This window comes from Microcaecilia unicolor, chromosome 1 (genome assembly GCF_901765095.1).
Source record: "Microcaecilia unicolor chromosome 1, aMicUni1.1, whole genome shotgun sequence".
Taxonomy (NCBI): Eukaryota; Metazoa; Chordata; class Amphibia; order Gymnophiona; family Siphonopidae; genus Microcaecilia; species Microcaecilia unicolor.
Window position 1 is genome coordinate 157,297,753 of NC_044031.1, and position 72,089 is coordinate 157,369,841.

A 72,089-nucleotide genomic window follows, 5' to 3' on the forward strand; every position below is an offset into this window, starting at 1 on the left:
GCCATGCTTACCTCCCCTGCCGCTCCGAAGCATGTCCAAAGATGTCCTTCGCTCCCACCCTCCCCTCCCGCTCCCCTCCATCATTTTTTAATTACCTCCATCGAAGCGCGCGCCATTTAAAGCCCTGCTGCGTGCTGGCCGTCTCTCCAGGCTTCCCCTGCTTGATTCGGATGATGTTCGTGCCTTAGTCCCGCCTTCGCGAAAAAAGGAAATGACGTCAGAATGAAGGCGGGACTAAGGCACGAACATCATCCGAATCAAGCAGGGGAAGCCTGGAGAGACGGCCAGCACGCAGCAAGTCTTTAAATGGCGCGCGCTTCGACGGAGGTAATTAAAAAAAGATGGAGGGGAGTGGGAGGGGATGGTGGGAGCGAAGGACATCTTTGGACATGCTTTGGAGCGGCAGGGGAGGGAGGAGAATCGCTGGATGGGTAGAGGGGGCAGGGGAGAGACTTGCTGGGCATGGGTGGGTAGAGGGGGGCAGGGGAGAGACTTGCTGGGCATGGGTGCATAGAGGGGGGCAGGGGAGAGACCTGCTGGGCATGGGTGGTTAGAGGGGGGCAGGGGAGAGGCTTGCTGGGCATGGGTGGGTAGAGGGGGCAGGGGAGAGACTTGCTGGGCATGGGTGCATAGGGGGGGCAGGGAAGAGACCTGCTGGGCATGGGTGGGTAGAGGGGGGCAGGGGAGAGACTTGCTGGGCATGGGTGCGTAGAGGGGGGCAGGGGAGAGACCTGCTGGGCATGGGTGGGTAGAGGGAAGCAGGGGAGAGACTTGCTGAGCATGGATGCATAGAGGGGGGCAGGGGAGAGACTTGCTGAGCATGGGTGGGTAGAGGGGGGCAGGGGAGAGACCTGCTGGGCATGGATGGGTAGAGCGGGCAGGGGAGAGACCTACTGGGCATGGGTGGATAGAGGGGGGCAGGGGAGAGACTTGCTGAGCATGGGTGGGCAGAGGGTGGCAGGGGAGAGACTTGCTGGGCATGGGTGGGTAGAGGGGGGCAGGGGAGAGACTTGCTGGGCATGGGTGCGTAGAGGGTGGCAGGGGAGAGACTTTCTGGGCATGGGTGCGTAGAGGGGGGCAGGGGAGAGACCTGCTGGGCATGGGTGGGTAGAGGGGGGCAGGGGAGAGAAGAGAATTGCTGGGTATGGATGGATGGAGAGAGGAGAGTTTCAGGACATGGATGGAGGGAAGGGAAGGGAGAGAGAAGAAATGCTGGACATGGAGGGAAGATAGAGGAAGGAGATTAGATGAGGGAAAAGGAAGTGAGGAGAGAAACTGCACATGGATGGAGAAAATAGGCAGAAGTTGGATCCACTGTACAGTCAAGTCTGCAGAGGACCAGAAATGAAGAAGAAAGGAGGAAAGAAAAGAAATAAATGGAAAGGAAGCCCTGGAAACGGAGTCAAGGGAACAGATAGAGAGCAGCAGGATCAGATACTGGACCAGCATGATCAGAGAAACAAAGTCACCAGACAACAAAGGTAGAAAAAAAAATAATTTTATTTTCATTATAGTGTTTGGAATATGTCCACTTTGAGAATCAGGTGCTGAACGTTAAAAGTTTATATTTATTTACTTATTTATGGCATTTTATCCCATATTAAACATGAATTAGGTTGGAACCTGGGATAATTTAATTTTTTTTTCCTGGAGAGAGTAATGTGTTGGTGGCCGCCCCCCCCCCCCCCCCCCCCCGGGGTATAGCCAGCTCTGCAATTTTTTGGGGGGGGGCGCAGAGCTGGGTGGGGGGGCGCAGTGGTGGACGGGGGGGCGCCGAGGTGGATGGGGGGGGGCGCCGAGGTAGACCATGGAGAGAGCCTGTTGTTAAAAATTTACCAGCACACCACTGGCTACATTACCACATGCTAACTGGTTAGCGCAGGAATACTGCATGAGCCCTTACTGCCTTCAAAATAAGTGGTGGTAAGTACTACTACTACTACTACTTATCATTTCTATAGCGCTACTAGATGTACACAGCGCTGTACACTTGAACATGAAGAAACAGTCCCTGCTTGACAGAGATTACAATCTAACTAAGTACTCACATGGTAAAACATTTTAATGACTTTATGCTACATTAGTGCATGACCATTAATACAAAAAATACCAAAAGGCCATTTTTATCACAGTGGTAAAAATGGCCTTAGCATGCAGGAAAAGCTTGTGTAAATGTATGCTAAATTTGCCACAGCTTAGTAAAAAAAAAAGCCCCAAAGCTGGGAGCATAAGTCCTTTGAATATCAGGCTCAAACTAATTTTCAAGAAATTGCTGACTTATTTTAATAAAATATTTAGGGCCTCTTTTACTAAGCTGCTACAAAAGAGGGCTGGCGCTGGCATTGGTGCGTGTTTTGCACATGCGCCAAGGGCCCCTTTTACTGCAGCTGGTAAAAGGGAAGTCTCGCTGGCAGAAAATGGCTGGCAGCAATTAAAGCACTTGCTGTGTGGCCATTTGGGGGGGGGGCAGCCCTTAATGCCACCCATTGAGGTGGCGGTAAGGGCTCCCACATTAACCCGGTGGTAACCAGGCAGTGCAAGGCTCTGCCTGATTACCACCAGGTACACTCTGGACTAGAAAAATAAATTAACTTTTGTGGCGCCAGAAATGATGGCGTGCTAGGAGTGGGAAGTACCGCCGGGCTGCTGAGGTAGCCTAGTGGTACTTCCTGTAGAGTGCTTAATAAAACGAGCCCTTAATGAGATTGGTATGGGATCCTCACCCATTAAGGGGAAGGGATGCATCTCCTGGCCTCACTGCTGGGGGAAGCACACTCATTTTAACTGCAGTAGTAACCCAGTGGAGGAGTGGCCTAGTGGCTAGAGCACCTGTCTTGACATCCAGAGGTGGCAGATTCAAGTCCCACTGCTTCTCCTTGCGATCTTGGGCAAGTCATTTAACCCTCCCTTCCCTCAGGTACAAACTTAGGGTCCTGTTTCATAAGCCACACTATGGGTGTTTCTAGCATTAGCACATGCTAAAAATGCTAGTGCACCTTAGTAAACAGGGCCCTTAGATTGTGTGGCAGACCGTGAAATATCCAGTATACCCAAATGTAACTCACCTTGAGGTACTACTGAAAAGGAATGTGAGCAGAATCCAAATAAATAACATAGCATACTGGATTGACATCTTTAAAGTATTTTCAATTTCCCTAGTGGTATTTACAACAGTCTATGCTGTTCTGTGTCCCAGAAACAGGATGCTGGGCTTGATGGACCTTTGGTCTGTCCCAGTTTGGCAATACTTGTGTACTTATGTAATGCCTCTTTAAAATGTATATACTCCCTGAACAGGAGAGTCCTTTTCCAAGGCAATCTCTGGTTTCTTACTTACAGTAAATGGTGATATCTGAAATCCTCAGACAAACCAGTGTAGACACAAGCTACTTGCTTTTCTTTTACTGTCTAGGGCAGATAATCTGGCATCAATTCACAGCAGGAGTTCTGAGGTTTGACACACTGCTGTCCACAGGAAATGCCTCACCAGATCCTCTCTAATCTGGAGATGAAGCAGAGAAGAACATTCATGCTTCTCTCTCAGTGTTCTTTTGTGGGGGAAGGATCAAAACCTGGAACTTTCCCTAACTAGGTCTCTGAAATATCTTCTTCGGCCAGAATCCATAGACTGAACACCCAGTGGGGTGCACAGGACTATACTGCTCCCTGAGTTAGAAAAGATATTTACTATTTAGTAAATGAAAAGGCCTTTGCATTAAGCATGTTTTTATCTTCTAGTCTTATTTTTAGAACATTCCAAATGTATCATGTGCAAAAAGATATTGTTTCTTTCCATTTGTATTATGTTCTTGATATTTCGGTCTTCTTGAATTGGGACACAGTACAGCGCCCTGTTTTCCATAGGATCTCTGCCATTTTCAGCATCTTATGCAAGAAGGATTCTCACATAGTTTGCCACATGTTCACCTACTATATTTTGAAACATGGTTAGTTTTACTGTTGCAGGAAAGTTACTGTTTTCATGTGAGTTACCAACTGTTTACAAGAAGGAAAGAGAGCTCCCTCTACTTGTCAGATGGAAAACAGTCATGGGACAGGTCCTGTAAACACACCAAGGAACATAAAATTCCTGAACAGACAAACAAATGACTCTCTCTCTCTCTCTCTCTGTATTTTTTTCTGGGCTGTTTGATATCAAGGTATGGTAGTGATGTGGTCTAAGTCCCAACAGAAGGCACCCCGGTATTTTATTTTAAATGAAATATTAATTCTACATTGTTAATCCAATGGTGAACCCTGATTATGGTTTAAGGGGAGGGGATCAAAATGTTAGTTTGTTTTTAAATCCAAATTTTATTTATTAACTAAGAGTCCCATTTACTAAGAAATGGGCTTAGCGTATGCTAAAGCAGGACTTTCCTACGCACTAAATCCATTTCTAGCATATCACTAAATAGGGCATTTCTTCTACATTTTTGCAGATCTTGGACTAATTATTCCATTAGCGCATGGGACTTACAAAAAAAATTAATGTGGATTTTCCCCGAGTCCATTTTAACTATGGTCTATGGACTTTTCCTTTAGGAAGCCAGCCATCTCCGCTAAGCTAACTGCTTATATTACATTCTCTGGCAATGAACTCCAGAGTTTAATTACACGCTGAGTGAAGAAATATTTTCTCCGATTTGTTTTAAATTTACTATTTTGTAGCTTTATTGCGTGTCCTCTAGTCCTAGTATTTTTGGAAAGAGTAAACAAGCGATTCATGTCTACCCGTTCCACTCCACTCATGATTTTATAGACCTCTCCTCAGCCATCTTTTCTCCAAGCTGAAGAGCCCTAGCCACTTTAGCCTTTCCTCATAGGGAAGTCATCTTATCCTCTTTATCATTTTTGTCGCCCTTCTCTGTATCTTTTGTAATTCCACTATATATTTTTTGAGATGCAGTAACCAGAATTGAACATAATATTCAAGGTGCTGCAGCGATACAAAGGCATTATAACATCCTCATTTTTGTTTTCCATTACTTTACTAACAATACCTAACTGCACCCGACCTCCCACCTGTGGTTGGTCAGTGCTGTTTGTGACGAACCCGGAAGCATGCTGACGTCAATTCAGGAGATGGATGCAGCCTTACAGAGAGCACGAATGCTTCAAGGCTTCACTTTCTCAGCTTCAGAACGTTGGAGGTGCTTTTTATTATATAGGATGATTTGGCTTCCTCTTTCACACATGCATCACTTTGAACTTGCTCACATTAAATGTCATCTGCCATTTAGATATCCAGTCCCCCAGATATAGGTGCAGAATATAGAATACACTTAGTTGATAACTCAGCACCTAAAACTACATGCATCTTGTCAGCTATCGTTGTCAATCCTGACACATCTATTTACACCAACATAAACATGGTGTAAATCCTGGCACATAGATTTAGGCGCACTGGGCCATATTGTATAACTACTTGTGCAAATTCCAGAATGCCCATGAAATGCCCATTTCCCTACACATAACCATGCCCCTTTTTGCCTGTGTGCATTAGAAGTTGGGCGCACTGCATTACAGAATGCGCTTAGCGAGTTGAGAGTAAATTCTAATTATTGCCAATTAGAGCTCATTATTGCTTGTTAAGAGCTGTTAGTGTTGATTAGCTTGTTAAGCCAATTAAGTTACGCACATTGTTATAGAATATGCTTGGATTTTGGTGCGAATCTCTAGGCGCGCTATGTAGAATCCGGGGGTAGGGCTTAATGTCCTTAGTAAAAGGGCCCTAAGGTGACAATTCTTTGCTCAGCTACAATAGGTTAAAGACTTCATCATTTTCTTCCTTGCAAGGAGAGAATCATATTTTAGCAGAAAGTTGTTTTCTTTGTCCTTTGCCCTGATGCTAGTTGGATTGTCTCTTCTCCAAAGACAGACTGACTTTGGCCTTTTAGAGAGCTGCTGTGACAGTAGAGACTTCTGTCAGAAGGTGAACAGAGTGGTAAGCCATGTAGGTGATAACTACTAATCACAAAATTATGTATGTATGTATAAATAAATAAATGTCAGAATACCCATGAAATGCCCATTTCCCACCCATAACCATGTCCCTTTTTGCCTGTGTGCATTACTACTACTACTCATTTCTATAGCGCTACTAGACGTACGCAGCGCTGTACACTTGAACATAAAGAGACAGTCCCTGCTCGACAGAGCTTACAATCTAATTAGGACAGGCAAACAGGACAATTAAGAGATAAGGGACTATTAAGGTGAGGGTACTGAACAAGTGAATAAGGGTTAGAACTTATGTATGATCATATGAACTTTTACTCGGTCTAATTTTTTTTAAATCCATGAAAATTACTAAAGACCTAAACGTAACGAGATTGAATTCATTCTAAATGAAAAAGAAAGCCACTGCAACTGAATCCATCCCTTTAATACAATGCTTGAGAAATAAACATATATAATATAATAAATATGGCACTAACAAAATGTTCCTGTACAAAGTTTGTGTTTTGGAAGACAAGAACTATACAGTGGATGAAATGTTGTCCATGTTTCCATCTGTCATTACTCTGTGTATGGAGACAAACTGATCAAAACTAGACTCAATGATGAAGCACAGAGATGTTACCTGGCATCCAGGCAGCATAAATTCTTCAGTTTGAAGTTGTCCTTCTGAATTTTCAAGCTCTTTCTCTGCACATTTTTCAAAATTGACTGGGTCCTTGGATACGCTTTTTTCAAATTTTAAATTCCGTACTAAGCAAGACTGCACTGTAAGTTTGTTGATTTTTGCAGGCCCACTGAAGCCAATAATGAATTCCTGGGGGAATATTCCAGTTGTTGTCCAAAAGGTTTCTGATTTCCCATCCAGGATGTTTTCAGGCGGGTAGCGCTCATCGCAGGATGTAGCTAAAACCACGGTAGCTCCGCACGAGCTCAGGCACACATCACCCAGTTTTGTCATCGCGCGCCAATTCGCCAGCACAAGCGTTTCGGACCCCGAGACCGCAGTGCCAGTGCAGAAGAGTCGCATTAGAAGTTAGACGCATATATAGTGACAAAGGAGAAATGCAGCAGGTTTTCTATTGATAGGAAAACATAGGGAATCCCAAAGGAAAACTCTTGCTCCTGGAAGAAGCCAGACAATGTGACCTTGCAGAAACAAGGGGGAAGGGCAGGAAGAGTCAGAACACCAGCGGCTGTGCACGCAGCCTGCTCTATGGAGTCCACAGGAACTTTGGGAAGTGTAGTCTAAAGCCCTGGTTTCTTGCAGGTGGTTGGAGGGGATAATAAGCATTTCCAGCACCTGCAGGAAAGGAGGTAGGGCTGAATGCCTGTCTGAGCAGTGCTGCTGACAGAAAGAAGAAGGAGAGAAGAAGCTTTCAGTTTGAGGAAGGTGAATGTCAGGTGTAAGTTGTTGGGCTAGGAGTTCCCAGAAGAATGTGAAAGGAGAAGCCCTAATAAAAGGCTTGCATGGAGAAAGCTGAGGCGCTCCAGCATTAGTTGGAGGCAGTGGAGTAGCCAGACCTGACGTTTTGGGTGGGCCTAGAGCTAATATGGGTGGGCACTATGGGGCTGATATTCATCCAGTGGTGGGCAGCTTGATTAAAGCCTGCTGCCAGCACTGAACTCGGAAATTCAATGGCACACCATATCCAGCAATCAGCATTGAACTTTTGGTGTCATTTTTGGCCGCCGGAACTTAACCGGCTAAGCCAATATTCAGCGCTAACCGGTTAAGTTCCTAACAGTTAAAGATAGGACTGCTATTTCTGCAGTACTATTAAATGCTAAACCCAGTGCTGAATATCAGTGTTAACTGGCTATATCTATTCTATCCGGTTCTTGTATACCGACCGTGTTCCTAGATCAGGATTCACAACAGTTCACAAAAAGAGAAGCTTTATCTGATTTATTTTCAAATGTATGCTTGAATGTTATGTTGAAATTCTACAGGTGCCCTTGGCCTGGATTGGCCGCTGTCGTGGACAGGATGCTGGGCTCGATGGACCCTTGGTCTTTTCCCAGTATGGCATTACTTATGTACTTATGTAAACTAAAAATTTAAAAAAAAGAGAATATCAAACAATACAAAGAAGTTACATAAATCCCAAAACAACCTTATATAATATTAAACTTGACCCTCGAATGCATTCCATTAGTGTGCTCCTTGAAAAGGAAATGATTTTTCCAGAATGGATTTAAATCTAGCATTTTTCATAGAAGGAAAACCTAATGTTAAAGTTTGAAGATAACAAAGATTTCTCTTTGAAGAAGAGATTTCAAATAAATCCACCAGACCTTCTGCAATAAACCCAAAAAAGAGCCTTAGAAATCATACACATCACTTTAAAACTGATGCGCTAAACAATAGGTGACCAATGTAACTCCCTCAGTACAGGTGAAACACTATCAAATCGGCTCAAACCAGAAATCAATCTAGCTGTCGTATTTTGTAATAACTGCAAGCGAACTTTCAATTTACAATTAATCTGAGAATATAAAAAGTTACAATAGTCGCGTGATATAACAGTTAGCCACTGTGCGCTAACCATGAATATTCAGCAGCGATAATCAGTTATCTCCCTCTGAATATTTGCAGTTAGACGGTTAAATGCTATTCAAGCAGTCAGTGACCATTGCTGACCGGTTAAATAGCACTGAATATTGGGAGGTATAGGTATGATTAGTGTTTCTTGGGATACTACTAAATAATGCCTTAGAATGCACTTGATGATGGATTTCTAAGGAAATAGTCTGCCCAACAGCTGTCCTGTATCAACATAACCCACATATTGTCACACTGTCAACATCAAGATTTTTTCCCCACCTACTATGATATCTGTAGCATACAGAACATATCTTTCAATAGAAAAAATGTATTCAAATTCTGGTAGCACCTCATTAATAGCAACACAAAATCCATTCAGTGCCAGATACCTTGGAGTTCTTTTACTAACAATTAGCTTGTGTTATTTGCCATAGACCTTATTTTATTTCTATGAGCCTTGCAGCAGAAAACATGCACTATTCATTAATAAAAGACTCCCTTTGTGAAAATAAGACTAAATCCTGTAAAGAAGCTTCTGAGAGCCTATGCTGCAAACTGTAACACCACCAATTCTGAACACACAAATACCAATAGCAATACCTTTAAAAAAAGGAAGCAGTGAATATACACAAGAACAATAGGTGTCCCATTGAAAAGCCACACTGATATAAATCCCACACAAACCACACACATGCCAGAAGAATCTCTCACCTGAGTCGCATGTAGAACACAGACAAACCCTCACCAATTACAGAATAAAGGACAAACAGTTTGAAATTGTCCAGTAGCCCAGCATCAGCCCTTCCCTTCCCTGCCCTCCCTTCCTTCCCTTTAGCCCGGTATAAGCCCTGCCCTTCCCTACCTCCCCATCCCTCCCTGTAGCCCAGCATCAGCCCTGCCCTTTTCTTCCCTACCCACCATCCCTCCCTGCAGCCCATCATCAGCCCTGTCTTTCCCTTCCCTATCCTCCCATCCCTCCCTGTAGCTTGGTATCAGCCCTGCCCTTCCCTACTCCTCCATCCCTCCCTGTAGCCCATCATCAGCTCTGGCCTTCCCTTCCCTACCCCCTTCTCTCTCTCTGTAGCCTGGCATCATCCCTGCCCAGTGTTGCCAACCTAGCTTATTTCCCACGAGCTTGGGCTTGTTACTTTTTGAAGTTGCAGGTTTCTTTTTTCTGAACTCATGGGTAGCTTGTTTTTGGGCTTGTTCTTTTTTCTTGCATTTGACTTAATATATCGCCAATTGCCCACAATTGTCGCCGTGATAACATTGCAAGTAAGTAGCTGTAGGCACCAAGGACACCTGTACCGACACGAGGGAGGAAAGGGGTTCAGTGACCAGAGTGCAGATGCCGGAATGCCGTGGAGGAGAGGGGGGAAGAGAGTAGTGTGGCACTGCAGCTGGGTGGGCCTGAACCAAGATTACACATAAAACCGGTTCTGTTTTGTTTTTTTGACTGGTCAGTGCAGAGTCCATCCCAACTCAGAAACCCACCAGCAATCCAAAATGACACAGAATAGTTTACCTGAGCAATGCTTCCTTGCAGAAGTCTATCGCAGTGCCCCCCCCCCCCCCCCCCCCCGATGAGGCCCTGGTCAGTGTGCTGGAGAGGAAGTCATTGGAGGAGTAGGCATAACTCGGGCGAGGGGATGCTGCTGCAATGCAGTGACTTACTGCTGACTCCTGGCGTCTGGGGCTAATGAATGCCCAGATTTCTCCAGTGGCATGGGACGGGGACAGCCAGCTAAATTTTAAAAAGCAGTGCAAGCTCCCAAGTACCAACTTCCCAGGTCAATTTTGTTGACGTGCATTCCATATCCAGTGCAGGTGGACTGTGGAGACAGGTGACACTGAAGAACAGAGGCTAGAAGAGCTGCCTGCTATACAGCAGCAGCTGCAGCCACCACAAAGAATTTCAGTTAGACTGCAGAGCAGAATCGGAAGGTAAAATTGCAGCGGAGGTACCCCAAAGTCTGACTCCAGGCCCAAACAGCAGCACACAAGCAGGCAGGAGGGTGGCTGCTCCTTGCTTGCTGGAGGCTGGAGCGCTAGGTAAATCGTAGCATAGAGGTGCTTTCTACATGAGTCTAAATGTGAGTCAAGTAGTAGTAAGAAGGCAAGGCACCTGATTGGCGCTCAGACCGAGACTGGCCCACCCAGACCAACCCATATCTACGCCCCTGGTTGGAGGTGAGAGGGAAAGCCTGAGTGAACCTGTTTTGATTGGATTTATCGATTTGATATACCACAATATACTTTTGTATCTAAGCGGTTTACAATAGAAAGGTAAACATACATCATACTGACAGGGAGAGAGCTGAGGTGCTTCTTGATCCAGAGGTTCTAGATTTTCCTCCTTAAAGAAATGTGAGCCGATCTCTTGGGAGGTGGGCCAGCTACAGCAGGAAGGGAGAGACCTAGAGGGGGTCAGAGCCTTTGTGGTGTTGAGCCAGTAGTCCTGGTATAAAGAAACTGGGGATACAAAGGAATTTCCTAAGCTGGAATTAAATGTTAGAAATACTGGAAGAGGGGCAAGTTCCTTGGTGAAAAGGAGTTGCCGTAAGCAGGAAGAAGAAGATGGCAAGCCAAGTAAATACTTTTTTTTTGCTGAAATAGATCCAGAAGGCAAGCTGGGAGGAAAACGTTTGGCAAGGGTTTAGTTTGCTGGTACAGAAGAGTAATTGCCTTAGGAAATGTGAAAAGGAAGAAATTCTGTTAGCCTGTGATGCATGGTTTATTTGTTCACTGAAATGAACGCTGAAAAGATATTGGGGAGGGGGGGGGGGGGACAAGGCAAAGTTTGGTGAATGCAGACTGCTGCCTTCTTTAGACTGCTGCAGTTAATTAAGCTACTATTCTGTCAATAGGGTTGATGAATGCAGAAGGTGGTTACCCCCAGGAATGCTGCATTTTAATTGTGAAAGGAGGAAAGGAAAAATAATTCCTCATTTTACTAAGATGCACCCAAAAGATGCATGCAATGGTGTAGGCACATGTTTTAGACGCAAGCTGGTCCATTTCCTGAGTGCACCTGGAAAAAAGGGGAATTTTTTAATGTGCAAAAAAATGGACGCGCGGCAAAATGAAAACCAGCACATGTCCATTTTTGGCTTGAGACCTTAACACTACCCACTAACTTAGCAGTAAGGTCTCATGCACTAACAGGGCGGTAAGTGTGCAGCGCATGCCAACTGCCGATTACTGCCAAGCTTTTTTTTTTTCAGAAGACTGGTGATATCGATTGGAAGGATTTTGGTACAATCAGCTTGACAACCTACCAAGACCTATTGCAGTTAGACCCCTGAGACAGGCGCGGTTGGGCGCCGAAACACGGCCCCTGTAAGGTCCTTTATTAAAGACTGTACCATTGCTCCAGTTCTTGAGGCCCTTTTGTGCTTTTTTTTTTTTTTTGCGCTGCTTTATTATGAATAAGGCATAAAAAGCTGCCCCAAGTGACCAGATCACCACTGGAGAGAATCAGGGATGACATCTCCTTACTCCCCCAGTGGTCACTAACTCCCTCCCACCCACCCACTCCCAAAATGTGTGTTCAAGAACATTACTTGCCGGCCTCTATGCCAGCCTCAGATGTCATAATCAGGTCTATTACAGCTGCATGTAGGTCCCTGGAATAGTCTAGTAGTGGGTGCAGTGCACTGCAGACAGGTGGACCCAACCTCCTACTTCTCCCTACCTGTGACAATTGTGGAGGAAACTGTGAGCCCTCCAAAACTCAGCAGAAACCCACTGTACCCAAATATAGGTGCCCCCTTCACTCGTAAAGGCTATGGTAGTGGTGTACAGTCGGGGGTAGTGGGTTTTGGGAGGCTCAGCAGACAAAGTAAGGGAGCAATGGTCAGATGTATACCTGGGAGCATTTTATGAAGTCCACTGCAGTGCCCCCTAAGGTGCCTATTGCTGTCCTGGGATGTCAGGGGGGCCAGTGTACTAAAAATGCTGGCTCCTCCTACGTCCCAATGGCTTGATTTTGGATATTTTGCACTTAGACGTTTTTTTTTCCGAAAATGGCCAAAAAGCAAAGACGTCCAAATCACAAAGAGGGGCATAATCAAAAGGGGCGTCCAAGTTTTCCTGAGGATGTCCTCGCAGGAAGTCTCGGTGAAGGGGTGGGGAAACCCATATTATCGAAACAAGATGGGGATGGGCGTCCATCTTTCGTTTTGATAATACGGTCAGGGACGCCCAAATCGCGAAATTTAGGTCAACCTTAGAGATGGTCATCCTTAGAGATGGTCGTCCCCGTTTTTCAGTGATAATGGAAACCAAAGACGCCCATCTCAGAAACGACCAAATGCAAGCCATTTGGTCGTGGGAGGAGCCAGCATTCGTAGTGCAATGGTCCCCCTCACATGCCAAGACACCAACCGAGCACCCTAGGGGGCACTGCAGTGGACTTCAGAAATTGCTCCCAGTAACATAGCTCCCTTACCATGGTGCTGAGCCCCCCAAAACCCACTACCCCCAACTGTACACCACTACCATAGCCCTTATGAGTGAAGGGGGGGCACCTAGATGTGGCTACAGTGGGTTTCTGGTGGGTTTTGAAGGGCTCACATTTACCACCACAAGTGTAACAGGTGGGGGGATGGGCCTGGGTCCACCTGCCTGAAGTGCACTGCATCCACTAAAACTGCTCCAGGGAGCTGCATACTGCTGTCATGGAGCTGGGTATGATATTTGAGGCTGGTATAGAGGCTGGAAAAAAATATTTGTAAAAATTTTTTTGAGGGTGGGAGGGGGTTAATGACCACTGGGGGAGTAAGGGGAGGTCATCCCCGATTCCCTCCGGTGGTCATCTTGTCATTTAGAGCACATTTTTGTGGCTTGGTCATAAGAAAAAAAGGACCTTCTTTTTTCCATTATCGGTCGAGGATGCCCATGTGTTAGGCATGCCCCAGTCCCGCCTTCGCTACATTTCCAACACGCCCCCGTGAACTTAGGTCATCCCCGCAATTGAAAGCAGTTGAGGACACCCAAAATCAGCTTTCGATTATGCCAATTTGGGCAACCCTGTGAGAAGGACGCCCATCTTGCAATTTGTGTCGAAAAATGGGCGCCCTTCTCTTTCAAAAATAAGCCTGAAAATGTCCTAATCACAGGACATCCATCTATTTTCTAACAAAAAAGATGGACGTCCATCTTTTTCGAAAATGACTTTTTCCTGTTCGGAATTTGGACGTCTTTTTAAAACATCCAAATTCTGATTTAGACGTTTCTTTCAAAAATGCCCCTCCATATGACCACTGTAGGGAATCAGGGATGACCTCCCCTTACTCCCCCAGTGGTCTCTAACCCACTCCACTCCCTCAAAAAAATGTGATTAAAAACATTACTTACCAGAAGGGGAGCCAAGATGGCTGCCAGAGCATGATCAGAGGCTGGCTGCTCTCACTCACCTCGTTAATATTTAAAATAGATCTCCGTGCCTTTGCGATAGGACCGTATTTCATTAACATATGTTAGCAATTTTTCTACTGATATACGTTTACAGGATTGTTGACCACTAAGGCAGGCACACACACCGAAAAAAAGACCATGTTGGGTCCTAGATGGGTTGAATTTGTGACTACATTAGAGGTTCTAGATGTTTTAAAACTGAAAATCCTCGTTTTTTGCCTCACTTCCTTGTTGCTGATATGAAAATCCCACCACTTTGAGTGGCATGTCATGGCCTCATCTGGAAACTACCACTGCTTGCTCCCACTTACCCCTCTGACAGGTAACACGATCAGGTTGGGAACATCAACCTGGTATTGCCATTTGATGCCGTGGCCTACTGGAATTTCAGGGTGGTACCTGCACACTTTAAAAATTATAGTTTCCTCTCCTCATATGCAAAAGTTGTTCATCAGCTCAAAAATAAGTAAAATTAGATATACAATAAGTTACAGTGAAAGCATGTCCAACACACTCTTTAATTTTGTGAAAACACCAAAATCTAAAAGCATAATTTTTAGGGAAAGGGGCAAGATCAAAACAAACTGTGGACTGACGTGTACCAGAAAATTCAATCTATTTTTTTTTTAATGTGTAAACTCTCAAACAAAAGTTCCAAATAGAAAATATCTAGGTTTTCTAGTGGAAATGGTTCATCTGATCATTGATCTGTAAAGTTTCACCTGTGGTTACCTTTCATAGTCTGCTAGTAAGTAAATGGTAGCATTCTTTTCATTCATTTCACTGGCTTACTGGAAACAGTACAAATGGGAAATAAAATAAATTCTAGTCTCTGAATGTAAGCCAAAGTACGACTTAACTGTGCCAAACCAATAGGACTGTCAAGATCTCTTTGTCAAGTAGTTGTGGCAAAAAGCAGAGACATTGCATGAATAAACCAGCAATCATCATTTCAACCACTTCACTGAAGAATCTTTTAAGAAACCATAAATAACATTATAATCTTCTGAGGAACGCAGGATGAGGAAAGCAGGATGAAATAGGTGATATGGAAAATAAAGTGTAATAGCTAGCGTGGTAAAATCAAACTAAAACAGTGCCGAGGCAAGAAATGTAAAAATAAAGGGCAAGATATTTAAAAGGATTGAGCCAGGTAGCAGCATCTGCTACCCAGATAAGACTTTCTGACCAGGGCCATTCCCAGATTTTCAGTGGTGGTGTCTGCATAATGCTGCTAAAAATCCCAACAGACTGCCCCTATGCTATCCAAATACCACTGGGAAGGTTTATGGACAATTCTGTCAGTTATCTGATTAGGGGTGATATTTAATCCACTCACAGAATAACCAAATAAAGGGGCCCTTTTGACAAACTGTGGTAAAATGTGGCCTTCGTGCTATAAGGCCATTTTATTGCATGAGTAAAATGGTCGCTTTTCCTATTAATGGTCACATGCTAAGTTTTTCTATTAGTACGTAGCCATTAGCATGTGAGCCCCTATTGCCACTTATTTTGTAGGTGGTAAGGGCTCATGCGCTAACCACATGCTGATTGGTTAGCATGCAACTATGTAACTGTACTAACCAATTAGCGTAGAACATGCATACACTCCTCCCCAGACCTGCTACCAGTGCTAAAATATAAAATCTAATTTTTTTAGTGTATGGGGTAGCACGTATCGATGCCAAAATTACCACGGGATGCTGAGAACACCCCATGGTAAGGCATTTTAAGTTGCAGCTGCTTAGTAAAATGACACCAAAGTTAGGACATCTGACTGAATATCACCGATATCTAGATAATGCTGGCAGTCAGCATTTAATCTGGATATTCAACTCCAGCTACTATCCTGATATTGCCACTGAATAGTCCAATTAAATACAACTGTGGCAGCCGGCATTTTAAAAAACACTGATGGTCCTGGCTGAATCTTGTCCAGATAGTATTTCACAAAGGAAAGATCTTCCCAAACATACTTGATTTGAATTATTTGATAATGGCAGCAGAGTAAGGGGTCCGTTTATCAATTTGTGGTAGGGCCACCGCATGGGTAGCATCCAGCAAAACAGCGCTACAACCGGGTGTGCCCAGGTGCCCAGCGGTAGTTTGTGTTTCCTATGAGCCATTTCCTGCACCAGAAAATAATGTTGTATTTTCTAGCACAGAAGGCAGGAGCAGGCATGCCCAGAGATAAGTAGTCAGCGCTTCTTGAGCCCTTACCGCCTTCTAAATAGGAGGTGGTAAGGGCTCATGTGGTAAATGGCTGTGCACCAATTGCTAATATAAATGGCCATTAATGACCTCCATTTTAAAAATAGTCCGCCGTGAGACAGGTATACTGGTTCTCACTGCATTGGGTGGTCTGGAATGCTGAGGCCATTGTGGGATTGGTAGGCTAGGTCTCCTTGCCCTGCCTTCTGCGGAACACTTCAGGGTGGTGCTGTGGAGGGCTTGCATCCCATCTGCATATCCTCCCAGTGTAATCCGGGGTGATTCCTAGGTCCACCCCGAGCCAGGGTCTCTGCTCCAGGTGCCTAGTGCTTCAACCAGCTGCCTTCCAGGTGCTATAGAGGGCTTGCAGCCCATCTGCATATCCTCCCAGCATTCTCAAGGGTGACTCACAGGGCCTTCTTTCCAGGTGCAAAGTGCTTCGACCAGCTGTCTTCCAGGTGCTGTGGAGGGCTTGCAGCCTTTCTGCATATTCTCCCAGTGTTCTCTGGGGTGACTCCCAGGTGCACTGTTCCAGGTGCCATGCGCAGAAACATTTTCTCTCTACAGGTTTTATTTTCTTTCTGCTATTCCCAATGACTCCAGTACAATTTCTCTTCTTGACACTGTCCCTTCCCAATCTCTTTCTCCATCTGAAACAACTGTATATCTCAGAACCACATTGCCTACCTTCTGCTTTCATCAACTCACCATCCCTTTTGTCTTCTCCCTTCTTCTCAGCTCTCAAGCTTCAACATTTTCTTACTTGCATTCAGCCATCTTTGTTCTGTCTGAGTGCATCTCATCTTCATCACTGTCATTATGCTTCTCCTAATCTTATCCATACTCTCCTGCTCCTTCTTCTGCTCTCCGGTGGTGATATCAGTCCCAATCCTGGTCCTCCAAATCAGCTCTCACCCTACTCGTGCAGATCACACTGCAGTGTCTCCAATCTAATTTCTGCTCCTCTCCTCTCAACTTCTTCTATGCCTTTCTCATGTGCCCTGTGGTATTCCCACTCTCTCTCCAACAAGCCTTCCTACATCAACAACCTCTTTATCTCTCATACTCTCCATCTGTTTGCACTAACTGAGACTTGTCTTTGCCCTGAAGACTGCTTCAGTTGCTGCACTGTGTCAGGGAGGTTACATTTTCTCCCATACACCTCGCCTGGTTGGCCATGGTTGGCTACTACTCTTGGAAGTGGGAAGTGGACCAATGACTCCAGGGAAACGGGATACTGGTGTACAGAGTACCATTTTATTCACAGACTCGACACAGTACTATGTTTCGGCCACAGGCCTGCTTCAGGAGTCTAAAACAATGGGTTAAAAAATATAATAATTAAAAAAATGCATATATATATATATATATATATATATATATATATATATATATATATAGCCGAAACACGGTACTGTGTCGAGTCTGTGAATAAAGTGGTACTCTGTACACCAGTATCCCGTTTCCCTGGAGTCATTGGTCCCCTTCCCACTTCCCTTTGTCTGTTGATTTCTTGAGGGAATTAGTGTTCATCCACCTTGGTGGATCACCGCCTCCTGGCTACTACTCTTACCCTGTTGTAGATTTCAACCTCTTCTTCTACCTCAGCCTCACTGCTTTTTGTTCCTTTGAAGTCCATTCCAATCCGTCTATTCACGCCTCTACCTCTCCAAGTAGCAGTCATTTATTGACCCCCCTGATAAGTTCCTTTCTTCCTTTCTCACTTTGACTCCTGGCTTTCTTTCTTTCTCAAACCCTCATCTCCTTCCCTCATTCTTGGGAATTTAACATTCATGCTAATGATTCCTCTGACCCTTATGCCTCTCAGTTTCTTGCTTTAACATCCTCCTTCAATCTTCAGCTGTGTTCCACTTCCCCTTCTCACCAGAATGGCCACTGGCTTGATCTTGTCTTCTTTTCCAACTGCTCACTTTCCAGTTGCTGCACCTCAGTTCTTCCCCTCTCTGACCATCATCTGATAACCTTCACACTTAAATACCCTCCCCCCCACCCAGTCCTGTACAATCTCCACCTATGCATTTAGGAATCTTCAGGCTATTAACTCTTGCCCTCTCTCCATCAGTGTTTCATCCCTCTTCTCAACCACTAGTTATCCAAATCTGTCAATGAGGCTGTCTCTTCATATAATACTACTCTCTCCTCTGTTAGATTGTAAGCTCTGTCGAGCAGGGACTGTCTCTTCATGTTCAAGTGTACAGCGCTGTGTATGTCTAGTAGCGCTTTAGAAATGATAAGTAGTAGTAGTAGTCTGTTCTGGATACTCTCATTCTTCCCATTACCTGTTCTGTAAGGCACAGCAAAGCCCAGCCTTGGATAACCTCTAGAATCTGCTATCTATGTTCTGTGTCCAATCTGCTAAACACCTTTGGCTGAAATCCCATGCCCATGCTGTATTCATACATTTCAAATTCTTGCTGACCTCCTTACAGTCTGCTATTTCACTTCCCAAACAGGACTACTACATTCAGCCTAATCCCTGAAAAGCTTTTTCTTGGCTAGGAGGTGCATGGGGAGGTGCCCAGGACTCCCACCAGCTGCCTTCCAGGTGCTGTGGAGGACTTGTAGCCCATCTGCATATCCTGACAGCCTTCTCTGGGGTGCCTCCCAGGTCCACTCCAATCTGCTCAGGGCCTTCTCTCCAGACTCTGTGCACTTAAACATTTTCTCTATACATTTTGTATTTTCTCCCAATTACTTCTTAAGGCTCCAGTACACTTTCTCTTCTTGGTACTGTCACTTTCCAATCTCTCTCTCCATCTGAAACCACTGTATACTGCAGGAACACATTGCCCACCTTCTGCTTTCATCAAATCACCATCTCTTTTGTCTTCTCCCTTCTTCTCAGCTCTCAAGCTTCAACATTTACTTCCTTCCATTCAACATCTCCATTCTATCTGAATACATCTTGCCTTCGTAGCTATCTTCATGCCTCTCCTTCTCCGTACTCTCTTGCTCTTTCTCCTGCTCTCTGCTGGGGATATCAATCCCAATCCTGGTCCTCCACATCAGCTCTCATTCTATTTGTGCAGATCACAACGTGATGTCTCCAATCTAATTTCTGTTCCTCTCCTCCGCCCCTTCTTCCCTGCCTTTCTCATGTGTTCTGTGGAATGCCCGCGCTATCTGCAACAAACTTTCCTACATCCATGATCTCTTTAACTCTCATACTCTCCATCTGCTTGCCCTAACTGAGATGTGGCTTTGCTCTGAAGACTCTGCTTCAGCAATGGCCCTGTGTCATGGAGGCTACCTTTTCTCCCATACCCTCTTCCGGTTGGCCGCGGAGGCGGTGTTGGGCTACTACTTTCACCCTCTTGTAGATTTCAAGTTCTTCTTCCACCTCAGTCTCACTGCTTTCCTTCTTTCGAAGTCCACTCTATCCATTTATTCACTCTTCTGCCTCTCCGAGTAGCAGTCATTTATTGACCCCCTGATAAGTCCCTTTCTTCCTTTCTCACTGACTTTGATGCCTGGCTTTCCTTCTTTCTTGAACCTTCATCGCCTTCCCTTATTATTGGGGATTTTAACATTTATGCTAATGATCCCTCTATTATGTTTCTCTGTTTCTCGCTTTAACATTCTCTTTCAATCTTCAATTGTGCTCCACTACCCCCATTCACCAGAATGGCCACTCTCTTGATCTTATCTTCTTCTCCAACTGCTCACTCTCCAGTTTCTGCACCTCAGTTCTTTCTCTCTCTGTCACGTCTGTGGTCGTGACCACCCTCAGACTTACCTTATTTCTGGGGGTCAGCATCTGTGCTGGCTTCTGTCTGTTTCTGTGGTAGTTTTTTTTTTTTTGTTACATTTCTACCCCACGCTTTCCCACTCATGGCAGGCTCAATGCGGCTTACATGGGGCAATGGAGGGTTAAGTGACTTGCCCAGAGTCACAAGGAGCTGCCTGTGCCTGAAGTGGGAATCGAACTCAGTTCCTCAGCTCCCCAGGACCAAAGTCCACCACCCTAACCACTAGGCCACTCCTCCACTGTTTTGTTTCTGTCTCTATGTGCTCATTGCTTCACTAGACCTCACCTGTGTGGGCTATGCCTCTCTGAGGAGCCAGCATCTAAGATGGCTCCCGCTTGTTTTGTGTCAGCTTCCAAGATGGCTCCTGCCTGTTCTTCCTATGTGTTCCAAGCCTCTCCTTGGTGTGAGTGTGTTCCCTGCTCCTGTCCTGCAGTAGGTGACATCATCAGTGAGAGCCTTCATAAGGAAGTGCTGTGCTTGCATTCAGGGCCTTTGCATAGTAAGTAAGAGTGTTATGCCAAAAGGTCGTGAGGTTAGTGAGAGCACTGTTGCGCTGCTACTTAGCCTTTCTCTGGGGCTCTTGCCCATCTGCTATTTGTGTCTGTGGACTGCCAGTCCTTCTGTGTGGGGGCGCTGCCATTCTGCTTTGTGTCTGTGGATTGCTAGTCCTTCCGTGTGGGCTTTTGCTCTTCTGTTTTGTTTCTGTGGGCTGCTAGTTCTTCCTTTGCCTTGCTCTGCGTTTGGAGTCTGAAGCTTCAGCCATTTTCTCTCTGCCTGTGTTTGGTGCTGCTGAAGCTTCAGCCCTGACTCTGTTATCCCTGGTTTATTCCTCTGCCTGCTGCCTGCCCAAAGACTCTGTTTGCTCCTGGTTTATTCTATTGTCTGTTGCCTGCCCAAAGACTCTGTTTGCTCCTGGTTTATTCTATTGTCTGCTGCCTGCCCAAAGACTCTGTTAGCTCCTGGTTTATTCTATTGTCTGCTGCCTGCCCAAAGACTCGGCTGGTTCCTGGTCACTCCTTCTGTCTACTCTGCCAAGCTTGCTTGTATATCCCGAGTCCTGTTTCTGCCAAGTTTGCTTGTATACCCTGAGTCCTGTTTCTGCCAAGCTTGCTTGTATTTCCTGAGTCCTGCTTCTGCCTAGCTAGTGTGTATATCCTGAATCCTGTCTCTGCCTAGCTAGGGTGTTTATCCTGAGTGTATATCCTGAATCCTGTTTCTGCCTAGCTAGGGTGTATATCCTGAGTGTATATCCTGAATCCTGTCTCTGCCTAGCCTTTGTGTACATCTTGTCCCCTTGGTCTGTCTTGTGTTTCTGGCTTAGTGGTTGTGTGCAGCTTTCAGTCCGAGTCTAGTATTTAGCATGGCGTCCTTCGTGTATCCCAGCCCCAGGGTGGATCCTCTGGATCTTCAGTTCCTGCCTTATCCTGCAAGTCCTGCCGGCCACCCGCACTCCGGAGCTCAACTCCGGAGGAACGGTGGTCAAGTGCAGGTGAAGTTGTTCCTGTTTTGCCTGTTCTAGTTGCCTGCCTCAGTACTACTCCAGTCCAGAGTTCCAGTCCTGCTCTTCTGTGTATCCAGTTCCAGGGTGGTCTTGCCTGCCGCTGCCGCTCCTCTGCAGTGGCCCAAGGGCTCACGAATTCTGGTTCTGCCTCAAGAACCCGACACTCTCTATCATCTGATAACTTTCACACTTAAACACCCTCCCCCCCTAGTCCCATCCATTCTCAACCAATATATTTAGGAATCTTCAGGCTATTGACCCTTCCATTTTGTCCTCCAGTGTTTCTAATCTCTTCTCAACCACTATCCAACTCATTTTTGAAAGAGATGGGCGCCCTTATAGATGGGCGCCCCCATTCGATTATGCCCCTCCACGTTATCCAAGTCTGTCAATAAGGCTGTCTCTTCCTATAATACTACTCTCTCCTCTGCTCTGGATACTCTCCCTACTCCCATTCCCTGTTCTGTAAAGCGTACCAAACCCCAGTCTTGGCTGACCCCTAGAATCCGCTACCTTCATTCCTGTGCCCACTCTGCCAAACACCTTTGGCTGAAATCCCATGCCCATGCTGACTTCATACATTTCAAATTCATACTGACCTCCTTTCAGTCTGTTCTTTCACTTGACAAACAAGACTACTATATCCAGTTGACAAATTCTCTTGACTCAAACCCTCAACGTCTCTTTACCACACTGAACTCTCTCCTCAAAGTGCCTTCAACTCCAACTCCCTCTTCACTTTTTCCCCAGATTACGACTGAGTACTTTCATGATTAGGTTCACAAGATTAAACTTGAATTCTCAACCAAGTCACCTCCACCTCTCACCCTTAATCCGTTCTCTCAACTCTCCTTCAACCCCTGCCTCCTTTTCTTCCTTTTCTGAAGTCACTGAAAAGGAAACTGATCCTCTGATCCTACTTCCACCAATCTACTTAGCACTATCTTTCCTACTGTCATCCCTTTTATCTGTCATATCCTCAATCTTTCACTTTCCACTGTGACTGTTTCTGATGCCTTCAAACATGCCATAGTCACATCACTCCTCAAAAAAACCTTTATTGGATCCTACCTGTCCTTCCAACTATTGCCCCATCTCCCTCCTCCCTAACCTATCCAATATACTTGAATGTGCTGTTCACCACCATTGGGTTGACTTTCTTTCATCTCAAATTATTCTTGATCCACTTCAATCTGGCTCTCACCCTCTTTAATCAACTAAAACAGTGCTTGCTAAAGTCTCCAATGACCTGTTCCTGGCCAGATCCAAAGGTCTATCCTCATCCTTCTCAATCTATCTGTTGCTTTTGACACTGTTGATCATTGCCTACTCGTTGATATGCTGTCCTCTCTTGGATTTCAGGACTCTGTTCTTTCCTGGTTTTCTTCTTATCTCATCCCTTGGTTTTCAGTATCACCTTTATGCTGATGACTCCCAGATCTACCTCTCCACACCAGAAATGTCAGCAAAAATCCAGGCCAAAGTATAAGCCTACCTGTCTGACATTGCTGCCTGGATGTCTGACTCCCATCTGAAACTAAGCATGCCTAATAGTAATATGAAGTACCTAAAGCAGATGCCCAGTGCTGGAAATCAGGTACACCTAACATATTTCCCCACCCCCTTTTAAGGTGTGTTAATCTAGGTGCCTTGTGATATGAACCTTATTTTAAAAAGCATCTGTGCATGAAAGTGTATACGTTGTGACAATTTCAAAAAGCTGCTATTTACAGGTGGAGACCTACATTATGCAGAGATTTCAAGGGGTATGATTTGGATGGGTCAAGAATCTGCACCTGTATTCCCCATTTTACATAGGAAATATGCATTTATTGCCCTATCTCAGTCTTTGGTTTGGCCAAGAGTTGACAAGAGGGATTAACGGAGTAATTCTTAATCCCCCATTATTTATTACTACCTCCCCCAAAAATGCCCTCACTACTAATTTGTACTTTGAGCCCCATGCTAGATAGAAATCAGAATTGAAACAATCAGGCTGAAACATGTACAATTCTGGTAGTATTTTAAAACAGGTTTTGCTGACAAAGAGCCTGTTCTAAAATACATCTAGAAATGGGCATGTGCGCACCAGTTATGTGTAGTGGAAGCATCCATTTTACAAGGATGAACATGGATAACATCAACAGAGGGAACGTATCTATATAAACATCTATATGTCTGCACATACACGTGTATGTAGATTTTTCAGAACTTACATGTATGTGTGCCAACACATAGATGTTTATTTATTTCAAATACATTTGCTATACCGCCTTAACTAACTGGCAGACCTAGGCAGTTTAGAACAACAAAACTACAAAACATTAAAGCAGGAAAAGAATCTACAATATAAATCAAGAAAGAATAATCATTCATTCAACTACAGATAACTTAGGAAGGGCAAGAAAATGGGAAGGGACTACAAGGAAAAAGGCAATAGAGGGAGACATAGGTATGTGAAAGTAGAGAAAGGGAGGCAAACAGAGAGACTAAAAAAAGAAACAGTGGTGTTAGCAAGTCAACCCTACTTTGAATTATAGGCTTGGCAAAAATCAAGCCTTTATAGGTGATTTGAGTTTTTAAATGACAGTTTGGTACAGATCTCACAGGGAAGAAATTTCCAGTAAAAAGGGAATGCAAAGTAAAAGGCATGATGTCTAGTAGGTTCCAAAACAGCTTGTTTTGGATTGGGAAGGACCATACAATAATCATTAATAGAACAAAGCAGGTGAACTGGTGAATATGGGATGGTGAGATTAGCTAAAATTAAAGCATATAAATTTAGAAATGTTTCCTTGAAATTGTAGTTTAAAGTTTTATAGGCATAATTAGTTTTGCTGCCAATTACAGTTACCATTTGGAGTTAAAAATATCCCCAGACCTCAGCAAGCACTTCTCCCCAGCCCACATCCCTACACCCTATCAAACACTCTCCCCTTACCATCCTGCAAATCTTAATTAAGTTCTCTCTCTTCAGCTTCCAAAACTGCCAGCACGTGTTTGGCTACTCAATCCTTCCTGCACCTTTGGGTGCTGTATGTTTGCAGGAGGGGGGAGGGATGAATATTTTTTAATCTTTCCAAACCAATTCCATGTGTTTTTGAAGAGTAGGAGAGGAGGGAGCAGGGAGCACTTAAAATTTCACTCTTCACACCAAAATGTTTTATTCCAATAAAAGAAGAATTTGATGTGGCAAAAGGGTAGCAAGTAACAAAATCCTTTTCAGTAAGTCATTGTCATAAATCAAGAATGCATAATTTCTTTAAAAACAAGTACAAAAATGTAGTCTTTGGAGCTAAGTCTCCCCTGTCAACCTTTTGCCTTCTAAGACTTTAAGAACAATTGTGGGATACTCTGTTGCTTTTACAGACTCTCCCTGAAATACTTACAACTCTGCTGTTCTTGGACTGCGTCTCCTATCTCCTTTTCTTGAAAAGATATTCTACTCTGGCTGTAGACACAGATGCCTTAACAATTAGAACATCACACTTTTCCTCTGTCTCTGCCTTCCCTCTCCAAGTCGATCTCCCCTTTCTCTTTCGCTGCTCAGGAAGCAAGTCAGTGAATTCTCTGCTTCTTATCTTCCACAGCTCCAGCTCCAGTGACTGACATGGAGGAGCATAATCGAAGAGGACGCGCAAGTTTTGCTGAGAACGTCCTCGCAAAACGTCCCAGTGGAGGGGCGGGGAAACCCATGTTATTGAAACAAGATGAATGTCCATCTTTCATTTCGATAATACGGTCGGGGACGCTCAAATCTTGACATTTAGGTCGTCCTTAGAGATGGTCGTCCCTAGACTTGGTCGTTTCTGATTTTTGGAGATAATAGAAACTAAGGACGCCCATCTCAGAAATGACCAAATACAAGCCCTTTGGTCATGGGAGGAGCCAGCATTCGTAGTGCACTGGTCCCCCTGACATGCCAGGACACCAACCGGGCACCCTAGGGGGCACTGCAGTGGACTTCATAAATTGCTCCCAGGTACATAGCCCCTTTACCTTGTGTGCTGAGCCCCCCAACCCCCCCCAACCCACTACCCACCACTGTACACCACTACCATAGCCCTCACGGGTGAAGGGGGCACCTAGATGTGGGTACAGTGGGTTTGTGGTGGGTTTTGGAGGGCTCACATTTATCACCACAAGTGTAACAGGTAGAGGGGGATGGGCCTGGGTCTGCCTACCTGAACTGCACTGCACCCACTAAAACTGCTCCAGGGACCTGCATACTGCTGTGATGAACCTGAGTATGACATTTGAGGCTGGCATAGAGGCTGGCAAAAAAGATTTTTAAAGATTCTTTTTGAGGGGGGGTAGTGACCACTTGGGGAGTAAGCGGAGGTGATCCCCAATTTCCTCTGGTGGTCATCTGGTCAGTTTGGGCACCTTTTTGTGCCTTGGTTGTAAGAAAAACAGGACCAGGTAAAGTCGCCCAAGTGCTCGTCACACAACGGGTGCAGGTAAAGGAAAATACTATTTATTTTAAATATCAGGTATGGATCCTGTTCTATTCATGGGTGGGAGAAAAAATAAACACAAATCATTCCTTTGATGTAATGAGGTTCTTCATCGGCCGCTCCTGCAGGGCCATGATGTACCTTACTGTCTCACAGTATGGCATTACACTTTACTTGACTCTGGCTTGGTTCTCTAGAGTTACCAATATAGTCTCTAGCAGGCATTTGGGTCAAAAGTCCAAATTTGCAAGGTTCCAAGTTGAATTTGGCCTACCTAGGTGTAGCAGTTGCAGTTCACACATAGGTGGTGAAGGCAAATGCAGTTGGGCATCACTGCTTTCCTCTGGGTCTCCTTAACCTAGCAATGGCTTTAGCTTATATACTTCCTGGACCATACCCTCCTGGCTCCATCCCTCCTGTATCACTTCTCTCTTAGGCAGGACTATGGGTTTTAAGTGGCACTGTGAGGGAGTATCCTTATGGGAAAATGGCAGTGTCCTATAGACTGCCTCACACAAGGGCTAATTCTTCTTTGTCGTTAATTCTTTCATGGTTGTTGATCAAGTTCTTTGTGTTTACCCAGTATAAAAAAAATTAAAAGCAGTTGCAGTGGTGGCCATTGTTAATACTGGTCAGTGTTTAAGAGAGATAAGAGCTGCTACATAGAGGGTTGCCGTAGCCATCATCACTTTTTAAGGAAACAAAGATTGAAGAGGAATAATTGAGATCTAGTTGCAGTAATAGAAGGCTGCTGCTGTGTTAAGAAGACTGGACAGCAAGGGAAGATAGACCATGATCACAGTGGATATTTCAGTGGATACCTTGAACCTATGGGGCAGGTATAGGCCACATTGGTAAGAGATAAATGTAGCAACCACTAAGGCTCTGCCTGTAAAACAGTGTCTGAACCTTTAGCTGTTCTATAGGAAAAGAGGAGAGAGTATTGACCCATAGATATGTATAGTAATCTGGTCAAATTAAAAAAAAAACTTTTAGGAATTTTAGGGGGCCCTTTTACTAAAGGGTTTTAAGCCCTTAAGTTATAATTACAGCATGCCAACAGGTGACCGCAAAATGGCTTATAGCATACTGTGGTATTTTAAGCCTGCTAGCCTCTGGTATCCTGCACATTATCTAATCTTGGAGAATATTTTTAGTAATGGTATGTCATGGGCAGAGAGTAGGCATTCTTGCATTGTCCATCTAGCATGTTGTGATTAATGCACACTAATGGATAATGCAGGGTTAATGTGGGACCAATTACCGCCTCCTGTGTCTCCCTGTGCAGGTTCTGTGTGTTAGTGACAACATTAGCGCATGACTTGAAAAAGAAAATAAATAACTTAATAAAAGAAATGCCCTACAAAGAAGTGCTGTGTTAAACCTGGGCTTAGCATATGGGAAAGTCCCATGTTAGAATGCACTAAGCTAAGATTTTACCACACTTTAGTACAAAGGCCCCTTAAGTTGTGTGAAAGTGATTTGCATGAGAGAAGCTAAGGTATAGGAGAGAGTGGATTTACAGGTAAAAACAGGCAGAAATAGGGGGTTTGAATCTACTCTGTGGTTGCTTGGAAAAGGAGGGCAATGTTAATCCACTTGTAGGTGTTGCAAAGTGAAAGGAAATATTTGAGGCAATTCAGTTTCAATGGAGTCACAGTGACCTTGAAAGCCACCTCAAAAGATAATCCTTTTAAAGGAAACAATCTTCTGGAAAATGAAATGATGCTAAAAATTTACTCCAAGAGTAAAAAAAAAAATTAATAATAATGATTTTCTTCAGTGAGAGGAATTGCTTTGAGATTCTGAGGAGAAGCCTGTCTGTATCAGACAGGGAGAGGTGGTGCAATTGCTGGAATGGTTCTAACACTGGCAGTTAATTTGTAAAGAAAAAAATGATACAACAGTTCATAATTAATGGCTATTAATGCTTACTATAGATAAAATATTATATCTGTGCCATTGAGATACTACAGTGAGAAATATCAGTTTCACAGTAGAAGCTAAGCTTGAAATAAAACAGAAAATGGAAGGAGGTCTGATTAATATGTCTGAGCCCACAAGATCCTGAAACGAGTTTTAAATAAAAGTGCATGAGTATAAAGTTTTACTTATGAATTGAGTATATGAGTGAAAGCTAGTAAAAGAGAAATTATATATTAAGGTATCCTGTGGCTTTAGGGAATGCTCACACTAGGGAGTCTGCGGAAAACAATTGCCTGCTAAAAAAAAAAAAATAAGAAGTAGCTATCCAGACCTGGATCAAGGAACTGAGACTCTGGAAGAAACAGTGTACTGCATTGGTGTGCCGCATGCTTCCAAGCTACAAGAAAGACCATCAATTAAATTACACATCCAATATACCAAAGCTTCTTTTTTTTTTCCCCTTAGAAAATAAACAGATCTGCCTGTGGCAGGAGTGTTTGGATTCTTACCAGCAGAGAGAAGAATTTCCTGGGAGACATTCTTTACCTTGAAATCTCAGGATCTTCTGGGGATAAAAAAAAAAATGCCACCAAACAAAGGACAATTGAGAAAAGACTCAGGTTCTAAAACTAACTTAAATCAAAGAACAAGTTTTAAAAGAAAAACAAGTTTAAAACATACACTTATACAGAGACTCAGTGGTGTTTTTCCCATTCCTCCATTCAGACTTAGAAATGTCTGTGTGTAGGACACAATAGGAAGACATAGAGAATAGTATGACTCAGTAGGTGACAGCGGCTACGTAGATGGGTAGAGGGGTATGGGACATGTTGTGTGTGTGAGAGAGAGAGCGAGAGATGTGTATATATTTGTATATAGAGAGAAAAGAGTAGCTGTGTGTCTATGGGAATATGTGGTGTGAAGGTGACAGGGAGGGTGGATGTGCTGTTGTAAGGGGAGTTATTGGGGATGTGTAGGCATGAAAGAGATATCTATGAAGGAAGAGTATGTGGTGGAGGAAGGGAGTGGTTGGAGGAAGCAAGGGGGCATTTGGGTGTCTACAGCTGTGTGTTGGGAGGACTATGGGGGTCTTTTACTGAAGCTTAGCTCGAGTTATCTGCAGCAGTGCCCATAGGAATAAAATGGGCCCTGCTGCAGATAACTCGAACTAAGCTTTAGTAAAAGACTCCCTATGTGTTTGGGGACAGATGAGAAATGATCTGGAATTAAAGGAAAGCTTAGTGTCTAAAGTAACCCACAAGAGTTACTCTGTATGTTGGAGAGGCAGAGCAAAACTCTTTATTAGGGGGAAAGGGTTAGAGTACCTTGTGCTTTGTGGAATTAAGAAAGAGAAGATTAACTTCTAACTAGCTATCCACTACCTGAAGATAAATTTGAAGTGGAGAGATATCCAAGGAAGAGGAAGGGACGGTGAAAAGAATTTGAATATCGTCAGTGAAGCAGTAGAGACTGCAGCCAAGTGACTGAATGAGGAACGGTTGGGGACTAAGAAGGGGTTGAAAAGAGTGGCAGCTAGGAGAGAGCCCTGGGGTACCCCACAGGTAGTTGGGTAAGGTACAGAGAGACCGTAACTGGTGGAGATCTGATAAGACTACCTGGTAAGGTAAGAGGAAAACCAACAACCAGCTCAGTTAAAGCACTACTGACAAAATATGCCCATACCAATTGCCTACTAGTCAGCTGCCCAAACTATATGATGGAAACCCACCAGATTGGTTCATCAAACGCTTAACTGAACACATAGAATACATGTTCTCGAAAGGCCATTTCCCTTCTGACAAGAGCAACATCATACTCACTCCAATACCTAAAGACACCACCAGAAAGATTTGTGAACTCACTAATTACAGACCAGTGGCATCAATACTACTGCTGACCAAAACAATGGAGGGAATAGTAGCACAACAATTAATAGAATACCTAACGCACTACACAGTCCTTCACAGCTCTCAATCAGGCATCAGACCACACTATAGCAATAAAATAGTCATAACCACCCTGATCACAAAGTTCAAAAGAATAATAAGCTAAGGCCAGTCAATACTACTACTACAATTCAATATGTCAAGTGCCTTCAACCTAGTAGATCACACAATACTAATGACCCTGCTCGACAACATAGAAATAACAGGAGCAGTAGCAGCATGGTTTAACAGTTTTCTAAGAACTAGATCCAACCTTGTCAAGATGTCCAATGAGCTTTCAGCCTCCTGGATCCCTTAATGTGGGGTCCCTCAGGGTTCCTTAATATCACCAATATTATTCAATGTCCTGATGACTCCACTTGGCAAGAAACTGGAAAAAAATGGGTTTAACATATTCATATATGCAGATGGTGTCACCATCTACATACCTTTCAACAACAGCATCACAGAGGTACTGGATCAGGCCAAAAAAGGACTTGGCCTCATGGAAAAGGGGAAGGGAAAGGGAAATGGGATTTGATATACAGCCTTTCTGAGGTTTTTGCAACTACATTCAAAGTGGTTTACATATATTCAGGTACTTATTTTGTACTAGGAGCAATGGAAGGTTAAGTGACTTGCCCAGAGTCACAGGGAGATGTAGTGGGAATTGAACTCAGTTCCCCAGGATCAAAGTCCACTGCACAAACCACTAGGCTACTCCTCCACTCAACTGGAGCACAACTGTCAAACTTAAGCTGAACTGAGACAAAACCAAACTCCTGGTTCCAGTCAGCCAGCACAATCCTACCACTTACCAAAACCTCATAATAGATCAACAACTGAAACACAAATAAAAATACTAGGAATCAGTCTCGACAAACATCTGACTACTGAAGATTAAAGTTGCTGCAATCACATCAAAAAGCTTCAAAACACTATAGAAACTGAGAAGAATCAGAGACTATTTCCCCAGACAGTCATCCCGTCTTATTGTACAGACACTGATATTGTCCCAAGTGGATGTAGGTTGGAAAGAAAACCTACTATGATTGTTGCAGACCATCCAAAACACTGCAGCAAGATTGATACTCAAAAAATAGAAATATTATAGAGCAATCCCACTACTCATAATGCTACACTGGCTCCCAATCAAGGCCATACTATTTTTCAAAACTAGAACAATCATCTTAAAAATACTGGTTGGCATGTCACCGGACTACATGCTAAACAAGATCAAATTATCACCAAGAAATGCAAACCCAGGAACTAGAGGTTACTTACTACTTCACCTGCCCAATTGCAAAAACATACTATACAAGTCCTCCTACATGGTGGGATTTAGCTACCTGGTCTCAAAATGGTGGAACTCAATTCCCATAGTCATAAGAAATATCACAAACTACCTCCAGTTCAGATAAGACATAAAGACCCACCTCTTCAGGAAATTCTATGAGTAAAATATGCACTAATCATTCTGGAACAACAATATACATCACAACCTCTAACTGTAATGCATCTTCCCATTTAAGAAAAGAACTAAGACATACATTCTCAAGAAACCCAATGAATATTGCATACGCAGCAATAATTATCTTGCCAACCACTGTAAAACACAGCATCATATAACCTTGTAAATGTAATTGAATCAATATAATCTCTAACAACTGTTAAATGTAAGCAACATTGAAACAAAATTTGTTTTTGGATAATTGTGGAATACAAGTATGAATGAATGAATGAATGAATGAATGAACGAACAAATAAGTAATCTTCAGCAAGATATGGCCTCCAAAATTGAACACAATACTCCAGGAAGGGCCTCACCAATAACTTGTACAGGGGCAACAACACCTCCTTTTTTTCTGCTAGTTACACCTCTCTATATACAGCCTCGCATATTTCTGGCAATGGCCACTGCCTTATTACACTGTTTTGTCACCTTCAGATCTTCAGATACTATCACCCCAAGATCCCTCTCCCTGTCTGTGCATATCAGTCTCTCACCACCTAGCACATATGTCTCCCCTGGATTTCTACTCCCTAAGTGCATCACTTTGCACTTCATAGCATTGAATTTTAATTGTCAAACATTAGACCATTCTTCTACCCTCAGCAGATCCTTTTTCATATTTTCCACTCCCTCCTGAGTGTTCACAAAGTATCTGACTAGGAAAATGATTGGCTGTTGGACTCTGTTCAGAATGAACTTCTGTTCTCTTCATTGCCACCAGCACAAATGTCATTCAGAAGTGCCCTGCCCCCATTTATATACAGGTGAACTGTTTGTTATTCATGTGAATATGTTGAGCACTGTCCTTACCTGATTACTGTCCCTGTACATTTAAAATGGATAAGATAACAAATCCTGGTAATCATGTAATTCCCTGTAATAGGCTCTTTCAAAGCACATGTCCCAAAACCCTGTGTCTTATGGGACTTTTTCTATTGGCTTGCCTGATTTTCTAAGCATGCTGGGCTAGTAGTCCCTCACCCTCTCCTTCAGATCTGTTAAGCTGGCTGTAGTATACTCCTTCTATGATCTAGTTGTTAATTTATGCCTAATGCATGAGCCCTAAAAGCCCTTGTATCTCCATCAAGTTTTTCACCAGTATAAAAGTTATATACAACCTCTCTCTCAGCATGTTGCTGAATTGCTCCCAGCTTCTCTCTTGCATGGAGAGAGTGTTGGTTGAGAACCGAATCCCAGTTTGCAAGGCAAGAACTCTTGTCCAGCACATATGAACTGTAAGTTATTTTTCTTTGTTTGATTACTGTATTAAGGAAGATTTTGGTTCAAGAGTTCTAAGTCTTATCTTAGTGATGTTCTATACTCTGATTTAGACTGCATGCTAATCACCTTGGTGAGAGAGAAGAACACGAAGACGCAAGGCTTTTGTAATGTTTGCTGCATTGTCAGTAACACAGCAGATGATCTTAGTTCTTATGTAGAAATCTGTGAACACTTCAGCCATCATTTGAGCAATCTTCTCCCCAAGTGTAGGAATATTTAAACCTTCAAACAGCCAAAGCATGGGAATGGGGCAATAGTGTCTCCGTGTTTATGCAATCAATAGTCATTCTAAGAAAATTGTGATTATTGCTGTTCCAAAGATCTGCTATTACAGAAACATATTCCACCTGTTGTAATTCTGTAATAAGCAAGTTCTTATGAATGTCATACAGTTCATTTAAGCATCATGTTAGATTGCATCTATTTGGAATTTGGGCAGCAGGCGTACATTACTGGCAAAACTTTCTGAAGCCACTTTGTTTTAACTGTTGCAAATGGCATCATACAACAGAGAAGGGGTGGAGAGGGCCCAATATCAAGAGATCAGTCACCACTCTCAGGGGTAAGATGCTCCAGAAAAACCTTTATTGGGACCCAACACGGTCCGTGTTTCGGCTATATCAGCCTTCCTCAGGGGTCTACAAAATTGTAAACATATAAAAACATATCAAAACATACATATAAAAAAAGATTTCAAACAGATCATTTACATAATCATAAACAACCGTATATTTATATAATTCTTAATAATTTTTGTTAAAAACATCACAGATACAGTTATAAAAACTATATTCAAACAATTAAATTGTAATTAAACATAAATATCTTAACAAAACAAAATAATATAAATAAACAGAGAAATACATACATAATAAATCTAATACAAATACCCCACCATATGTATGTAGGCATAAAATTGAAACTAATTGAATATTACACCAGATGATATTAAATAATTTTATAATTCTGTAAGATTTTTAAAATTTTTAATATTTTTAATATTAGTAAAACATAAACAAAGGAAAAAATGAAAAACCTACCAATCGATGGATATTCTTTTATATATCAATTGATGGAGTAATTAATAAGAATCACATGAGGCCTAAAATATGTAACTAATAAACACATAATTAATAAACACATGTGTTTATTAGTTACATATTTTATTTGATAGATTTTATATTTTTTACCTCCCTCAATGTCAGTTAGCCAACACTTTGGTTTATAGTTTTTCTTTGTTTGTATCAATCAATATATAATAGAATATCCATCGATTGGTAGGTTTTTCCTATTTTCCTTTGTTCATGTTTATGTGGTGACTGATCTCTTGATATTGGGCCCTCTCCACCCCTTCTCTGTTGTGTCTGTTTGCTGTGGAGAGTGTGAACCCCACTCTGTTTTTCTGCAAATAGCATCATACCTTCTGCAATCATCAACAAGCCGTCATGAACAAACTGCTTCTGTGAAATAATACCATATCTGGGCAGAGGGCTGTTGAGTGGAACTTTGGATAGATTTTTTCACTAGTTTCTTGGATTGACTACCTCCTTCAGCTCTTTGCTTCTTGTTATTCTCTGTTGCAAATGTTAACTGCATGGACTTGAACCTTGCATGATGAGTAGGATGTTGTTCCTGTTTGAATGCAATGTTTTGCACATAATTTATGGAAGCTAGACTAAACATCCTTAGTCTCACTGAAAAGAATATAATACATATATAAAGGAATGCAATTAAGGGCAGGGCCGCCGAGAGGGGGGGACAGGGGGGACAAAAGTCCCAGGGTCCAGGCCTCCAGGGGGACCCGGCGCCACCGCCGCTGCCTGGCCCGCCCTCTGTCGCCGCCTGGCCCATCCTCCGTCACTCCCAGAACTAACCTTAAGCCTCCTTTCACTTCGCAGCAAGCAGCAGCAGGTCAGGCCACTCCTTTGTTCCATGTCCCGCCCTCGCCTGACGTAATGTTCACGAGGGCGGGGCACGGAAGGAAGGAGGAGAGGTCTGCCCTGCCGCTGCTTGCTGCGAAGTGAAAGGAGGCTTAAGGTTAGTTCCGAGGGCCCGGCCCGATAGCGGGTGGAGGGGGGGCCCGGCGACCTCGGGTTGGTGGGTGGCAGTGGGGCCCAGCAATCTTGGGTGGGCGGGGCCCGGCGATCTCAAGTGGGCGGGGACCTCGTGTGGGGGGGCCAGGGGCGGCCTTGTCCCAGGCCTGGCTCCGGCTCTCGGCGGCCCTGATTAAGGGAGAGATTAAGAAGGGCATTTTCGATATGACGTCTAAATCCAGTTTTGGACATTTTGCTGAAAAGTCCAAAAATCAAGTGGCGAGCATGACTATTTATGAACCAATAAAAAGGTCTGTCTTTTTGTTTTGAAAATGGCCATTTCCTAGATATTTTGTACTCGGTGTGTTTTTCTTTTGTGACCAATCCAGGCAAATGGGCTATTTGAAAATTTCCCACCCTCCCTGCAGGTAAAGGAACATACTGATGATTCTTGAGTTTGACCAGCATATGTGTGGACACCTAAATGTGGCATTCTGTGTTACGCGTGTCAGTGGGAACCCTACTTATGCCCCACCCCCATTGCAAATATGTGTTACCTAAGAAGTGGGGTTTGCAAAATACCGCTTAGGCAGAATATTGGCATTTGCACATGTATATGTAGGGCTGCCAAGAGGGGGGCAGAGGGTCAAGATTCCTCCTGGTCTGGCCTCCAAGGGGGGGGGGGGCTTGGTGCAGGGGTCTTTCTCTCTCCTGCTCCTGACAGGACTCTGGTGATCGCATCCTCACAGGAGCAAGAGAGAGAAAACTCAGGCACCGGGCCCCCACCCCTTAGAGGCTGGGGAGGAGCAGACACAGGACTTCGGGGTCTCTGGTTTGGCTGGTGGGGGTTCTCACATTGTGCATGCTCAACGTGCATGACATGAGGAAAAAAGCAGCTACAGGGCAAGCAATGCGGTGGAGAACAGCACTGGAGAAAGGCTTCTGCTGGCGGAGCTTGGGGAGCCCCACCAGCCAAGGTATGTGGAGTTGTGATGGGGTGCAGGGAAGTGGGGCAAAATATGTCCCCCATTTTGGACTCCGGCCCCCACAATTTTTGTGGTCTGGTAACGCAGCAGTCCGGGGGGCAGCAGCGGTGGTCCTGGAGGGGGAGGCCCGGCAGCAGTGACCCTACCCCAGGCTTGGTTCAGTCAATCGGCAACCCTGTGTGTATGTGCACATACACTCATATATGTCATTATACTAAAGCATTTATACATTTCCAAGTTTATTTTAAGTTTGATATACTGCCCATTGGAATGGCCCCCCTGAGCGTTTTTCAAGTCATAATAAAAATAAATATTTAAGAAAAGAACTCCAAAAATTATAGGAAAGAATAAAAGCAAAATTCAACCAAAGAAAACACATCACACTCAAACAAATAGCAATATAACATCTCATCTAATCCAGCACTAAATACTCCAGTCCCAATCAGCAACAAACCCGCAAAGGCAAGGTGAGGCTCATATTAAGTCTGAAAGGCTGCCTGAAATAGTTAGGCTTTAAGCAATCACTTAAAAACGTAAAATAAGTTCTCAAGTTATAAATACCATGGGAGTGCATTCCAGAGGGACAGCTTAACCTCGTTAAACATCCTGGTATGCACTGAGTCAAGGCCATATAGCCAAAAAGATGGAACTACCAAACATTGTTGTGACCCTGATCTTAACAGACGGCTAGGTATATAAGGTGTCAATAAATCAGCCAGATAATAGGGATGGTTGATATGGTAACTTTTAAAAAGCAAACAGAGTTTTGTAGTGCACTGTGTAAGGGATGGGGAGCCAATGTGCCTCCTTTAGGAGGGGGATGGCATGATCAAATCTACCAGAATTAGACAGCAGCCGAATAGTCATATTTTTGGACTATTTGCAGCCATTTCAACTCCCTGTACACACCCCTATTGCAAATATGTGTTGTCTAAGTTAAGCGGGTATTTGAAGAATTTTGGCATTTGCATGTGAATGTGTGCATATATGCTCATATATGTCATTATTCTAAAACAATTAGATGCATAACACACGCATATTCTGAGCACCTAGATTATAGAATTGCCCTTTTAATGTGTGATATTGTTCAACACTGCATTATTGCTCTAACACAGGAGTGTCCAACCTTGGCCCTGGCCAGGTCGGGTTTTCAGGATTTCCCCAATGAATATGCATGAGCTCTATTTGCATACAATGGAGGCAGTGCATGCATATAGATCTCAGGCATATTCATTGGGGAAATCCTGAAAACCCAACTGGTTTACGACCCTCGAGGAGCAGGGTTAGAAAAGCCTGCTCTAACACCACTTAATAAACAGGCCTTTTAGGTACAATAAGCCCTCTGATGCAGGGATTGTACCTGAACTGTTCTTGTCTTGAGCATGGATTTGAAAGGGTTAGTTTAGTTTAGCTTCTTAAACCAAATCTAACATTTCTCCTAGGTAGTGACTTTATGAATTGATCTGCCAGATCATTTTGCTGTAAATGTGCATAAAACTATTACTGCCAAAAAACATGACTGTTCAACAAATTATTTCCTGGATTTAAATCTTGGAAGCACTGTGAATTAAAATGTGTTTTACAACCATACTTTTGTAGTTTATCCATAAAGAGGCACTTTTATAGCTGGGCGCCTTCATTTAGGCACCTCAAGGGTGGTAGTAGAAGCTATTCTATAACAAACTAGGTGCCTATCCTGCTTATTTTCGAACGAGAAGGCCAGCCATCTTCCGACACAAATCGGGAGATGGCCGGCCTTCTTCTAAAGCTGGCCAAATCGGTATAATTGAAATCCAATTTTGGCCGGCTTCATCTGCTTTCCGTCGCAGGGTCGGCCAAAGGTCAAGGGGCGTGTCGGCAGGGTAGCGAAGGCGGGACGGTGGCGTGGTTAAGAGATGGCCGGCTTCAGCCGATAATGGAAAAAAGAAAGCCGGCCCTGACGAGCATTTGGCCGACTTTACTTGGTCCCTTTTTGTTCACGACTAGGCATTAAAAAGGTGCCCAAACTGACCAGATGACCACCGGAGGGAATCGGGGATGATCTCCCCTTACTACGCCAGGGTCATCAACCCCCTCCCACCCAAAACAAAAATATAAAAAAAAAAACATTTGTTTGCTAGTCTCTATGCCAGCCTCAAATGTCATACCCAGCTCCATGACAGGAGTATGCAGGTCCCTGGAGCAGTTTTAGTGGGTGCAGTGCACATCAGGCAGGCAGACCCAGGCCCATCCCCCTACCTGTTACACTTGTAGTGGTAAATGGGAGCCCTCCAAAAGCCCCCAAAACCCACTACCCACAACTGTACACCACTACCATAGCATTAGGGATGAAGGGGGGCACCTACATGTGGGTACAGTGGATTTGGGAGGCTCAGCACACAAGGTAAGGGAGCTATGTACCTGGGATCATTTTGTGAAGTCCACTGCAGTGCCCCCCCCCCCCCCAGTTGGTGTCCTGGCATGTGAGGGGGACCAGTGCACTACAAATGCTGGGTCCTCCCACGACCAAATGCCTTGGATTTGGCTGGGTTTGAGATGGCCGCCATTAATTTCCATTATCGGGGAAAACCAATGGCGGCCATCTCTAATGCCGGCGATCTCTAAGGGCAGGCCAAATGTTGAGATTTGGCCGGCCCCGACCGTATTATGGAAACAAAAGATGGCTGGCCATCTTGTTTCGATAATACAGTCAGGTACGCCGCTTGACGGGGCCGGCGTTAGACATGGCCGCCTTTATAGATGGCCAGCCCTGTTCAATTATGGCCCTCTATGTTTCATTATAGAATGGTCTATTTGATGGGAAAGTTCAATAGGGTGACCCCATTATTGGTTAGAGCCCATTGTCTACCAATTCAAGCCAGAGTTTATTTTAAAGCTTGTATAATTTATTTTTAAGATACTGCATGGCTTGGTGGCACAATATAGGTTGTCATTGATTATTTTTGCTAACTCTGATAGCATTATATGGTTGAAGGATATTTTGGGTTTTCACTTATAAGAAAATGTTCCAATCTTCTTTCTCCTTTGTGGGAGTTAAATTGTGGAATGATCTTCCTTCATCTGTTAGACATCTGAATAGCCTTTGCTGTTTTGGAAATTTTTAAAAACATGGTTATTTGAAAAGTTTCTGCATTAAGTATGGAGATGGTATGATTATCTTTATTCATTTCAATGTTTGCTTGGTTGCTTTTAATGGATTTCCCCAGGTATGCCTGGCTTCTTTTACATGTGAACCACATAGAACTGCTAAGGTATATGCGGTATAAAAGTATTTTTTAGATTAGATATTAGCATAAACTGGTATTGGCACACCTACTACTACTACTAGTGCTACTTATCATTTCTATAGCGCTACAAGACGTACGCAGCGCTGTACACTGGACATAAAGAGACAGTCTCTGTTTGAAAAAGCTTACAATCTAACTAGGACAGACAAACAAGACAAATAAGGGATAAGGTGTCCACATTTGCACTTGGTGCTAAGAGTGGGTGCCTAAATGCAACAGGGACACACACAACTTACTGCATTCTGTGAGTTAGGCCTGTAAGTGGGAGCCCTGTCTATGTCCTGCCCATGCTCCACTCCTGTATATCTCCCTTGCAAATATAAGATCATAAGAACATAAGAGTAGCCATACTGGGTCAGACCAATGGTCCATGTAGCCCAGTATCCTGTTTTCCAAACAGTGGCCAAGCCAGGACACAAGTACCTGGCAGAAACCTAGATTGTGCCAACACTCCATACTACAAATCCCAGGGCAAGCAGTTGCTTCCCATGTCTGTCTCAATAGCAGAATATGGACTTTTCCTCCAGGAACTTGTCCAAACCTTCTTTAAACCCAGATACGCTAACCGCTGTTACAACTTCCTCCAGCAAAGAGCTCCAGAGCTTAAATATTCATTGAGTGAAAAAATATTTCCTCCTATTTGTTTTAAAAGTATTTTCATGTAACTTCCTCAAGTGTCCCCTAGTCTTTGTACTTTTGGAACGAGTAAAAAATTGATTTACTTCTACTTGTTCTAAGCAATGTAAGTGTACAGAATAGCACTTAGGCGGCATATTGGCATATACTATATCTATATGAATGGGCACCTATGCGCTTATTCTAAACATCTACATGTACAATGGGTGCATAATTTTTAGCGCCTAGTTTAAAGGAATTGTCCTTCAAGAGGGTCATTTTTGAAGCCATTTCTGTGAGTAAAGCAGTGCTTTATTTGCAGAAGTGGACTCTTACAAACGTGAAGCCCAATATGCAGATAACTTTATATAGGTTATGTAGGTATGAGAAAGGAAGTCTTAAGTCTGGTTGTCTAAAAACTCTACAAATATTTTATAGAAGGCACTGTTTACACCATGTTTTATAAAGCACATGTATATTTGGCTCTACATGCAAGATATGAATAGAAAAACACAAAAAATGTTGTGTGACAGCAGGAACATACATGTAGAACCGGCACTTCATAAGTTTGAAGATCATGGTGTCATAAACAGCCACAACATGTGTTTTTGCCACCCCTCCCTCCTTATGAATGAGATTCTATATATAGCGTCTAAAAAAAACTGACGCTGAATTCAGTGCCAACTAAGCTTATTCTATCATCGGCACCTAGATTTAGGCGCCGATTATAGAATATCCTTAGTTGATACTTCAGCGCCGATATCTGTGCACATCCATTTACACCAAAGAAAACCTTGTGTAAATCTCAGCACGTAGATTTAGGCACACTGGGCCATATTCTATAACTAGGCATCTAAATTTTGGAACACCCATGAAACACCCATTTCCCTGCCCATAAACATACCCCTTTTTGCCTCCGCATGCTAGACGTTTGGCACACATCGTTACAGAATACGCTTAGCGAGTTGTGTGCCTAAATTCTAATCAGTGCCAATTAGTGCTCATTATTGCTTGTTAAGTGCTGTTATCAGCACTCATTAGCTTGTTAAACTAATTAAGCTACACGCAGTGTTATAGAATCTGCACCAATTTTTCAGCGCCTAAATCTAAGCACACTACATAGAATCTGGGGGTATATGTGTATGTGGTGTATCTTTTAGATTATCTTTGGTGATTTTTGAGATGCTTATTTATTAGCGATACCTCGACACACAGGACCAGTGTTCTATAGGTAATAGAGAATGCATTTAATGTACCTGAGCAAATTGATGTGATTATTTTCCTTCAATGCATATTTTCCCAAGGAGAAGTTATTTTCTTTCTTATTTTGGCCTTGTGTTCTTGTCACTAGAATTATTTTAGTAATAATAACTTTTGTTGCACAGTTTTGTATCCAGTTAATCATGGTAATATCAATAGATGCATGTAGATTATGGCCTTGTTGACTTTATTTATCATGCTTATTACTTTAATTATGAGGTTTAATTTATTCTTTCTCTTTCTTGAATCCCAGCACACATATCAACATAGGCCAGGAGATCCACTGCCAATTTTTGAATCTCATAATCTCTCCTGCCTCTCCTCTCCACGCCCTGGCCTGTTCCTCATTATTCTCATCCTCCTGTACAACTCCTCCACCACTCCCTGGCCTGTCCCCATTTCTTTCTTTTCTGCTTCCTACTCTGTCCCACACCAATCTCCCTATGTAGGAACAGCTTTGGTGTGCACAGTGCCCTATGCCAACAATTTCATATTTCTTCTGTCATTTACAGCTTCACAGTAATTCATATCCCATACCTGAATTTCACTAGATCTTTAGCTACAAACTTTTAGACTTTTTTTTTAATAGAACTGACGTACTGCAGATTGTAAAGTATACTACATTATAGATGAAGGTATCAAACTGTAGATTTGACTTGTTAGCCAAAGGTTAACCAGGAAATAAAGAATCAAAGAAATGGAGGGAAAATCCTATTAAGGAGTTCATTTTAGTTGGTTATTAATGAAACCAGCAAGAACTGAAACTTTTGGCTCTCTGCTGCGTTGTTCATACGACAAAGTACAAAGGAAAGTCCTGCTGTGTGAGCAAACTGATGACTCACTTTTAATATTGGGTTGGGCCAGGATATCAAGCCATGCCAAGAGAACTCTATAGGGAGTCCTACTTCAGCCCACTCAGATTTCCTAATAACAGCCCTGTTTCAGCAAACTACTTAACTTAGGCATTTTGATTTGTAAACTGGACAGTAATGCTGCAGGGGACTGGCACCATCTATGCATAAAGTTTATAAGGGAACAATTACGTGGAAGGATCCTAGTCCACTCCAGTTGGTTGTATTAGGGGAAAGTAAAAAATATAACCATAATTAGTTCTATTGTTGTTGTTGTTTCTCTTTGTCTGTAGTTGTGTGACTTTCGAGTTCCCAAGTTCTGTTGCAGAATTCTCAGATTTTCTCCTAGGGCCAGTGTTCAATATGTAGCATAGAATGCATTTAGAGGTCCTTTTACTAAACTGCCACATGTTTTTCCATTTACCACACATTATCAACAAAGTTAATGAGTGGTAAGTGCAAAGATTTTGTAGAAACATTTAGGGACATAGCCATCACCTGTCCCAAACACTCCCACACAAGATAAACATTTATCGAACATTAAAAATGCATTGCTGATAGCACGGTTGCAGCTGCACTATCAACAGTAAACAGGCCACACATAATTCACACCCACAACACCCTCTCTACCTCCCAACAATTAATGCTGAACCCTCCACCCCATCCCCCTCCTTATTACGAACAAGAACCTCACGTAGGCATAACTCTATACCATGGTTTAACGCTGAACTGAAAAAACTAAAAACACAATCCAGGAAACTCGAACGAGCATGGACAAAATTAAAAAATGAACACACACTCAATGCATGGAAACAGATACAAAGAAAATACAAATACGCAATAAGACAAACCAAAAGGACATACTATAAAACCAAAATAGGGCCGGTTTACAAAGACACAAAGAAACTGTACCAACTTGTGAACAAACTACTAGACACTACAGCGGTCACTGCGACCAATACAGATATTCCATCTGCAGATAAGCTCGCTAAATACTTCAATGAAAAAATTACAAACCTACGCAAAACACTACCTCAGGACAATACTGATACTGAAAACTTCATCAATAATTTGGATCCAAACCCAGGAGAATACCCAGCTGACCGAACTTGGTCAAACTTCACGCTCCTCACCGTCGACACAGTCACCCAGGCGATCAAAAGGTTCTCCAGCACTCACTGCAAACTGGATACCTGCCCCAGCTACCTATTAAAATCTGCCCCTGACCGCTTCATAACAGACCTCACATCCCACCTAAACTACATGCTCCAACAAGGTCTTTTCCCTGAGGAAAATGGCAACATCCTACTCACCCCAATCCCAAAAGATACCAAGAAAAAAACAACCAAACTTGCTAACTACCGCCCAGTTGCATCTATCCCACTAGCAGTCAAACTGATGGAGTGCATGGTGACCAAACAGATTACTGACTACATGGATAAGTTCTCATTATTACATAAATCACAATTGGGATTTTGCCCCCTCCATAGTACCAAAACTATGCTACTCACTCTCCTGGCCAAATTCAAGCAGGAAATAGCTACAGGCAAAAGCATACTTCTCCAATTCGATATGTCGAGCGCATTCGACATGGTAAACCACAACATACTACTAAAACTCTTAAATTACGTTGGGATTGGTGGAAATATACTTAGCTGGATCAAGGGCTTTCTAACCACCAGAGCATACCAAGTGAAATCAAACTCAAAAATATCACCACCTTGGAAAGCAGACTGTGGAGTACCTCAAGGATCACCACTATCAACAATATTTTTCAACATAATGATGATCCCACTGGCCAAGTCCTTATCAAACAAGGCCTCAACCCGTTCATCTACGCAGATGATGTTACAATATTCATTCCCTTAAGACATGATCTAACAGAAATTACCAACAAAATCAAACTCGGCTTGAACACCATGGACTCATGGGCAAACACTTTTCAACTGAAACTGAACACTGAAAAAACACACTGCCTCATCCTCTCATCTCAACACAATACGTACAAACCCACAACCTTAATCATCCCAGACCACACCCTCCCTATCTCAGACAGCCTGAAAATACTCGGCGTTACAATCGACCGCAACCTCACATTCGAGAGCCAAGTGAACTCCACAACAAAGAAAATGTTCCACTCAATGTGGAAACTTAAACATGTAAAACCTTTCTTCCCAAGGGAAATATTTCACAAACTAATACAATCAATGGTACTAAGCCATGCGGATTATTGCAACGGAATCTATGCGGGATGCAAAGAACAACTCCCAAAGAAACTTCAGATTGCTCAAAACACAGCAGCCATGCTGATATTTGGTAAATCGCGATTTGAAAGTGCCAAACCCCTCCGAGAAAAACTGCATTGGCTTCCAATCAAAGAACGTATTACCTTCAAAATGTGCACCATGGTCCACAAAATTATCTACGGGCAAGTCCCAGGATACATGACAAACCTCATAGACCTACCAATCAGAAACATAACCAGATCATCTCGAATATACCTAAACCTCCATTACCCAAACTGCAAAGGCCTTAAATACAAAACAACCTATGCATTCAGCTTCTCCTATATTTTATTTTTCTGTTACATTTGTACCCCGTGTTTTCCCACTCATGGCAGGCTCAATGCAGCAGGCAATGGAGGGTTGAGTGACTTGCCCAGAGTCACAAGAAGCTGCCTGTGCCAGGAATCAAACTCAGTTCCTCAGGACCAAAGTCCACCACCCTAACAACTAGGCCACTCCTCCACTTATATAAGCACCCAACTATGAAACACATTGCCAAAAGATGTGAAAACAACCTATGACCATCTAAACTTCAGGAAATCACTAAAAACCAGCCTGTTCAAAAAGGCATACCCCACCCACCCAACATAAATATTTACACTCTGCAACACAGCAAAATCAAAGCTCGTAATGGACACTATATAACCTTACCCCTCCTCAACCCATACCCTTCAGTCCCCCTACTCGACACCCTCAAAACTTAAACCCATTAATCCCCTCCCCCTGGCCTCCTCAAGTCCTAACATCCCCCAGTTTCTACCAGTGGTCCATGGTGTCTAGTGGGAATCAGGAACGATCTCCAGTCACTCCTGCTCTATCCAAGTCCTGGGTTAAAAATGGCAGCTCTGACCTCTATCAGTAGCCACCATTTTCAACCTGCAACTTGGACAAATCAGGAGCAACTGGAGATAACTTTTGTTCTCTAGATATCAGAGACCACTGGTAGGACCTGGAGAGATGTAGGATATTAGGGAGGTCCATTGGGTGGGGACTATTGGGTTTAAATGTTGAAGGTTTCAGACAGAGGGTCCTGATGGACTGTTGGGTAGGGCATTCGAGGATTGGAGGTCTTAATGGAATGTTAGGTGGGGGCGAAGTACTCACTGTGGGTGATGATGTTGGGGATATCATAGACAGGATGTAGATGTACCTACCACAGCTGCACTTATCACCACTTCACTGCAGCCATGTTAACTGCACAAGTGACAGTACACAATAAACTTCAGTGCACTAACTGCTCTGTGCCATTCACATCTACTCTCCACCTCATCCCCACCCCCTAACAGAATATGCAGTCAGTGTGCATAGTGTGCATTCATGCTAACACAGTAACAATTACTGAATTAGTACACTCACAGCATACATTATTGTATGTTAACTGCTTACTGTACTTTAGTAAAAGGGCCCCTTAATTTACCTGTGTTCTATAGTGGTAGATTTGCCTTTGGTAGACCTGAGGTCTTGCTCTACGTGCAAAATTACCCTTCTGATATATTTGCAACAAAGATCAAAAGATGAATGTTTATTATTTTGGCTGCATGATTAAAAATATGTTTCTGTATAAGCCCATGCATTAGACTCTCTACCTTGAGAATACAAAACGCTTTGATTTAGCTGGGGAATATGGATTTTGAAAAGGTCTTTGTTTGTTCATAAGATTCCACTGTCAACCTAATTGCAAATCCAGTCTCACTCTGATGAGGAAAACTCATTCTTCTACACATTTATATTTGAAGTCAGTGCCCAAACTTTTCTCCTTTCCATAAACATCATTAGACTCTAAGCAATCTGACCAAGATTTTTTAGCTTTTTTGGTTACAGAACTGGAAAATAGCACTGTGGTTTATGGTACATTCTCACTGTGGAAAACGGGATTAAAGAGGGAAGGACGAACGGATCCTTTTTATATAATTCTGTTTGCCGCAAACTAGGTTTGATTTGTTTTCTTTCTAGAGCTGAATCTATGATTTGAGTGCATCAGGCAGTTTGTTTATATAAAGGAAGTGGTCTTTGACCATGATTATATCTTACTTGGTGTACACCATCATAAGTGAATTTCTTCAACAAAGTGTTAAAATAAATCCTAATAAATACATAAACAAATAAATAAATCTTAGTGACACTTGAGCCAAGTCAGCACCAGCCAGAACACAAAATCCTGCTGCAAACATGTTCCCCGTAAGTGACATTCACCATTTTGAGTTTTAGAGGAACAGTTCTTGGAGCTGTACCTCCAATTATTTTGAAAACACTTTGAGAACTTACACTGACCTAATGTGCAGTCATATTTGCAGCTCCGTTCCTTATTGATGGTTTAAAAAACAAAACAAAAGCTTCCAAACTGCACAATTACAGGATAATTTTATAAAGTTTATGTAGCAAGAATTCTTGTAGAAATGGTATGAGCAAATGTATATTGAGGGTTATGCATTTCATGCTCTCTTATAAAGGAGGGTGATATGTGTACAGAATATTTATTTAATAAAATTTATAGACCACTTAGTACTAAGCGGTTTACAATTTAAAACATACATAATCCATAATTCAAGCCCACATACACTTCACACTAGCAGACAACTACAATAATAGATCCATTCACTTAACACTTAACTGAGGATACAATATTTTTAGTAGTAAACAGACGGGGGAAACCATTGGACTGCTCCTGCTGGGTATGTAGTTCTTCCTTTATTTGTGTGAGATGTATCTTTTATATTTAGTTTGTTTTAATTTGTAGGTGTTTTGATAAATTACATTATCTCATGGTCTTTATGTATTTATTTGCAGTTATTTGTGTAGCCCCTGATGCGGCCCTTGTAGGGCAAAACATGACCACGTTGGGTGATTAAAGGAAATTGTTTGCTTTTCTGATGACTTGGAAATAAATATCATTTTACTTTTTATGTGGTCTGCTCTTTTATCTGTTGTACAATAAAACTGCTTCATATTGTCAAACTACTTAGCAGGGAATGCCTGAGAAAAAATGTTTTGAATGCTCTTAGCTAATGCATGCACCTGGTGGTAATTCCAAGTTTGGCGTGCACTGAAAACCCACAGTAGAAAATAATTTTCTTTTTCTACTGCAGGGCCATTCCCAAGGGTTATTGGCAGTTGGCGCACTGGATAGTTACAGTACGGGTAACATGTGAGCCCTTACCACTAAGTCAATGGGTGATGTTAAGGGCTCAGGCTGTAAATAGACATGCGCTGGTTTTAATTTTGCCACACGTCCATTTCCCAGCCCCCCCCCCCCCAAAAAAAAACTTTTTTCCAGATGTAGTGGAGAAATGTCCAGCGTGCATCCAACACATGCGCCCATACTTTTTGGTGCACCTTTGTAAAAGGGCCCCTTAAATTCCTGCAAATATGTACTCAACCTTAAATAACCTGTTAAATCATTCCATACCCTTGGCCCTTTTATGGAAAAAGCAGTAGCCCTTGTTTCTGCATAAGGAATAAGTACCAATGATGGCACAGTAATCTTTTATAATCCATCTGACCTTAGTGCTCTTGCTGGTCTTGTTAATCTGCTCGTGAACCCTTGTGACTAGGCCAAGGCTTAGGAAGGACCTTGGCCAAGGCCTAGGGTAGACCAAACAGGCGCTAAGCAATACCACGGCCACAAAGCCCCGCACACTTAGGACAATCAACAAGCACCACCAGAAAAGGGAGATAGACCACTCAGGCGGGCCTCATGACCAAACCAGAACCCACTCGTGCAGAGTCCAAGCGTACGGGCCTCTCGGCCAAACTGGAACCGAGTCATACACTAGGGAAGGGAAAAGAACAAAGAGGGGTCCCAAAAGGGACTGGAGCTCATGTAATGCATACAGCGCTAGCTAGTGACACAAGGGAAGGGTGACAGACAAAAAGCTGGCAGGTACAGACTATGACCAGAGGGAGAGAATGCAAGCAAAGGCTACACGGAAGCACAGGTAGCAGAGAGCAAAGCCCACAGGGAAAAAGGGAAAGCTAAGGACAGAATGGGACACGATAGACACGGACTCTACAGCAGCGAAGCTCCACAGGAATGGCTGAACAGGGAAAAACAGGCTGAAGGAAAAGGCTGCTCTCAATTAAAGACAGAAAAGAAGCAGGCACACGAGTACCAAAAGAGATTAGGCAGACACCAGAGAAAGGCTGCCTAGCAGAGGCAGGGCTTACAGAAGACAATACCAAGCTCTGCACACAAAGGGTTAACACTGAGGAAAGGGAAACTTAAACAAACAAACAGGACCGATTACAACAGACAGAGAGGCTGCCTAACAGAGGCAGCACTTACAGGAGGCAAATACCAAGCTCTTTATAAAAAGGGTTAATACTGAGGCAGGGGAACTAAACAAACAAAACAGAGACGAGCTTACCATGGACAAAACAACACCAGAGGACAGACCCAGTTGCAGTGTAGTGAAGCAATCAAGCACATGCTGGTAACAACCAGCACACACAGAAACCACAAGCAACAAGAAGAGTAAGCAAACTCCAATGTACTACAAGCACAGACTGAGAGAGGGAAACAGACTCAGCTGACAGTAATCAAGGCTAAAGCATAGGCTGTAGGGAGAGGTAAGTTTAAATAGATCTGACTTCTGACGTCTGCTGGAGCACCATTGAAGCTATGAGGGTTTGCTGGATTGATTAGTGGAGTTGGACTATGTTTCTGGTAAACCCCACTGTATTTTTTTTTTTAATCTAGCAAGAGTGGGATGTGTGACCTGGAGGATGGAGAAATGAAAATTAAGTGTAAACTTCCAGCATCTAGAACCTCTAGTACTATTGGCCTGCACTATAAACATTTGTCAACTATGATACAGAGCTCCTCTCTGACCTCAACTGCAGTTCACAGAAACACTAAGCCCTGGCAGTAGACCTACACCTTCTCCACAGTTACCTCTATTATACCCACATTCAACTGCCATGGAGGAGTAGCCTAGAGGTTAGTACAGTGGGCTAAGAATCTGGGGAACTGGGTTAGATTCCTACTGTGGGTCCTTTTGACTCTGGGCAAGTCATCTATCTCTCCATTGCCCAAGTACAAAAACTTAAATTGTGAGCTAACAAGGGACAGAGAAAGTACCTGCATATAATAAATGTAAACCACTTGGGGCCTCTTTGGGTTTGAATTACAGGGTTGGTTCAGGACCTTCTCTGGTGGCCTAGCTGTCTCCACAACCTATATCTCTTAAGCCTGGCATTTAAAGGGCTTCTTTGCTGCAATCTTTCCCAGATATACTGAGTTGTGCTGCTGACCCCTCCCCCAAAGCATGCATTTTCTTTGGCCTTCCACAGTGGTAGGGTGGTAGGGGAGGCAGCAGACGTAGAGCTCGTATGCTTTCTAAACCAGACCCTCCTCTCTTGTTATTCCATGTCCTTCCCCTCCTGTCCTGTATTTAAAAAAAAACTTAATGTGGCTGAAGCAGACAAATAAAGAACTATTGTTTTCACTAGTCCAGTCCCTCCCATTTTATCAATTCTCCTCTTATATCACCCCTCCCTATAATGTTACGGACAAAAATAGTATATTCTTGTTTTCCCTCTATTTGAGAAATCAGATTTCCTTCAGACTCTGAATGATGAGATCTGAGAAAGTGTAAGTTGTCTTTAGGTATGTGATATTGAGCAAAGCTCCTGAGACCACTCTGACTCATGTTCTTTCTCTTGGAGCTCTCTGTTCAGAAAGTTTAATTGGGACCTAAGCTTAGTATGCTTAATCCTTCAGTATGGGCAGTCCCTAATTGTTCTGCTGACATTTGGCATGCCCAGAAGGTAATTACTTGGAAAGAGGAAGACCGATACTCATCTGCTATGAGAAAGTTTCCCAACTAATTGAAAGAAGCAGAGTTTTTAATGAAAACAGTGGAAGAACTACCAGTTTTGGAATATTCTTATTAAGTGACTGCTGACCTGAAGAATAGTCAGCCAGGCCTCAGCTTTATCTGTAAAGTGTTTTCCAGAATCATCTGTGGGATTATAGAGATCTGTAACCTGGGGCCAAGAACTCCAAAGAGTACCTTATATAGTGAATAGTGATGAAGGAACCCTTGGGCTAAATTCTATAAATGGCACCTGAAAAATCTCTGCTGAAAAAAGTACGTCTAGGCATACTCTATACAGTACATCTAAATTTAGGAGTATTTTATAGAATAAGACTAAATTTCTGTGTGGATTATAGAATACGCTGAGCGTCCATCCACGTGACTAGATTTAGTCATGGGCAGTTACACCAAGTAAAGCTTGGTGTAAACCCTGACATCTAAATTAGATGTATCCTATAACCTTGTGCATAAATTTAAGAAACACCCACGACCTACCCATTCCATACCCATGGCCATGCCCCCTTTTCAACTATGTGACTTAGAATTTACATGCATCATGTTATAGAATACGCTTAGATAGTTCTGTGCATAAAGTCTAATTGGTGCCAATTAGTGTCACTAATTGTTTACTTAGTGGCAATTATCAGCTCTGATTGGCTTAATTAATTAAGTTGTGCATGCAAATCCGGAATACTACTGGATTTGTGTACGCAACTTAAGTTGCACTATATAGCATCCCAAGGAAAGTGTGGAACTTTCCTGCAACTGTTGGCTTTGAGGACTGAGGGACTGTTTTGCATTTTCATTTGTTATATAGGCTACATTAGCATTAAGGGGCCTATTTATGAAAGCATGGGAAGGTTTTGCACTTAGGGCCAGATTCTATATAGGGCGCCTAAATATTCATCTGCGTTTTTTAGAATACGCTTAGTTGATACCTAAATCTACGTGCACCCATTTGCGCCAATAAAAACATGGTGTAAATCCATGCAAATATATTTAGGCACACTGACCCATATTTTTATTATTATTATTTGTTACATTTGTATCCCACATTTTCCCACCTTTTGCAGGCTCAATGTGGCTTACATATAACCATTAACGGCGTTAGCCAATTACGGTCTGAACAAATACATAGTATGAATGAATACAAAGTGATATTGAGGTATAATGAGGTATTTGTATGGTAGGAAACAGTTAGGGGGAACTTAGAGAGGGAGAGGGGGAAGAAGAGTCAGGTAATGTCCATTATGGTCTTTGGTTGTATTGTGTCGCAAGTGACCGGTATTTTTATGTTGGGTCAGTGGGGTATGCTCTTCTGAACAGGTCTGTCTTTAGTGCTTTCTGAAAAATTATTCTGTAATTACGCATGGAAATTTTGGCATGCCCACAAAACACCCATAAACATCCCTATAAACATGCCACTTTTAAACTACACGCATTTATTTTGAACTGTGCGCTTTTCAATTTAGGTGCAGTTCTTTCTAGCATATGCTTAGTGATTTCTGCACATAAATTCTGATAATTGCTAATTAGTGTTTGTTATTACCTGTTAAGTGCTATTATCAGCGCTGATTAGCTCATTAAACCAGTTATGCATGGTGCTATAGAATGCACGCCTATTTCAGCGCCTAAATCTAACACTATATAGAATCCGGGGGTTAACGTGCATTAATGTCAATTTAGAATATGTGTTAAGTACAAAACTTCTATGGTAATGTTTGGAGGAGTGGTCTCCATTGATTAACACATAAGACACATGGAAAACAAGTGTTAACTCTGTGGCAGATAATGTAGATCCAGTTTAACTACAATTTTCATCTTGTTCCACTTCTACTGATTTTTCAGAGCTCTCTCAGTGGAATTATTTCTCCATCTGTTGATGAGATTAAACAAATCATGTGGTGAATGAGAGTGGTTTCTTGTGAGCTTGACCTATGTTTTGAATGGCTTGTTCATTCTGTACTAGGTGCTGCTGGTCCATTTCTCAGTGAAATTGCCTCCTCATTAGTGGGTCCTTTCACTAATGCGCGCTAATGGATTTAGTGCATGCTAATGATTGATTAGTGTGCGCTAAATTATAAAAAGCCCATTATATTCCTGGGTTTCTTATCATTTAGTGTGTGCTACATCTGTTAACATACCTTAGTAAAAGGACCCCTGAGTCAGAAATGCCTTCCCCCTCTTCATTGAAAAAGGCCATTAGTCCTCGGGATTTAAGAAATTATACACCTTAATCCAGTCTCCCCATCTTATTTAAGGTAATCAAGCGAATTCTGATGTGCCAGCTCCAAGAATTTGTTTATTTTGTTTGTTTGTTTTTATTTGGATTTATTTGCCGCCTTTTTGAAGGAATTCAATCACTGCGTTGTACACCAAGAATAAATCAAACATAAGCAATAGTCAATTACAGCAGTAAAAATATTTAAATAATAGTACAAAGTATGGCATAGTATACTACTTGCAATGTCAACACAATACCTAGTAAAACATTCTAATAGTCAGCATAGGAAGTAAGCAAAGATAAAACATATGGACCCCTTTTACAAAGCAGTAACCCGGCACTATATACGCGGGCTTACCTCTCTCTAAAAAGGAACTACCGCCGGGCTACCGCACCAGCCCAGCAGTAATTCCCACCCCAAGTGCACCATCATATCTGGCACTACAAAAATATATTTAATTTTGTAGAGCCAGTGTATACTCAGCAGTAATTGGACAGTGCCATGTGCTGCCCTGTTACCGCCGGGTTAGCACGGGAGCCCTTACTGCTACCTCAGTGGGTGGCGATGAGGGCTTCATGGCCATTTCTTAAAAAAAATAAAGCCCTACCTTTTTACCGCTGCGGTAAAAGGGGGCCTCGGCACACGTCAAAAACACACGCCAATGGCAGTGCAGGCCCCTTTTGGTTAAAGGGGACCTCAGATAGATAAGAAAGTAACAGGAGTAAGAAAATAAAGTAACTAAGAAAGTTGCACATGAGGTCAGGAAAGTGCTTAAATATTTTCTTAACTAGGGTAGGTGTGGATAAACATGTCCTGCTATAGTATGTGCAGCTGGTGTCACTGCTTGTGATTGTAGCTAGCAAGTTAGTTACTTCTTCCATTAAAGACCTGGTTGAAGAGCAAAACTTTGATCTGCTTCCTGAAGTAGTGACTGTCTTGTGTTAAGCGAAGCCTTTCAGGGAGTGTATTCCAGAGTGTGGGGGCTATTCCAGACAGGGCCGGTCTTAGCAAGTGTGGGGCCCTGTGCAGACCAATTTGGTGGGGTCCCATCCTAGCCCTGCCCCTGCCCTAGCCCTGCCCCCACCCCAGCTCCACCCCATTGATAAGATTATTCAATTTTTAAAAAAAATTTTATTTATGAAATTTCAAAAAAAGACAAATGAAGATAAACTTGTACAGAAAAACTGATTGAAATAATAAGCACAATGCTATCATGAAACCCCCCCTCCCCAGAAATTATTCAGTTCAAGTCCACTACAATTAATAGTTCCAATTCTCATAACCCCGGGAAGTCAGAGGTGCGGACACACAATCTCTCCACTGCAAAACACTATATACAAACTTGTGCAAAAACACACTCATAACCTTACCAAACCATAACAGCACTAATTCCAAGGACAGGACGAGCTACAACCTTATGCGTGGAAAGGCAGAACTGTAATTACACCAGGCTCTAAAACACCAATACACTACCTCGTGAAAAAAAACAAAACAGAAAGGGCTGCAAATACTACACGCTAGCAGGATACTGTACCTTGATCACACATGAAAAACACATGACACAACAGATATGAAGGCAAAATACTGAACAGGAAAGTTACCTCAAGAAGTCAGATTCAGCATGCAGCAATACTAGAAAAATTGAAACTTACATGCAAAATATCACAGATGCACATTTCCAAAAGCTGACATATTCCAATTAAAAAATTCTGAATAAAATACTTTTTTTCTACCTTTGTTGTCTGATCACTTAGTTTTTCTATTCGCTTTGGTCCCAGTGTCTTCTGTTTTATGCAGTGTCTTCTTTCCATTTGATATTTTTTTCTCTCAGCATGTCCACCATCCTCCTGTGTCCTTATGTGTCCTGTCTACCATCTGTAGCCCTGTCCCTATCCTTTCTCCAGTTTCAGCATCTGCCTTCAAAGTGTTCCACTCCAGCCCTTAAATTCAGCAATTTTCCCTCCATCCATATCCAGCATTTCTCCTCACTCCCCTCCATCCATGTGCATCTACTTTCCTCCCCTCCCCTACATCCATGTCCAGCATTTCTCCTCTCTTCCTTCCCCTCCATCCATGTGCATCTCCTTCCTTTGTCTTTCCTTCCCTCCATTCCTGCCCAACATTTCTCCTCTCTCCCCTGCCCTCCCCTCCATGTCCAGCAATTTCTCCTCTCTCCCTGGGCCCTGTCCTCCCATCCATGTGCATCCTTGTCCATCAATGCTCCTCTCTCCCCTTCCCTCCTCCATCCATCCATATCCAGCAATTCTCCTCTCCCCTGGCCTCCCCTCCATGTCCAGCAATTTCTCCTCTCTCCCTGGGCCCTGCCCTCCATCCATGTCCATCAATGCTCGTCTCTCCCCTGCCCCCTCCATCTATCCATATCCAGCAATTCTCCTCTCCCCTGCCCTCCCCTCCATGTCCGGCAATTAATCCTCTCTGCCTGGGCCCTATCCTCCCATCCATGTCCATCCTTGTCAATGCTCCTCTATCCCCATCCCTCCCGCTCCTGTGTCCACCTGCCCGCCCTCTTCTCTCTTCTAGTTCAACTATTTAAATTTACCTCGCTCCACATTGACATCTGCGCAGCGTCAGTGAAAGCGCTGCCTGTCTGATGTCTCTCCACCAGCCTTCCCTTCGCTCGTTCGTTCCCTCAGTGCCCCACCTTCTTCTGATGTCATTTCCTCGAGGGCGGGACACAGAGGGAATGAACGAGCAAAGGGAAGGCTGGTGGAGAGACATCAGACAGGCAGCGCTTTCACTGACGCTGCACAGACATCGGAGGCGGAGCGAGGTAAATTTAAAGCGCCGGGGATGGAGCGGAGGAGGTTCAGGCTGACTGAGGCGCGCCGCGCGAGCCCCCTTAAGCACAAGGCCCTATGCGGCCGCCTCGGTCACCTCGGCCTAAGACCGGCCCTGATTCCAGAGAAAGCTCACTGGCTGGGATCACATTGTGTGATGTCTTTTGGAGGTGGTGTTGTTAGGAATACTCCTTAGGAGGACCTTATTGTTCTTGAAAATGTGGAGAGAGTGATCCTGTTCTTCAAGTACACTGGGCTATTTCCTGTATGGACCTTAAAGATCAGAGTGTTTTAAATTTGGTTCTATATTGTACTGGTAGCCAGCAAAGATTTTGCAAAAATGGTGTGATGTGGTTACATTGCTTACAACCTTCTATTAGTTTTGTTGCAGCATTCAGAATAAATTGGAGCTGGTGCAGACTCTTGGTAGTCAGACGTAAGATTTGCTTTCTCAATGAAAGGAGAGAGGCAGCGTAGTTGTTGCAAATGATAGAAGCAGCTCTTGAAGGTTGCTTGGATTTGGGGGCTCAGTGCAAGTATTGAATCTGACTTGTGATTTGAGGGAGAGTTCATTTTTGTATAGTCATAAAATGTTGCATGATGATTGATATGATTTTTGTCCTTTTTGTGGAATAGAATCGCTTATTCCAATCCCTGATGGTTTCTTATGTGAATTTCTGGAAAATATACTTTTTATGTTGCTCCTCGATGCTTCAGCTACTTCTATCACTGTTAACCATCATGTGTTGCTCACTACGCGTCGCTAGCTGAGATGGGTGTTGGTTCTCTACTGTTGGCCTGATTTCGCTCATTTCTTTCACGACATATACAGAATATCAGCTTAATGAAGAATTGTCTAATTGATGTGCACTTCCATATGGATTACCTCAGGGATCTACACTGTATTATATATATTTTGAATATATATCTGAGACCTCTCTGCAATGTCCTTTTACAGAGAAGCATTGACTTCCGCATATATGAGGACGGTATATTGGTATTGTTCCCTTTCTCAAGCCATCTTATTTCACCAGTGTTGGCCGCTTCAAACTGTAGTCAGGTTGTTTCAGATTGGCTTAATTCATGTGGCCTGGTTTTGACTGTGGCATATGATTCACAGTTACAGTCTCTGTTTTCTTAACAGAGACTGTAACTGTGAATCATATGCCCCTCTCATCTTGGCCATCACAGATTTCGGTTGGTAATGTCTGTAAGGACTCTGTCCCCGTGTGCTATCTGGGGGGTAATAACTGATTCACAATTCTCTATTATCCTTCAGATTAAAAATGTAATCAAGATGTCTTTTTTCCAACTCTGTTTGCTTCATCAGATGTCCCCTTTTTTGGAGACTTCAGACTTTTAGATTGTTCATCAAACTTTTGTTTCATCTTTGCTGAACTACTGTACTACCCTATATTATGAATAAGGGCACTACATGTAGTTCAGAATGCAGCTCTATGCCTTGTAACTGGATGTAGGCAATAGGAACATACTACTCTGAGCTTGATGAAACTATAGTGGCTTCCGATTGAGCTGCATCTGCATTATAAGCTGGCACTCCAGCTGTTTAAGGTATTGCATGGAGATGATCCTCTGCAAATTCAGAGGGAATACTATTCAAAACAATTTAGCTGGCCGCTGACCAGCTAAGTGACGCTGAAATTCATGGTTAGCACCTAACTCAAAGCCAGCTATGTTGGGTTGTTCCGGGGCGGAGTCAGCACTTGGTCACTTAAGAGCTGATATTCAGCCCTTAAGGAGGAGATTCTATACATGGCGCCTAAACAATCGGTGCTGAAATCAGTGCCGACTAAGTGCTTAGTTCATATTTCAATGCCTAAATCTGTGCACAGCCATTTACACCAATGAAAACTTGGTGTAAATCCCCGAGCTTAGATTTGGGTGCACTAGGCCATATTCTATAACTAGGCATGTAAACTTTGGGATTCCCATGAAACGCCCATTTTCCTACCTTTAACCATGCCTCTTTTTGCCTACGTGCATTAGAGGTTCAGCACATTTCATTATAGAATACACTTAGCGAGTTGTGCGCGTAAATTCTAATCAGTGCCAATTAGTGCTCATTATTGTTTGTTAAGTGCTGTTATCAGTGCTCATTAGCTTCTTAAGTTTGTTAAATTACGCATATTGTTACAGAATCCATGCCGATTTTGGCGCCAATCTTTAGTAGCGCTATATAGAATCTGTGAGTAAGTGACCAGGTTAGTGCATAAATGGGACTGCATAAGGCTGCCCTATTTTTGTATGCTAGCCTATGGCATTTAAGTGCTGAATATCAACTTAAGTGGCAATCTATTGGCTGGCTTAAAAATAACCACATATTCAAAGCTGAACCCCGCACAGGTCTCAGGTTTGAATATCTGGGAATAACTCCATCAGCGGTGAGGAAAACACTCACCGCTGCTGGCTGAATACAGGACCAAGGATATTTTGGTTGGTTCCAGTTGTTTAAGGCATTGCATGGAGAAGATCCTTAGCACCTTCAGGATGTTTTGGTTGGTTATCAGCCATCATGAATGTTGCATTCTGTGAGAAAAGAGTTTATTAGTGGTTCTATTTGTCAAACAAACAGCTTGAAAATGTTTAGACACCTGGAATTATCTAGCTCTACAGCTAATATAAGTGTGGCCAATTAAATTTTAGGTGTGTTGATACCAAACTACTCTAGTATTCTAAAATGGAACCTAGGCACCTAGATTTTTGTTATAGAAGATGCTCCTACTGTGAAGCCTCAGGGCACCTAGAAGGAGGTGCTTATTTTATTTATTTATTTATTTATTTATTTATTTATTTATTTATTTGTTTGTTTGTTTGTTTGTTGAATTTGTATCCCACATTTTCCCACCTATTTGCAGGCTCAATGTGGCTTACATAGTACCGTGATGGCGCTCGCTACTTCCGGTATGAGAAATACAGAGTGGTATTGCGTTAGAGTTCATGAGTGACAGAGTAAATAAGGTAATCAAGGAGGAAGAGTTAAATTTTGTCCAGTTCTGATATAAGTTTCGTTGTGTTGCAGGGTTCAGGTATTTAAGTTGGATCGTTATGGTATGCCTTTTTGAACAAGTTGGTTTTTAATGATTTCCAGAAGTTTGTTAGGTCGTGTATTGTTTTCATGACGTTTGGTAGTGCATTCCATAATTGTATTTAAATCATGTACCGACTTTATCATAACCTTACTCTGTAAGCCACATTGAGCCTGCAAAAAGGTGGGATAATGTGGGGTACAAATGCAATAAATAAATAAATTGCGTGCTTATGTAGGAGAAGCTGGATGCACAGGTTGATTTATATTTTAGTCCTTTGCAGCTTGGGTAGTGGAGATTTAGGTATGTACGTGTTGACCTTTTTGTGTTTCTGGTTGGTAAGTCAATGAGGTCTGCGATGTATACCGGGGCCTCACCGTGAATAATTTGATGAACCAGGGTGCAGATTTTGAACACAATTCGTTCTTTGATTGGGAGGCAATGCAGTTTTTCTCATAAGGGTTTGTCACTTTCGAATCTCATTTTTCTAAATATGAGTCTGGCTGCGGTGTTTTGGGCAGTTTGGAGTTTCTTAATGATTTGTTCTTTGCATCCGGCATAGATTGCATTGCAGTAGTCTAGGTGACTTAGTACCATTGATTGTACCAGGCTGCGGAATATTTCCCTTGGGAAGAAAGGTTTGACTCGTTTGAATTTACACATTGAGTGGAACATTTTCTTTGTTGTAGTTTTCGCTTGGTTTCTAGCGTGAGGTTTCAGTCGATTGTAACTCTGAGAATTTTCAGGCTGTCTGAAACAGGAAGGGTGTAATCTGGGGTGTTTATATTGGTGGGTTTATTCGTGTTGTATTGGGATGAGAGGATGAGACAGTGTGTTTTTTCTGCGTTGAGTTTTAGTTGAAATGCATCCGCCCATGAGTTCATGATTTGCAGGCTGAGTTTGATTTTGTTTGTGATTTCTGTTAGATCATGTTTGAACGTGATGTAAATCGTGACATCATCTGCGTAGATGTAAGGGTTAAGGCCTTGGTTGGATAGGGATTTGGCTAGTGGAGTCATCATTAGGTTGAAAAGGGTTGGTGATAGCGGTGATCCTTGGGGTACTCCACATTCTGGTTTCCATGGTGAGGATATATTCGAATTTGATATCACTTGGTATGTTCTTGTAGTTAGGAAACCCTTGATCCAACTAAGTACACTTCCACTGATCCTGAAGTATTCTAGGATGTTTAGTAGTATTTTATGGTTTACCATGTCGAACGCACTAGACATGTTGAATTGTAGGAGAAGTATGCTTTTGCCAGTTGCAATTTCTTATTTAATTTTGGTTAGGAGAGTAATTAGTACTGTATCAGTGCTGTGGTTGGAGCGAAATCCTGATTGTGATCTGTGTAGCATTGAGAATTTGTTTAAGTAGTCGGTAAGTTGCTTGGTTACCATGCTTTCCAGTTACAATTAACTCCAAAACAAGATTTGTATGCATTTTTTTAATGTTTTATGATCTATATATAGAGATATTTTATTTTAGTAATATCTACAGCATTATATCTCATGTGCAATTTGATGATCTTCAGAAACTGAATTAGTTTAACCCTGCAGGATAGTCAGAGTGCTGTATATCCTAAAAAATCTCTTCCTGAAAAATAACTCCAGTGCCTTGCTGGAAAGGAGGATTTTTTTGGAGGAGGAGAGGTGCACCTTTGATATTTTCAGTTGCAAACCACAATGCAGGACTAGCTGTATTACATGACTGGCAACAAGATTTGTTCCATCAGCAAAACTCTTCCTCCAAAAGCATTGATCAAATGTATGTGGGGGTACAACAATTGTAAACACTGGTGTTTTATTTTTCTTCATTTTGAGGGTTTTCTTTTTGTTTGCTTATTTTACTTTTGCTTTGGCTTTAGAAAAACATCAAAATCCCATCTCTGAATCAGACATTGGCAACAGCAGCAGCCAGAAATTTTTTCTGATCTCACTCACTAGTGCATCACTCTGGTAACCATTTCCTCCTCTCTGGCTTATTTACGCAGTCTCTGCCATTGACATCACTGAACAAGACAGGCAGGAGAAAAACGCACTGCCTTTGTTCTTTTCATGGAGGATGTTTAAAAGCAAGCAAAACGTATGAAAGTAGTTTGGCTGGATAAGAGCAGGTAGGAAATCCAAATAGCTGAAGCCATTAACAAATCACACAGATGTTTAGACAAATCTAATGTTATCAATAGAAGATAACAATCTATTAATGGCCTAGGTCTGTATATGAACAGGTTTAGCTCAGTATGGGGGAGATGCTCAAAACTCCGGTGCTGTACTAAACAGCGCTGGAAAAATACCACAACTGCAGGGGAAAGGAACTCCTTAATGCTTAGTGCTCATGACATGCAGATTTAAGTGTGTTCATAGCATTAAGCACAGCTCTTGAGCGCATGCCCAGAATGCCAGAGGGGGAGGAGGAGAGAGAAAGAGGTTAGGAGGAAGTTTACACACTATCCCAGGTTAATTTCACTGCCAGTCAACACTTTAGTAGGGACAGAGCAGAGGAGGGAGAAGCCTCTGTGGCCCCAGCTTCCCCTATGTCCCCCACCTCAACAGCTGGAATTTCTCCCTTCCTCCTAAGTTCAGAATACAGAGTCTGCTGTTGAGTTTAACAGTGGCAGGGTGAGTGAATCTCTTGCTTTGGGAGGGGGGTTAAATTTAAAGTAGGCACAGCAAACATCTGGGAGGAGTGATTCCCCACACTTCCCGGTCTCCCCATTCCTCTCCAATGGCTTGGCACAGCCCTAAAGACAGATCTGAGCTGGCATAGGGTTGCCGCAGGAGAAGCGCTGGTACAGGAGCCGACAAGAGAAGGAAAAATCCTAGACCTAGTCCTTAGTGAAGTGCATGATCTGGTGCAGGAGGTAATGGTGATGGGGTCGCTTGATAACAGTGATCATAATATGATCAGATTTGATATTAGCTTTGGTGTAAGTATAAACAGGAAATCCAATACGTTAGCATTTAACTTTCAAAAAGGACACTATCCTGCTTATTTTCGAACGAGAAGGCCAGCCATCTTCCAACACAAATCGGGAGAAAGCCGGCCATCTCCTAAACCCAGAAAAATCGGTATAATCGAAAGCCGGTTTTGGCCGGCTTCAACAGCTTTCTGTCGCAGAGCTGGCGAAAGTTCAAGGGGGCGTGCCAGCAGTGTATTGAAGGCGGGACTGGGGCGTGGTTAAGAGATGGCTGTCTTCGGCCGATAATGGGCAAAAAGAAAGCCGGCCCTAACGAGCATTTGGCCGACTTTACTTGGTCCCTTTTTGTTCACGACCAAGCCTCAAAAAGGTGCCTGAACTGACCAGATGACCACCGGAGGGAATGGGGGATGACCTCCCCTTACTCCCCCAGTGGTCACCAACCCCATCCCATCCCCCAAAAAACAAACAAACATTTTTTTGCCAGCTTCAGATGTCATACCCAGCTCCATGACAGCAGTATGCAGGTCCCTGGAGCAGTTTTAGTGGATGCAGTGCACTTCAGGCAGACGGACCCAGGTCCATCCCCCCCCCCACCTGTTACACTTGTGGTGGTAAATGGGAGCCCTCCAAAACCCACCCAAAACCCACTGTACCGACATGTAGGTGCCCCCCTTCATCCCTAAGGGCTATGGTAGTGGTGTACAGTTGTGGGGAGTGGGTTATGGGGGCTCAGCACCCAAGGTAAGGGAGCTATGCACCTGGTATCAATTTGTGAAGTCCACTGCAGTGCCCCCTAGGGTGTCCGGTTGGTGTCCTGGCATGTCAGGGGGACCAATGCACTACAAATGCTGGCTCCTCCCACAACCAAGTGCCTTGGAATTGGCCAGGTTTGAGATGGCCGCCATGAGTTTCCATTATCAGGGAAAACCAATGGCAGCCATCTCTAATGCCGGCGATCTCTAAGGTCGGCCCAAATGTTGAGATTTGGCCGGCCCCAACCATATTATTGAAATGAAAGATGGCTGGCCATATTTTTCGATAATACAGTCAGAGATGCCACTTTACGGGGCTGTCCCAGGATATGGCCGCCCTTAGAGATGGCCGGTCCCATTTGATTATGGCCCTCCATGATAAAATGAGAAGAACGGTGAAAAAAAAAAACTTAGAGGAACAGCTGTGAGGGTCAAAAATTTATATCAGGCGTGGATGCTGTTTAAAAATACCATCCTGGAAGCCCAGGCCAAATATATTCCGTGTATTAAAAAAGGAGGAAAGAAGACCAAACAACAGCTGACATGGTTAAAAAGTGAGATGAAGGAAGCTATTAGAGCTAAAAGAAAATCCTTCAGAAAATGGAAGAAGGAACCGACTGAAAATAATAAAAAGCAGCATAAGGAATGTCAAGTCAAATGCAAAGCGCTGATAAGGAAGGCAAAGAGGGATTTTGAAAAAAAGATTGTGTTGGAGGCAAAAACACATAGTAAAAAATGTTTTTAAGTATATTAAAAGCAAGAAGCCGGCAAAAGAATCGGTTGGACCGCTAGATGAGCGAGGGGTAAAAGGAGCGATCGGGGAAGACAAAGCCATAGCGGAGAGATTAAATGAATTCTTTGCTTCGGTCTTCACTGAGGAAGATTTGAGAGAGATACCGGTGCAGAAATGGTACTCAAAGCTGACGAGTCTGAGAAACTGAATGAAATCTCAATAAACCTAGAGGATGTAATGGGGCAATTTGACAAACTGAAGAGTAGCAAATGTACTGGACCGGATGGTATTCATCCCAGAGTACTGATAAAACTAAAAAAATGAACTGGCTGAACTATTGTTAGTAATTTATCTTTAAAATTGAGCGTGGTACCAGAAGATTGGAGGGTAGCCCATGTAATGCTGATATTTTTTAAAAGTTCCAGAGGAGATCCGGGAAATTATAGACTGGTGAGCCTGACATCGGTGCCGGGCAAAATGGTAGAGACTACTATAAAGAACAAAATTACAGAGCATATACAAAAGGATGGATTAATGAGACAAAGCCAACATGGATTTAGTGAAGGGAAATGTTGCCTCACCACTCTATTGCATTTCTTTGAAGAGGTGAACAAACAAGTGGATAAAGGCAAGCCGGTTGATATTGTGTATCTGGATTTTCAAAAGGCGTTTGACAAAGTACCTCATGAAAGACCCCAGAAGAAATTGGAGAGTCATGGGATAGGAGGTAGTGTTACGAGAATTTCAGACTGTTACAATAACATCTCACAATATTTTAGCATTTTCAGATGCAGTGTCATTATATACAATGTTTTCTCAAACAGAAGCACTTTTGAACATCTATAAAACACTGGATGCTCAACAGATTCCCCAGATGATTTCTACTGAGCTTATTCTTCAATTGGCAAAATTGGTGAACTATTTTTGGTTTAAAGGAGAATTCTATGAATAGATATAAGGGGTGGCCATGGGGCATCTTTGGCATTCTCTGTGACCACCCTGTTTGTAGTAGAATTTGAAGAAAAATATTTATATACATCTCATTGGTTTCAGCAATTGATATTTTGGAAATGCTTTTTGGATGATGTTTTGTTGATATGGGAATGTACTAGAGAACTTTGTATGACTATGGTTAAATACTGTTTACTCCCAATCTTCAATTTACACTGTCCTGCCTTAATCAAGCTATAGACTTTCTGCATGTCCACTTTTATAAATAGTACATTGAGTTACATACAACTGTATATAGCAAGTCAGTTGCTGGAAACTCCTTGCTCCATTTTCAAAGCTTTTGTCCGTACAAACAAAGTTAGTTTACCAATTAGTCAATTTTTGAGAATAAGACGAATATGTTTAACTGAGAGTTCACACTGAATTGGACTGCAATTTCTATGAGGCGTTCAGCACTGCTCATTTTGGATTGTGGAACGATTCTTCTGTACTACAACACAAAGTTTTTCGCTATTATCGTTCTGCACTGTAAGAATCTAAGATACTCAGACTGACCCCTGAGGCAGGCGCTATAGAGTGCCAAAACACGGCCCGTGTTGGGTCACTTTTAATAAAGACTGTATCATCGTTCCAGTTCTGGAAGTTTGCTCATTGAATATAGAGCTCAGGATGAAATGGACAAACTTGTGGTGATATTTCCTTTTACTAGATATATAGTCACAGTGGTGGGACTATAATATAAGCATCGGTCAGTGTTATTTTATATACATGCTTTCAAACTCCCCCAGTTACTGTCTGTATATGAGGCAAATCTCTGGGGGAAATTTTAGCCTATAGGTGCATTGACTATGCTCAGTCAGAGGTGACATTAGAGAGACATTAGAAATGCCAAGCTTGCCAGTGGTGTGGTGATTTAACTATGGACGGTCTTACATGGTCACACATTAGTATTGGGTATAAAGTCAATGCTAGACAGAACACTAATTGTAATTCTGACAATGTGATTTATTTTATCCAATGTCCTTGCAAATTAATTTATATTGGACACTGTAGTGGACCAATTAAAATACCTCATCAGCATGTCCAGAATGGGATAATGTCAGCCCCATTAGTCACTCATTGGTTACAAAAACAACATCCTTTGGCAGATTTTAAATGGAGAGCTATTGACAGGATAGTGTTGGGTTGGGAGGGTTATGATTCCAACCAGATATTGAACTATAAGAAATATCATTGGATCTTTATGTTTCACACAGCAATGCCGAAAGAGTTAAATCTTGAACTAGATTGGGCTTCCCTTGTGTGACGCCACTACTCGATAGTGCTCTGGTTATAGTGGCCATCTGTTTTCACATAAGGTAGCTTTTCTCATGCCGGTGCCATATTTGATGGTACAGCAGACACTATGAAGGAAGAAAGTTAATGCCGATGTGAATAGGGCTGGTAAAATATCTTAACATTTGCGTTAATTTTTATTTTATACTTGAGCATAAGGCCCCTTTTACAAAGGTGTGCTAGTGTTTTTTGTGCACATTACAAATAAGCGTATGCTAAACGTTAGAGATGTCCATATATTCCTATCGGCGTCTGTAGCATTTAGCGTGCGCTAATCATCAGTGTGTGCTAAAAACACTAATGCACCTTTGTAAAAGACCCCCATAGTGAATACCACATTTGTAGTATTTTAATTATGATACAATATATTGATTCTAAATGCTCATATTTATAGGACCTTCCCTGATGCAGCAACGAAACTTGGTCCATGTCAGCTACAGATGGTTGTATGAGTTTGGAAAAAAGTTTTAAGCAGTAAAAATAGGGATCTGGGATCTAAATAAATAATTCAAATGATATGCATGTGTTATAAACACATAAATGTTAGAACATGCTTTACAGAATTATCCTCCACATGCTGGTGTCTGGATTGATCCTTAAAAAAATTAAACAATTCATACCTCACACTACATATACAGGGACTGATAGTCAAAGCATTTTAACCAGCCATAAATGGCTCCTGGCTGGTTAAATCATTTGTTTGGTACTAACCACTATTTTTCAGCAGCAGTTAACCAGTTAGTGCCACTAAAATAATTGGCTAGTGCCAAAATGGAACCCAGCTATTTTGGGGGCATTCTGGGGGTGGAGTTGGCACTTGGCTAGTAAAGTGCCAATATTAGCACTTAAAACACCAGAGGTCCTTTTACTATGGTGCGCTGAAAAATGGTCTGCGGTTGTGTGTTATGGATTTGCGCAGATCCATTTTCAGCGCACCCATAAAAAAGGCCTTTTTAACATTTTTGCCAAAAATGGACGTACGGCAAAATAAAAATTTGCACGCATCCATTTTGGGTCTGAGACCTTACCGCCAGCCATTGACTTAGAAGTAAGGTCTCTGACAGTAGCTGTGTGGTAATCGCCTAAGCACGTTAAGTTCCGGTGAGCATAGAGGACGCACGTCAAAAATGAAATTACTGTATGTGTCACGTGGTAACCGGGCGGGAACTCCGAATGTTGGGTGCACATAGGCACCTACGTGGCTTAGTAAAAGGGCCCCTAGGTTAACTGCATAAATATGGCTACATAAGACATGGTCCTATTTTTATGTGGTAATCCATAGCCAATTAAATGCTGACTATCTCATATAACCAGCTTTTGTGTTAGCCGGCTTCAGAAACCTGGTGTTACAATGATTGTGCCCAACATGGCTCAGCATTGAATTTCTGGCCTTAACCCCAATGGTGGTCAGTAAAACACTGAATATCGAGCCCACTGTTGATCAGTAGTACTAGAGTAATCAGCAGCAGAAGCGTAGTGAAAAGGAAAGCAAACATTTCCTCGTCTACTTACACCCATCCCTGCCCCTTCCACACAAACACATATCAAACATCTCACTTTATTGAGAACATTCACAGGATGTATGTGTGGCTAGATACAAATGTTGGTTTTTCTTGACTTAAAATATTTGATTTCTGTGTCCATTAAACAGTTTGAACATCTCTATTTCTGTTTCCAACTTGGATGTGCTTCTTATGCTGTAAATATAATGGAGTCTTATGTAGAAAAATGTATGTGCTACTTTGGCAGCTTCTTCTCTTTTCTCCCCTAATATATCAAACAAAACAGGCATGATGGGGTGTATTATTTTTAAAGCAGGTCTGGTATTTTCCTGGCTTTTTCACAGTAGTTGTTGTTATTGGAATTTTTACAGTTCTGAGGAATTCATTGGGACCTACAATTTCCTCCTGTGTCAGATTTATCTTTTTTTCAACTGTTTCATGCTACAAAGTTGAGTTCCTTTACATAAGCCACATCTACCTCAGCAAATTCCTAGTCTAATTCATATTATTAATAATTCAGACAATAAGGGGGCACTTTAACACCTAGGTACTAACATTTACATATCTGTCAAATGTGTAAATATTCAGATTAATGGTATTTATGCATGCTTGTGTGCACATACTCTGGTAAATGCCAAATGCCCCCTGCAAATACCTGCTTAATTTACAGAGCTCATATTTGAAGGGGGAGGGCATACACAGGGATGGCAAATAGGCAGGGCTCACAGTTACATGCAGCTATAGAGTACTATAATTTACATCTGTATAGCCATCATTACAGTGATAACACTTATACCAGTTCCATGGCTGGTGTAAGTGCTCACTTCTAAATGTTAAGCTCTTGTTCATCTGCAATTTTATTGGATACTAGTAAAAAAAGGCCCGTTTCTGACACAAATGAAACGGGCGCTAGCAAGGTTTTCCTCGGAGTGTGCATGTTTGAAAGAGTGTGTGTGAGAGTGACTCTGTGAGAGAGAGAGTGAATGTGCGAGTGTGTGTGTGTGACAGAGAGAGAGTGAGATTGGGTGCGAGTGTGTCTGTGAGAGAGAGAGTGTGTGTGTGTGTGTGTGTGTGTGAGAATGAGAGTGTGTGCCAGGGTCCCCCTCTCCCTTCCTCCCAGTTCCAGGGTCCCCCCTCCCTCCCAGATCCAGGGTCATCCCCCCTCCCTCCCTCCCCCCCTCTCTTCGAGTGCCAGGGTCATCCCCTCCCTCCGAGTTCCAGAAGAAGTCACGAACACAGGCAGCAAGACCAATAGAACGTTGGAGGTGAGAATTATTATATAGGATACCAATGGGTAGAGTTGGGCTTTCTTTCAAAAATGAATATCAATTTTTGTACCATCAGATAGTCCAAATTCTTATCTTTTACCTACTTCCAAAAAATTACTACTACTACTACTATTTAGCATTTATATAGTGCTACAAGGCGTACGCAGCGCTGCACAAACATAGAAGAAAGACAGTCCCTGCTCAAAGAGCTTACAATCTAATAGACAAAAAATAAAGTAAGCAAATCAAATCAATTAATAAAGTAAGCAAATCAAATCAATTAATATGTACAGGAAGGTTCTCAACAAATTGCAAAGGTTCTCAACATCCTCCTGATCGCCCAATAGTGTCTGCCTGTATCTCTTTATTGGAACGTGTTTATAAATTTGTGGACAATTTTTTTAGCTCCCTTGGTGGACTGCATCCCCGCTTACTTGAAGGATACCACACATTTCTTAAATAAATTAGCAGAGTTGCAGTTGGGAGATGAACCAATTCTATTTGTCACTATGGACATTCAGGAGCCCATTTACTAAGCTGCATAGTCGCCTATCCAGCTCATTTTCGAAGGAGAAGGGCGCCCATCTTCCGACACAAATCGGGAGATGGGCGTCCTTCTCTCAAGGGTGGCCAAATCGGCATAATCGAAAGCTGATTTTTTGACACCCTCGCCTGCTATCCGTCACGGGGACGACTAAAGTTCACGGGGGGGTGTCGGCAGGGTAGCGAAGGCGGGACTGGGGGGTGATTAGGAGATGGGTGTCCTCGGCTGATAATAGAAAAAAGAAGGGTGTCCCTGACGAGCACTTGGCCAACTTTACATGGTCCATTTTTTTTCATGACCAAGCCATGAAAAGATGCCCGAACTGAGCAGATGACCACCAGAGGGAATTGGGGTGACCTCCCCTTACTCCCCCAGTGGTCACTAACCCCCTCCCACCATAAAAAAAGGTTAAAAATACTTTTTTGGCAGCCTCTATGCCAGCCTCAAATACCATACTCAGGTCCATCACAGCAGTATACAGGTCCCTGGAGCAGTTGTAGTGGGTGCAGTGTACTTCAGGCAGGCGAACCTGGGTGGGTGTTGGGGGGCTCAGCACCCAAGGTAAGGGAGCTATGCACCTGGGAGCAATTTGTGAAGTCCACTGCAGTGCGCCCTAGGGTGCCCGGTTGGAGTCCTGGCATGTCAGGGGGACCAGTGCACTACAAATGCTGGCTCCTCCCATGACCAAATGGATTGGATTTGGCCATTTTTCAGATAGACGTCTTTGGTTTCCATTATCGGCGAAAACCGATGTCGGCCATCTCTAAGGTCGACCTAAATGGCAAGATTTAGGTGTCCACGACCGTATTATCGAAATGAAAGATGGACGCCCATCTTGTTTCAATAATACGGTCGGGGGTGCCCCTTTACGGGGCCGTGCTTAGAGATGGGTGCCCTGAGATGGGTGCCCCCATTCAATTATGCCCCTCCATGACTGCCCAATGTGCGCAAATTTGGAACTACCGCCCAGCTACCATGTGACCCGGGCAGTAATTTCATTTTTGAAGCACATCCAGTACGTGCGCCGTAAAATATATTTTATTTTCCAGCGTGCAGCAGTAACTGGGCAGTAATCGGCATTATACACGCGCTAACATTTACTGCCCAGCTAGCACGTGAGACCTTACTGCTAAATGAATGGGTGGCAGTAAGGTCTCAGGTCCCAAAATGGGCGACAATTTTCATTTTGCTGCACATCCATTTTTGGCAAAAAAAAAGGGCCTATTTTGCATGCACACTGAAAAATGGACCTGCGTGCATCCAATATACAGTTCTACAACAGTACAGGCCTTTTTCAGCGCACCTTAGTAAAAGGACCCCCTCAATCGCTACACATGGCTATACCTCAGGAAGAAGCAATAGAGATTTTACAAACTTATTTGGATGCTCGCCAAAGACCCTGGACAGTTCCCACTGACTTTTTGATTCAGCTGTTATCTGTAGCTCTTTGGAACAATTATTTTATGTTCTAGGATAAAATCTATCTACAGCTGTCAGGGGTGGCCATGGAGGCTTCTCATGTGCCCTCTATAGCCGATTTGTTCATGGGTCATTTAGAACAAAAAATAATATATAAAATGGATGAATATAAGTCTGTATTGTGCTGGTGGCATTTCAAAGATGATATTTTTTGCCGTTTGGAAAAATACAGATACAGGTCTGGCTGAGTTTATGTGTCAACTAAACAGCATTCATTCAACTATTAAGTTTCAATATGTGAGTCATCCTTCTACTATTGTTTTTTTGGATGTGAAGCTTGAGAAATGTGAAGGAAAATGCAGAACTACAATTTTTTCTGAACCCACAGATCGGAATTCATTGTTGAGGTTTGAGAGTATGCACCCTCATTATATGAAAATGAGTTTGCCTTTTTCCCAGTTTCTCAGACATCGGCGGATTTGTGACACCACTGCAGAATATAAGACAGTGTCTATGGTTCTTTAAGAGAAATTGGTACATAGAGAATATTCTAATAGGATTGTTAAACAGCCTATAAGAGAGCCCTATATAATTATAGGGAATTACTTTTGAAGGACACGGAAGATTTTGATCAGGGTGCTCCAATATCATGCATTTTAAAATACACTGATTTCTCGCCTAAAATTGCTTGAGTGTTTAACAAACTTTGGTCTGTTCTATCTGTGCATGAGAGCTTTAGAAATACTTCATGTATGGTTTCTTATTCTAGAAATGGGAACGTGGCTGATATTTTGTGTAGATCAGATATATGGTCCAGTTATCATGCACAAGGCAATGGATACAGAAAGTGTGGACAATGTGTGTTTTGTGTGATTATGGATGAAGGTTCAGACTTTTGGTGGGACAACAGCCAACATATGTTCCGCCTGAAGTTCTCTACTTCATGCACATCAAAATGTGTGATTTACAAATATCGTGTCTTTGTGGCTTGTCATACAACAGTCAAAGTAAGCATATGCTTAAAATCAGACTATCAGAACATAATCATTCTATAGTACATAATAAAATGGGAGCCCCTCTAGCTCGGCACTGTATGGAATTTAAGCACTATTTTGAAGATTTAAAATGTATTGTTATTGACCAGTTGTTTAATAAGTATTGAGGGAATATCTCAAAAAGATTACATCAAAGGGAGCGAAGATGGATTTATGATTTGTAAATGGTTTCCCCTGGTGGGCTTAATGGTCCAATGGAGTGGGAAGCATTTTACTAAGAAGGTGGACTATATTTGTGTACTATTTCTTTAAAACTTATGTCCCCTGCTGATTGGTGAGGGGTGAGGGGCTGTGTGACAGTGTCTGAGGATCTCAAAGTGGTAAAATAATGTGATAAGGTGAAGGCCCGAGCCAGAAGAATGCAAGACTACATAGTAAGAGTCATAATCAGCAGAAGAAAAGGAGTTCAGGTCTTAGTGACGCCCTACTTGGAGTATTGTGTTCAGATTTGGAGGCCATATCTCACTAAGGACATAAAAAGATGAAACAATTCATAGAAAAGCAATAAGAATGGTATGGATTTTGTGGCAAAAGATATATGAGAAGAGATTGAAGAGCTGAATATTCATATGTTAAAAAAGAGAAGAGATAGGGTAGATAGGATATAGATGTTTAAATACTTGAAAGGTATTAATATACAAACAGATCTTTTCAGAGATTGGAAAGTGATAGAACCAGAAGATATGAATTGAAGTTGCAGGTGGTAGACTTAGAGGGGCATTTTCGAATGGGGACGCCCATCTCTGAGGATATCCCCGCAAAGGGGTGGGGCATCCCGTATTATCAAAACAAGATGGGCATCCATCTTTCGTTTCGATAATATGGTTGAGGACGCCCAAATCTCAACATTTAGGTCGACCTAAGATATGGTCGACCTAAATGTTGAGATGGTCGACCTTGGTTTTCGCCGATAATGGAAACCGAGGACGCCCATCTCAAAAACGACCAAATGCAAGCCCTTTGGTCGTGGGAGGAGCCAGCATTCATAGTGCACTGGTCCCCCTGACATGCTAGGACACCAACCGGGCACCCTAGGGGGCACTGCAGTGGACTTCAGAAATTGTTCCCAGGTGCATAGCTCCCTTAGCTTTGGTGCTGAGCCCCCAAACCCCCCCCCCCAAAAAAAAACCCACTTTTTTCCATTATCGGCGAAAGGCGCCCATCTCTCCTCGGCCGATAACCACGCCCCAGTTCCACCTTCGCCACGCCTCCGACACGCCCCCGTCAACTTTGTACGCTTCCGCGATGGAGTGCAGTTGAAAACGTCCAAAATCGACTTTCCATTATACCGATTTATTCGTTTTTGTGAGATAAACGTCTATCTCCCGATTTGGGTCGAAATCTAGGCGTTTTTCTCTTTCAGTTATAAGGTGGATAGCATACCAATCCCACTTCCTAGCACCTAAATTCTGCAATTAGATTTCATGCAAATACTTTTAAAACTTATTTTTAGCACTTTTAAATTTCAGGGGTCAGTGCAAGTCTCTTTGGTGTGAACTGCTCATGTGCAGGAATTCATGATCCTAATTAAATATCTACCTGGCAACCCAGGACACCTCCAGCCAACCCCCCTGCTCTGCTCTCCCAGCAGTAAGATAATCAAATTACAACTGGTTATACACAAGGCTAGAGATGGCTTTCACTGCAGCTGCTGCTGCTATTTAAACCCCCCAGAGCAGCAGGACTCGCAGGAGAACTACAACTACTACTATTTAGCATTTCTATAGAAACAGCTGATCCATCCTGCTGTGGCTGGGGAGGCATAGCCTCCCCAAGCCTCTTATACCGGGCGCCTATGGACGACCATCTCAGAAACGACCAAATGCAAGCCCTTTGGTTGTGGGAGAAGCCAGCAATTCTAGTGCACTGGTCCCCCTGACATACTAGGACACC

At 42.8% G+C, this 72,089-nt stretch overlaps 1 long non-coding RNA gene and 1 pseudogene across 1 annotated transcript; both read right to left on the bottom strand.

Annotated features, from left to right (window-relative positions):
* Positions 1-6,333: 6,333 nt before the first annotated feature.
* On the bottom strand, positions 6,334-6,948 carry LOC115460115 (annotated as a pseudogene).
* A 15,722-nt stretch (positions 6,949-22,670) lies between these two features.
* Positions 22,671-44,298, bottom strand: LOC115460116. Its single transcript, XR_003940379.1, has 3 exons — positions 44,285-44,298; positions 36,438-36,441; positions 22,671-22,808 (listed from the first exon to the last, which is right to left on the bottom strand). It is a non-coding gene; the product is annotated as an uncharacterized LOC115460116 (long non-coding RNA).
* Between the last annotated feature and the right edge of the window lie 27,791 nt (positions 44,299-72,089).